The following is a 60,948-nucleotide window of genomic DNA, read 5'->3' on the forward strand; positions in this document are numbered from 1 at the left end:
GCATGAACTTACTACAAGAGAAACAATTCAGTAATATATTACGCAAGCTGCCTTAGGAAGCTTCAGCTTTGAGTTTTCTTAATATTATGCAGGAAAATTTTCACTAGACTTTTGGGGTTCGTAGATATTTTCAGGATTCTTTCGAAATCTTTCAGAAGATTTCGACCTAGTTCCATTATGGTGTTGACAATTGATTTAGGTTTTAAAGTGTTTTTTTTTTTTTTGCGATCAAATGTAATTTTTGCAAAAGCACAATCACAATCTGAGTTAGGTTTTTTTTTAATATACATCATAATGTTGCACAAAGTTGATGACCAAATGAATCTCGCTGCTCCATTTGAATTAGCTATTTTTGGGAGTGATTTTGAAAAATTTTACTGTAATAGTGTATATGAAAAATTTTTACGATAAAATTTTTTTAAAATATTTGATATATTGTATGAATGAGATACTTTTTGAGTTATTGTATATTACTGTAGTATTGTATTTAAAAAACTTGTTTCTGAAAAAATGATCAATCCAAACAGAGCAAAGTGCATTTTGCACATATGCAACTAGTTAACAATGTTGAGATACTAATAAAAAGAACTATTACTTCTGAGACTCTAGGAATTAGAGGTTTTGAACTCAAGTTTTCCCGAACGTTTCTTAAATCCCACCATTTCCCTATTGGAAATAATTTTTTGTTAATAGAACTATCGCTCAAACGTTACGTAGATAAATTATGCTTCAATTTAGGAGCTAATCACCTAATACACAATCTATTTTCTATCGGTATTTATGGCCCAACAATGCATGTCACGATACAGCAAGTTATAAATCTTATACTTCAGTTATATATATATATATATATATATATATATATATATATATATTGAAATCTCACGTACTAATGTATTAAAACAATGAGATTAATTGAAGATTTTGGTACCAATTTAGTCAAATTTATGAAGAACGAACTGATTTGTCTAATAGAGTTAGTACCTGTAGTGGTTGCAAAATTGAATAGATCATAATGAGAGATCTATCCTGCTCTCTCGTACTCATCCTTATCCCATATATTTTTTCTTAAAACTACATATTCCTCTGATATATCACGTCTGTTTATCACTTATCTGACGATTTTGCTTGACCTGTCTAGAAAATTAAGTTTTGTCCCCTTGAAAAGTGAAAAATTTTCAGAAGTATCTCTATAGATAAAATTTTTGGATTAATTTTCTATACATATACATTTTTTCCATTGGATGCATAACATATAATTCGAATTTGCATTTGAAACTCAAATTATATATATATGTCGTACATCCAATAGAGTATACAATGTTAGTATATATAAAATTTACTCAAAATTTTTGGCCCCAATGAAAGCTTTGAAAATTTCTATATGATACCCGTAAGTAATATATATGTAATGCCTCTCAAAGTAAATGTTCTAATTCTACCTCTACGTATTAGTATGCCCTCAAAAAAAAAAAAAAAGAGACAAAAGGACGAATAAGTACTATCTTAAAAAGAATTATAAAAATTTTCAGTTCATTTTTTGCTCAACTAGGGAATATTATCACTTCTAGAGCTCTAAAAGACATTTCCAGTGTCATATCACACGTCCAAAAATTTCACCCTAACACTAACTTATGACTTTAACAGTTTGTTGCGCATTTTGTTTCGGCAACTTTTGATATCACTTATTACTACTAATGATTTTTTGATTAAGTTGAGGAAGTATTGATGGCCATTGACCAAAAGAAAATGGTAACAGAAATTTATTCAGCATTGAATATACAAATCTAGAATTGCAAAGACTTGTCAATTTTGGCAATTTAATGAGAATTAATCTGTGATGGGAGGGTATGGTTTTGTCAAGAAGATGATAATGGAGATGCAGTGGCGGTGGCAGCCAAAAATTGTTGTGTGCTTTGCAGGCAACAGACCATGGTTGGCGGTGCCGTGACAGCAATAGCAAATAAGCCATTTAATGGCACCAAACCGATGGATATATTCATTTGTCATCAGGTTTAATTCCAAGGGTCCCCAAAACTAACTGGTGCTGCACAGTTGCACAGCCCAGATTTAATTATCTTTACCTGCCTATCTGCACAATGTTGGCTTGGCTAGTGCAGAAAGTAAGAACAACTTTCCTATTTGGAATAGGTACAGCCATTAATGAAAATGAGCATTAAGGATGAATGCACATTAATGTTATATGGAAAATCTTCTCAAAGAAAATTATATGAAAAACCTGGCTTTTTTTAGATGCATATGTAGCTTCTACAATTATCAGATTCATTTGCATGGTGTAATATTAATTTACACTAACATAACAAATATAAATACTGAACTAACAAATCTAGACATTTGAACGACAAAGTATAAAAGTGCAATAAATTTTATGGCTCCTTAAAATTTTAGTTTCAAACAGATAATTTTGGATAGGAGTTTATTTGAGATAATTATTGTAGCACTTTTTGTGATGTGATGTATGTGAAATAAAAAAATGATTGAAATTTGTGAAGCAAATTATTTTATCTGAAATTATCTCAATCCAAACAAACCTCAATCTCGTTCTTCCAAATTCAAGATCAACACATCTCACCACAAATTGTACATTGTATCACTATTGTGATTGCAGAGAACCCATATCTATATGAGTGTTTAATTTTGATCAGTTGAATTGATGTTGACTAGAAGGATTGAACCGTGGGCAAGAAAGTTACCTAGTTGAGTAATTTTCAATAAATTTTGTGGTGGAATTTACCAGTGTGATGCTCAAAGAACAATTATTAGATAAGACTGTAAAAGGGGATTACAAGATAATAATAATAATGAGAACTGCCTTCTCCACTTTTTAATGCAGTTTAAGCTCTAACAGTAAGATAATAGGAGTTCTCAAAATAAAGGGTACACGATTCTCTTTCTAATGACATGACCTAAGAACATATATCTCTCTGATAAACTTGAAGTAATTAATGATAGTGAAAGACTGAACTTTGTTTACCATTTATTTTTCTCTTCCTACTCTTCATTTTCTAAGCTGCAATACTTCATTTCCATTAGATTTAAAGAAAGGGTAAATGAGAGTCAATGTTTGCCATTTGCCTATTGCCACAACACATGTTATGCCATTGAGGTTTTCCCAATACACTTTCTCCATCTTCAAAAGTAATCATCTTTGCTTCTCCATACACGGAATCGCAAGGTGATGTACACAAATCGTATTCAATGACCAAATGAGAAAGAATTAATGTAAAATTGAGCGTCATTTATATTGAAGTTGGAAATTCTATCATAGGGAAGCCTCATTGCAACCTCACGATCTAAACCATCCATTAGGGAGAAAAAAAATTTAAAAATGACGCACCCCCTAAATATTGAGTACCTTAATTTGGCAGTGTAGATTTGTGGGGGAGATAACAATAAGGGCTCCTAAGCATGTAAAATTTTCCAATTGAAGTACCTATAATGTTGCTACTACGTCATATTGAGATGTGTTGAATGAGTAAAATGACTTCTTGCAGCGAAACATAAAATTTTTGAATCATTTTCAATTAATGGTCTTGACTATAGCAAATGAAGAATTACTTCTTTTTTTTGCTAATTTTTATTAGTTCTCTTTACATATTCACATGACTTCAAACATTTAGCAGCAAATGGTACGTAGTAAACTTTCAATTTCCTCACAAGATTATAATTTTGAAATTCTTTTGATAGTCCGCAAGTAGTGACATATCTTGATTGTGGTTTATTACCAAGGACGTTGATTTTGTAACTTTTAGTCATAGTTAATTTGGCACAACCATATCTTTTTATATGCCATACGTAACAATTATTTACCGTGCTACAAAAATTCCTCCACACGTAACCAAGATCATCTCACAAAAAAAAAAAAGAAAAGAAAAGAAAGCAATAGTAGTGTTTATACATCATTCAGACCTGTCAAGCTACAGTGAATCAGAGAGATCAGTTATATGGAATCAATGAATGCTGAGCTTTCTAGTTTCTACTAGCAGAGTTTTTGTGCAGTTGTATTGCATCCCTTCCACATCTTGCAAGTGCAAGTTGATAATCATCTCATCTCATCTCATCACATAAGAAGATAAAGGGAAGAGACTAGTCAGCGAGAGAGATGGAAAGACAGAGGCATTCATATGTCATTCATTTCTCACACAAACGGTGGAGAGGTGGAATCAGAAATGTGAATGGTATCCAAAGAGAAAGAGAAAGAGCTTTTGAATTAGGTTTCCTCTGGTGATAATAATGTGTAGTAATGGGTTCTGGACCTTGTGGTCTATGGTCCTTTCTTGAGTGTTTTTCGCTGTAGGAAAGCGCCATTCGTCAAAACCATCTGCTGGGCACCTGCGAAATGAAGGGGATTGGTGGAATCAGGTTTTCTATAACCTCATCTGATAGAGAAGCCAATGCTGCATCTGTCTTTGATGTTATCCACAATTAACAACACAGCAGCAGCAGCAGCAGCCAGCAGAAGTCAGGCCTCTTTCCCACTTTCGTTTGCCTTCCTCTCTTTCATTGCATACCATAATATTTTATAATTCTTGCTTTTTTTTCTTGTCCTATTTTAATGTTCTCTAGTTTATCCTCTCTTTCTCTCTCTCCCCCGGCAACAAACCCTATTTTTCCTTTATTGTTTTTTTGTTTTTTCCTCTCCAAAATTGACTGTTTTCTAGTGCTTATTCTCTATTTGTTTAATTCATTTTTATGGTATGGTATCTTCCTCTTCTTCTTCTTCTTTTTTTGAAAACAAAAGCCAATATTATTAATAAACCAGTTGAAAATAGTTAATTAACCTTTGATGATTTATTGGGATTTTAGATTTGCTTTGCAAAATTTAGAATAAGCAGTTTAGAAATATAGAAAAATATACTACTACATCTTTGGAGATGTTGGGGTTTATCAATTAATTACTAAATTTGGTACATATTCTCTTTGGTTTTATACCATCAGTTGTTAATTAGGTCCATATGACAAACACAAGGTAAGGGTATAAACTAAAATTAGTCCTATATACTTTATGACAGCATTACTTAGCAATCAGGTTAGAGAAGTTCCATATTCTAATTTGTGAATCTCGTGCTGATGATTTTTTTATTTTTTTAACCAAAAATTTACATGTTTTGCATTTTATTTGACAAAACACAACTTCAGATTGAGTTTTTTTTTTTTTTTGTTGGGTGGGGGAAAGGAAGGAGGGTTTGAGATATAAGCTCTAGCAGGGTTAGGATGTTAAACAAGAAGTTCGATAAACTGAAACTTCTTTGTCGTTGTAGAAAATCCCATTTTGGTAGTTTTAGTAAAAAAATCTTGAAAAGCTAAAGGTTTGTTAAATAGTAAAATAGTTGTAGCATCACTGTCTAATAAAAGGCATGTAACTTGAAATTTAATTTTGATATGGAACAAGTCATGGACAAGGTTTGAGAAAACAACATTGGAAATTTTGGAAAATTACCTAAAGCTCTATCAGTGTTTTTCACTTCCAAAGTAATAGGATAGCTGTGGATTCAACAATATATAAAGGAATCATATGAAGTGTCTCTAATCATATAAATTCTTCTGCAAGGAAATCTAAAATAAAATAAAAATGAAGATTAAATATTGGAATTTTGATGATGCCAAAACATGAAATGTGGTTTAAAAAGGGACTTTGACTTCCAAGAGAATATTTAGTTGAGGTACTCTTAGTTGGGTTTGGTGCAGGTACACTTGAGATTTAGTATAATTGTTCGGTTATTGTATAATTCACACAACTTGGTGTACATTGATATTACTTTGTTGTGTATGTGAATTTTGTTCGTGTATATCAACTTAATATATAAATACATCCACATGTGTAAACATATATCAACTTGTGAAAGAAGTATAACAATCGCACGATTATATCAAATCTCAACTGTACCTGCCTCAATCCCCTTTTAATTCTTTAACTTTGTAGCCTATTTTAGGGTGAAACTTGAAATTTTTATTCTTAACTAAGTCAAAAGTTAAGGAGAGGTAATACTTGCTTCAAGTACTCGTGATGACATAGTAAGGAGAGGTAATCATGAGGTCCTTGCTTCAACTCTCAAATCCTTTCCTTCTCCTTTCTTCTTCGTAAGATTTTAGGTCTTCTTTGAATGGAAAACATAGGGTTTACAGCAAGTAAAGACTGGATCCTAGTTACCGGTACACAGAGTTTAGGGCTTATAGTGCTTCAATATCACAGGCTCAAAAGTACTCTAAGAATTTGGAACTAGGAAATTATTATGTACAATCAAAATAAAAAAAATGGCAATTAGGTAATGATCTGCTTTGTTTAAACTGAAACTTTCATCAGTTGTGATCTGGAAACTCAAATTCCTTTCAAGTATATGGCCTACAACATATGTCATACTAAAAATATTACCACCAGACGACCAACTCTGAATACGAGATAACAGGAATTAATTGTAAGAATTCAGTAGTCTCTTTTGGCAGATATCATCCAAAAAATTCAGCCTAAATAGATGTGTAGTCAACTACAATTTCTGATGTGTTCTAACCTACTTGTGAATCAAACAGCTGATAAGTAATGGTATGGAGTTCCAGTATGAGACTGCTAGAAAAATTATAGACCAAAATTAGTTCATAGAAATGAATTAGAGCAAGATGAAACTTAAAAGTTTTTCTGCAGAAGATTGTGGAGTTTGACTGCTAGTTGCTCCTCAGATTTTAGATTAGAGACTAAGTGAAAGGGTAGTTGCTAAATGAGTAGTCTTTTTTGGCAGATATCATCCAAAAAGTCCAGCCTAATGGATGTGTAATCAACTATAATTGCTGAAGCATTCTGACCTGCCCTATAATACATGTACTGTTCTGCTGTTATCTTTAAGATAAACAATTGATTTAGAGCTCACAAAGCATTATCATATTAACAAACATTTTGTTGCTTCTGCACTCCGTTAAAAACTGCTGATTGGATGTTGTCATGTGAGAGAGGCTTGTACCAGCAATAACCGCAGCTTTGAGCAATGGTATGCTTCTGAAGAAAAGTAAATCTGCACTGCCTGCTTGGTAGTGGGAGCATTCCCTTTATTTTATGTCTCATCAACAATAATTTCTGCTCTCAGAGCAAATGTTGCCTACCAGCAGTTGGGGGAGTATTATCTATAGATTGGGTTGTGGTCAGAGTTAATAATTTTTCTGCGATCAATTACTTCATTGCTCCCCAAGTACACAACAAGTAGTACTTGTGAATGTCAGCTTGCAATTTTGAATAGTATTATACCCTTGGAGAATGGATATGATTTATTTTGACATGAAACAGGTAACTTTTATTTAGTAGTACCCTCAGGTTGTCTTTTACATGAGGAAATTTTACCAAATTTGCCACTGACATAGCATTCTGCTAGAGGTAGAGGGTTTCAGAAGCAATGCCACTGCAACATCCTAATAGTACTTAGAAATCATGTAATGAGTGTTTGGAGAAGCCACAGCAAGAAATGGAACAGAAACTGATATGAAAGAGGGGATGGTATGGAGCATTTCTGTCCTTAATAGGCCGTATAGTGGCTTTGCAAAAAGGTCCAAGTTCTCTGTTTCATCATCAGACTAATAATTTTCAGCAAATGGAACGGAAAATGTTGATTTTATGGCTTTTTTTTATGCTAGTGTGGTCACACATATATTTATTTAAGCAAGAATTGAAGGTTACAACAGTAATGAAGATTCTCATGTCAGTTTCTACGGCTTCTTTGATGACGTCCTCAGAATCTGGTCCCAGTGTATAAGCTTGCAAACAAATAGAAGAAAACCCTTTAGATAATCTGTGTCCGAGATCACACATTCAATCATTAGGATGTTAATTCGTTCACTTAAAAATATGTGTTCGTTGATATTCTTCTTAAAGAAATGATCTTACATTATCTGATAGATGTTTGACCTGCTGTGTGAATTCAAAGCTAAATTCATGCTTTTGTGACAGAGAGTCACACTAGATGATGCCATTTCTCCAACCTTTGAGAAGGGCTGTTCACAAAATTGAGCTGAGTTTGCTGACTTGAAATGGATTCCATGTGAAGTTATCACAAAATTTGTTTTGTATGCATGTGTTTCAACCATTTTTATTAAATGTCTGACTTAACGAAGAAGACAATCCTTTCCCCCCCCCCCCCCCCCCCCCCCCTTTTTTAACAACAAAGGCATAGTGGAATCTAAAAATAAGTTCCTAGTTCTTGAGTGTTGGCCGGAGTTTGATCATTTGTTAGTTCTACCATAGTTGTGATCCCTTAAAAACAAAATAGATCTTTAATTGGAAGTGGGAAAAAGAGATTTGAATAAAGCTATTTCACACTGAGCTTTCTTTGGTTGCAATCTAGCAAAGGAAAAATATTGATATGTGAGACCATAGTTGTGTAAGCAATCATAGGAGAAGAGTACATTATTAGTGAAACTTTGGATTCTTGACAAAATTGCCTTAACAGGGAATTTGACCATTAGGTTGATGGTGTAAGCTAAACTTTTTCATCCTCTGATGGATGGATGAGTCTTTGAAGCATGCAGGATGAGTTAGTTGCACCAATCTATCAAGTGGATTGAGGTCAGCCAGACCTTAATATGTGTTTTGGAGACTTTTGTGATGAGATTAAAATGCAAAAAAAAAGAAAAAGAAAAAAGACCATACTTGTAATTTTGATGGCAAGTGAAGGGTGCATCAGTTACAAAAGCTTTTTTCTAACTGCCAATTTAAGGCTGGGAATAAAAAAATATGGAACATCCTAGTGGTTTGCCAAAAGAGGGAAAATTCCAAAAGAATTTAAAAACCCTAGAGACTGTCGCCAGCTATTTATAACACCCATGAGACCTCTGCCTCTGCATTCTGTACTTTGCCTTTCCAGAAAAGTGAAAAACATGATGTTTCAGACAACCGCCCTTCTTTCAAGACTCCACCACTTCATTTTCATCTGAGTACAAATACACCTTCAAGAAAACCAGCAAAAAAAAAATAGAAAAAACATAAACAAAGAGGGAAAGAGAGATGAGGGGAAGATCTTCTTCCAAACAAGGAAGTAAAGGAGGAATGGAAATTGACAAACTTGATAAACTAAAAGAAGAACCCCATCTCTCTGGTGCATACATTCGTAGCCTGGTTAAACAGCTAACCTCTACTAGAACCAAAGATCCACTCAACTCCAAGGACCAGGACAGTCCAGAAGATGGAGATGGAATCCCTGGCAACACAAATTTAAGTAAAGATGTTGATGGCTTCGGTGAAAAACAGCCACAATCTCAGCCATCCCAACAGCCTCAACAACACAAAAAACAGGTCAGAAGGAGACTCCACGCCAGTAGGCCGTACCAAGAGAGGCTTCTGAATATGGCTGAGGCTAGAAGGGAGATTGTCACAGCACTCAAGTTTCATAGAGCAGCTATGAAGCAAGCTAATGAACAACAACAGCAACAGCAACAGCAACAACAACATCAGCAGCAGCTGCAGCAGGAAAGTGAATTGCAACCACAGCTGCAGCCTCTGCAACAAGAACAAGAAGGGAAATCAAAATCTAGGAGAAATCCGAGAATTTACGAATCCCAGATGACCAACAACTTCACTGGCTATGTAGACAATCTTCCTTGCTCAGCCTTTGCTTGTCCTCCAAATAATCATCCTTACTATTGGCCTTTGCCTCCAGTTGCTCCACCCCTATTCCCTGAAAATTTCAATTTTGTACTCCCTAATCAACCATTAGGCCTGAATCTCAATCTTCAGGATTTCAATGACTTAGACAGAAGTTTTTACCAAAGTACCAACATCCCATCAATTTACTCCTCAACCTCATCTTCATCTACTTCTTCTTCACCCCCTCTTTCTGTTGCCACTGAGGAAGTCCCTAGTGTGGCAATACCACAAGAGGGGCTTCCTATGGTGGCTACTAATGCTGAGTCAAGCATGATGAATTTTGGAGACACAGATTTGCACCATGCAATGGATGACCAGGAGATGGCAGAGATCAGATCAATAGGTGAGCAGCATCAGATGGAGTGGAATGATACCTTGAATTTGGTCACATCAGCATGGTGGTTCAAATTTTTGAAGACTATGGAAATTGATCCTGAGGAAAAGGCCGAGGAGTATGGGAATTTTCCATTTGATGAAGTCATGGAATTCCCTTCATGGTTGAATGCAAATGAGAGTTGCTTGGAGCAACATCTAAATGATTATTGCTTTGATGACTACATGCAAGATCCTGCCTTGCCATGGTAAGAATTTGTTTCTCTGATTTTTTTTTTCAACTATTTTCTGACTAATGTAAATGAACAATTTTATCTTTTTTTTTTTTATTTCTTGCCTATGGCCTTACTGACTTGTAAGATTCTTGTTGTTTTGCAATATAGGATTGTCTATTCTCTTTTACGCAATGCAACGAGTTCATCTTGTGCTTTCTTTGCTTTGACCCAATCTGAAGGCAGAATCACTTTTGTGCATGTACTATGATTAAAGCATAAAGATCAAATTGACTTTGGGTTCTGGGGAAATGGGAAAATGCGAGCCTTCTTAGATTGTCTGCTGTTCCCAATACACACTTAATTCTACAGAAGAAGCCCCATAAATTATCAATTATTCTTCTTATATTGGCAGGTGATCACATATGATCAGTCTACAATTAAAATTTAGTTGATTTGGATGGAGAAGAATGAAATTGTGAACTTTTTGGTCAAAAGTTCTTAGACTCAAGGTCTTGCTCTGCTTAGTCCCAAATGATCTCTCATGCTTATCACTTGCTGCTTCTGTTTTCAGTGCAGAGAGTTAATGAGTTATTAATTCACTCTTTCTTATTCTTTTTCCCTTTCTTTTTCTTTTTTCCTTTCCTTTTTCCCCCTCTGTTTTGATTTTCATTCTCTGTACTTGCAGCATGGAGATTGAGGAAATTGAAGGAATGGATGGGGAGTGGTTATCCTGAAAAAGATTGATTGGTTTTTGTTATAATCAAATCTTTGGCTATTCTTTTATGCCCCAGCAGCCAGAAAAGCCCCCCTGCCCACCAAAATCAAGAAAAGATTAGAATAAGGAAAGGAGGAAGAAGGAAAAGATGCCACTGGAAATATATTCTTCTTCATTTTTTTTTTGATTTTGTATTTCCTCATTAATAAGGCTTGCCAGAGAATGTGATATGGACAAGCCATGAAAAATAATAAAACAGAGAAGGAAGAATCAATATTTAGTTTATTTACCTTCCTACCATATTTACCTATTAAAATATTTGAATATACCAAATTGTTGGACATTTTGCAGAAATGTTTTGGCTGCCTTGACCGCCTTTTCTTTTGTAATAACTAGGATGTTGAATTATTTGTGTCAATGATGAATCATTTGGTAGCTTGAAAAGATTGGAATTCGCTTGGAATTGCGGTTGTAATCTATGGAAAATTTGCTTAAATCCTATGTATGGAATGCAGCAAATCCATTTACATCTAGCAATTCCAATTTTCTCAATGAACCAAATACAGCCTGAGGTACAACTCATTGCAACAAGAAGTATAACCTTATCAAATTAAAATTTCAATTTAATTGAATTTCATCTTTTGGCAAAAATGTACTAGTCATCAGCTTAGGGTTGCAAATTTGTATATTCTTCTTATTTGTATATAATGCTAAAGCCATCATATGTAACATTGTATCCAAACAAATAACAGAAAATGAAATAAAGAAAAAAAGAAAATGAAAAAAAAAATTGAGCAAGCACATTAATTGGCTGATACCCTAATATGCTGAAACATGCAAAAGCAAAAGGAATTGCTAAGCCCTTCAGCTTCAGGATTTTTGGGAGACAAGGGAAAAAGAAGCACACTAGAACTTTTACTCCATGGACATACTTTTTTTCTTTTTCTTTTTGTTTTTTCAAGTTATAATACAACTTCCATTGATAGAGCCAAGAATGTACACAAGTAGCTACAAAACTGCACAAGTATTATATCCAACTTCCTATGACTACCATTACACCAATAAAAAAGAAAAGAAAACAATTATTCAGCAGCAAAAATAACATTATCTGTGTTTGGATAGCCAAATAATGGCCAGAAATTTTTTACTTACATCACAAATACAATTTTCAACACACTTTTTTATCTTCCCAATTATCTTTTTATTTCACATACATCACATCACAAAAAGTGCTACAGTAATTATTCCAAATAATATTTCAAATAATCTCCTATCCAAACACTCGAGTTCTTGATATTTCTCTTAGCAAATTCTCAATAAGCTTGAGTTCTTGATATTTCTCTTCAGCTAGCCATTGCCATCTGAATCACTTCAACAATGCAAGTAACTAAAGTTTAGCAGCATGGATTTGCACCAGAACCATCTAAAATTTCTTCCCTGTCATACGCTATATGTTGTTACACCAATTGCCAACTAAATTGTAACACTATTTGGGAAAATGTTGGTCCAATCGTGTGCATTGTTTTAGTTTCCAAAAAAAAATTAATTAGTAACTAACTAGAGCTTCTTATAGCGAAAAACTGGTTTGATGAAAATTGATGCACAGGACTTTTTCAGATTTTCAAACCAAAAGAGTGACATGGGGGAACTGTCATAATTCATTTTGAGCTGGGATTGAAGAGTTTGAGTGCGTTACATACATATATGTAGACATGGCCACGGTTCATTTTGAGCCAGAAATCGCACTGGACCAGACCTTACATGAACTATACCGGAACTGGAACTGGAGAGAGAATACTAAGTAAGGTTTTGGTTCTGATTCTCTAAAAATGGAATTGGAATTGTAGTCTAGAATCATCTAAAAAAAAAGGAAAAAAAAATGATAAACTTGATCCAAGTTTAAGGTGCTTGGGGCAGGAGAAATGACTTAGGTGATACGAGGGAGGGAGTGTGAGTTCGAGACGTCACACCTACATTTAAAAAAAAAAAAAAGAAAATAAAAGAAGTCTAAGTTATCCAACTTGAAAATACTCTCAATTTCTCTAAAATAGTTTATCTTTTCTTTTATTTAAAATGGTTATTAACATTCAATAGGGTGAAGTACTTTTCATAGAATTTGTATCCCTTTTTTTTTCTTATTCAATAATAATAAAATCAAAAACTTATTTTTCTTCTATATTTTTTGTTTCTTCACCTTTTCTTTATTTTAAATCTATTGTCATATAAGAAATGGGAATCGGAACCGAAATCATAATCGCAATGAACTAAAGCCACAACTTGAATCGGAATCAGCGATTTCACAATTGTTACCAGGAACCTTCCTATAAAGTGTGATTTTGATTTACCTTTTCAAGGAATCAGAACCAACTGTTCTACAACTGTTACCAAAAAGGCCTCCCCCAATCCCCCCATTTCCTCCTCATAAAAAAAAAAAAGGAAAATCGTTCAAAACGTTCCTCACATTTTATAAAATAACTTTTTTCGTCCATCACTTTTAAAAATATAATTTTATGTCCCTTATAAATTCACATTGGTCAAATTTGGTCCCTACTTAGGTTTTTGACTAGTTTTTTATCGGAATCCACCATGTGACTTGCATGTGATCATTTTTTAAGGGCAAAATTGTCAAATCAAATTTTATATAATTTGATTCATAATCCCTCACATTTCATAAAATAAATTTTTTCTCCCTTACATTTCACAAAATGAATTTTTTCATCCTTCACATTTTTCAAAATGAATTTTTTCATTTTTTATTGATTATGTGTGTGAATAATTTTTTTTAAATTCATGTATATATCTATTTGATTTCACTTGAACAGTACAAATAGCATGTAAAATCAAATAGAGATATATTACATACTATTCATACTACTCAAGTGAAATCAAATAGATATATACATACGTTTAAAAAAAATTGTTAGTTTTTCACTTATATTCATTTTCTTTTACTCGAAATTTGAAAATAAAGATGACATTTAATCCTAAATATTATCGAGTGTTTATGTCGAATTAAATTTGGATAAAAAAAGACAAAAGAAAAGTATGACAAAAAGAAATAAGTGATTGGCACTTTCAAATTTTAAGACAATTACAAGGCAAGTAATTTAACTGTTGGTCTTAAAAGTGTCGAGTAGAAATTTCAGATTTAAACTGAAATTTGTTGGCACAATTATAGAATTCGAGTTAAGACCCATTAATTAGATGACCCTATTATACAACTCAATAAATAAATTATTACCAAAAGAGAAAGGTTACAAATATTGAATAGGTTCAAATGATGAAATCATATAAATATATACGTGGGTTTCAAACAAAATTATTAGTTTTAAATCCCTATATATATATATATATATATATCTATTGAATAGCATGTGTATAGCTACGATTAGCATGTTTAGATGAAATCCAATAGAGATAAATTACATGTTATTCATATTGTTCAAGTAAAATCAAATAGACATATACGTGAGTTTACAGAAAAAAAGCTATTCGTACACATGATCAATGAGGGATGAAAAAATTTATTTTGAAAAATGTGAGGGATGGAAAAATTCATTTTTTGAAATGTGAGGAACGAAACAATTCATTTTGTAAAATGTTAGGGACGAAAAATTCATTTTGTAAAATGTGAGGGACTGTGAATCAGATTATGTAAAAATTTGATTTGACAATTTTGTCCTTAAAAAATGATCACATGCAAGTCACATGGTGGATTCCGGCCAAAAACTAGTCGGAAACCTAGGTAGGGACCAAATTTAGTCAATGTGAATTTGTAAGGGACGTAAAATTACACTTTTAAAAATGAGGGACGAAAAAGTTATTTTATAAAATGTGAGGGATGTTTTGAACGATTTTCCCAAAAAAAAAAAAGAAAATCCATATGATTTGTACTTTTGTACTGTGGGAAAGACAACAGTCAAACGAAAGGGGGAAATAAACATAAAACACATCAAAAATTTAGATCCAGATAATATTGCATGGATTAAGACTTTTTAATTTCATGTCCTCGTGTCTTCTCTTACATTCATAGCAATTAACTTGAAATGCATAAACAATCATAGAAATTAACTACTAATAGATATGAAATGCTCATTTAATACTTACAATGCCTCAACAATCATAGAAACTAATTTTAATATTTGCAAGTCAAAAAGATAAAGAATCATATAAATTAACTGGAATGAAACTCTAATCTCATTACACATATATAAACATAACGATTTTATTCAAGATTATCAGGTCGATTTAATTTCAGATTACACCCATCAAACTCTCCAAGAAAAATTGACTAGTATAGTTTATCGATAAAATTACCGATGGTGTTTTCCTGCTTTTGAAGCTGCTGGAGGCTTGCCAATTTCTGGGTCGGAAATACGATTGACAACATCTTCAACAACAGATGCCAAGTTTTCAAGATTTTCTGTAACTATAGTTTCCATGACTCCATCAAATTCACCAACTGCTTTATGGCATAGGGAGCTGGAAATCAGGGCACGCAAGGTTTTGTGCCATGAGGAATAAATGTGCATCCACCACCGGCCCTGGTTCATTCAGAAGTCACAATTTCAGAAGGGCTTCTTCGATTTCATTCAACTTCACCATCAGATCATCAACGCATTCAAATCGATGACCTGCAGATGGAGTACTTGCGAACACAGTTTTAAGATGGGGAATAGTTGCGACGAATTTTCGGGCTCCTTGAACTTGTTGAATGCTTAATGAAATTACAGCAACAGCAGCAATCTTCGGGCTCCTTGAACTTGTTGAATGCTTAATGAAATTGCATCAACAGCAGCTAGCTGCTGTTGTTTTTTTTATCCAAATTCGACACTTCGGTAATTTTCCGGGCAGAGCTGAATTGGGACAGGATAGTTAGGAGAATAAAAGTGTGATTATCTTGGAGGAATTTGTGAGGGTTTGAATGTGATTTTGGGAGGATTTTTGTGAAGGTGTAGTTCAATTATTTTTGTCAGCAGTTATAGGAAAATTTTCAGCTCAGAAATCAACGTTGAGATGTACATTATGAGGTGCAATTTGCATGCAACAATGTTTGTTGAGTACAAAACAACCTTAATTGGAGGGTTAGATGTTCCTTGAAAAAAATTCTTAGGTAGGCAATTATGCATGGGCAGTTGACGGTTCATGGAAAAGGATGATGAATGGGTGAATCGTATTGTGCTTACTGTTTTAGTCCATGCAAGGATAATTAAAAATTTTATACATTTATGGCTCTTAATTTGTGATGTTTAAGCCTAATTCCATTGTTGGAGAAAGACTAAGACATCACTTTATATGATTAAATTAGAAAAATATTATTTGCACTCTCATTTTTGTAAATTGCAGACTCATTTTTTATTTTTATCGTATGCTTTTTATTTATTAAACTATATAATATGATAAATGGTGGGACTGCAATTAATAAAAAATTGAGAGTATAAATAATATTTCCCGTTAATTATAGGATTTGGGATGTTTTGAAACTCAAAATATATTTTATGCGGGAAAATTTGTATGTCAGTGTGTAAATCATCCTGTTCCTAATTAATCAGAATCATTCTTCCAATTTGGAAGAAAGTATTGTTAAGAAGTTTACCATTGATTCAATTTATAAATGTTGCATTTCCTTTACTAATTTATCCCCAACTCCGTTGTTTTATGTGATCGATGAGCTCCACTTTGGAAGATTGATTGTGTCAAATTATATGCTAGATACAAAAACTGAAATTTTAGGGATCGCATTTCAAATATAACATAGAATGTTTTGATAAGTGAAAATTTTGAGTTCAAATTACAAAACTTGTAAGTAGATATATGTCAGTCTGTGGGCTTTAAGCTACTATTGCAATTAAAAATAAAACGAAAACAGAGCAAGTTCTACTTCGATTATAGTTAAGTGAAACTAAGAATGGCATGAAAAGAAATACACAATTTCTTTGGTGTTAAATCTTTTCACTCCATTATACTGACAAACATTTTCTTCCAAAATACATCTAATTTTTTTTTTATCAGACTTTTGAAGTTAGTTAATTAAACCTAATCCCAAATTTAACCCCAAAAGCCGGCAACTCTTAAGGCAAACTTGGAGACTTAACTACCCAAACCCCAAACCCCTTAGAATCGATGTGGGACTACGGAAAAGTTAGTAGGGAAGCCTCTACTAGGTCTTAACGAACACAAAATGCATCTAATGAGGAACAACTTAATTAGATGCAAGCACGCATATTAATATATTAATATTGGAATTCTACAGAGCAGATAATTTATAAGTGCCATTACAAAGTACTACATATTAGAAGTTGAGCTTGAGAGTGTGATGATATTTGCCTCGCTCACATCCCAACTTGAATTTAATTTAGCACTTGCAATCATTGAAAGTGTCGTATTTTATACTTTGAGATATTTCAAAATATTTGTTATATTGAGAAAGTCAAAACACTTTTTTAGTCTATCCTTTGAATACAGTTCCTTTTTTTAATTATATCATATGTATGTTACCATTTAAATTCAAATTTTGAATTTGTGGAAAGTAAAATTGAAAAAAAAAAAAAAAAACACAAACATCACAATCAAATCACTATTGTTAAAAAGTTGAATTCTTAAAATATAAACAAATAATTGGGACAGAGAGAGTACAATTTATATTCATTACCACATCTTAACCAGCAACTTCAGGGATATTGTCATGACTTTGACCTGATGTGCTTGAAACAAAAACGTTACCTTGTATGAATCTTAGACAACAATTGACATAGGATATACGACTCCAAATCATTTTTAGAGTCAACAAACTTAGAAAGACAAACATAGGATTTTTTGTGATTTAGTCATGCTGGAAATGTTGAAGCAAATGCAGCATTAATGCCATTAGTAAGCTTTGACAGTGCTGCACCATCCCCCTCAGCTTCAGCTTCCCCAGGATTAGAGAGCCTCTGGAGGATACCTATCAATGCAATCAAGCCATGGATTTCTAGAAGGTGACCCTACTCGGCGCAACGATCGCCAGACTGCACTGTTGCATTTGAAACCAGAACCAAATGAAATCTGCCACACCCGGTCACCTCTCTTGATCCTTTCTTTGGCTTCCAAATAAGCCAGCTCATACCAAATGCTGCTGCTGGAAGTGTTGCCGAATCGATGCAGTGTAGCCCTTGAGGTTTCCATGTTCTTCTCACTAAGTTCCAGATTCCTTTGCAGCTCATCAAGAACAGTCTTGCTTGCAGCATGCACGCAGAAATGCTCAAATGCAAGTTTGTAATCAGGGATGTATGGTTTTTTGGGCTGTGACCCTCCGCCGGAACCAAACAAATGCCTCCAAATTAGTGTTGCAAAGAAGTAAAGCTGCTCAGAGAAGGGTAGGACCAGAGGACCAAGTGTGGTGATGTTAGTCTTGAGTGCATCGCCCCCTATTTCTACCAAATTTTTGCTGATTTTTAGTCCCTTGAACCTTTGATCGTCTTCCTCTTGATAAACACTCCTGCAGAAAATTACGGTGTAAATTTCTTTTGTCGTAGTAAACTAAAAACCATTTTAGTGTTCCAAGAAATTTCACTAGCTCGTCTCCTTACCAAGAGCATATCCATTTCTATTTGCACGAGTTTAATCAAATTAAAACCATCTCTCTCTCTCTCTCTCTCTCTCTCTCTCTCTCTCCCTCCTTTTTTTTTGCATTTTCTAATTTTCAATTTTTCACCATTAATCTCATACTCAAGGTTTTAAAACTTGAACCATTCATTGAACTAGAAAAGTCACTGGGTCAAGGGTCATTAGTTCAACCATTGGACTGACCGTTTTCGACCCATGATGTCATAAATAAATAAATTATATATTGCTAATTTTATCATATTTACAATTTGCACATCCCACTATAAAGGTTTAGACACATAATCATAACTATAGTTCTTTTGCTAATAAGTTTATAATAAAATAAACTAAAAGAAAAGCAAAGATACAAAGCAAAAGAAAAGCAAAGCAAAGAAAAAAGAGCTATAATTATACCAATATGACAAGCTTGACACCAAGAAAATAAGAATCTTACTTTAGAAAATTAGTAAATTCAAAGTAAAATAAAAAAAATCATAGATTAGGAAATCAAACCTACGCATATAGTTTAGGCACAAAATTGAACTTTACTGAAGGAATTTGAGAGATCAATGATGGGATGATGAAGAGAGGGATGATTACGAAAAGAAGAAATTGAAGAAAATTAGCTAAAAATTAGAAATAAAGTAAGGAAGAAGATTGGAGTCTTAGGTCTTGACTTGAGTTGACTATAGGTTGCGGCTATCTAATTAGTTTCTAGTTTTTTTTAAAAAAAAATTTTGATCAATTGAATGAACCAAATTGATTTAGAAAAACCATTCCAATTTGACAATTCACTGGTTGGACCGGCCGAGTCAATTGATTTCACTAAATAAAGCGGTTTTTTAGCTACACTGGATTTGAAGCATAACCCGGCTTAGACAGCCACCTGATTGACGATTCAACCGATTTGACGGAACGGTCCGAGCTGGGTATTAAAACCATGCTCATACTACAGGAGTGTAGCCTTGATCTATCATAGGGATGGTCTGTTATTGACCATGTGCAATGACAAACCATAAAATTGACAATTGCATCCTGCTGCTATTATTAATATTATTACTATTTTGTTATATATCGAGATGTGCCCGCGTACTATGATACAAATATAGGTAATTATTAGGATTCGGTTCAATTATCAAAAAAGAATATTTAAAAATTATGTCAAATCTAGGATTCAAATACTGTCTGTCTAACAGTGCGGGTGAAAAGAGCGTGACAGGAGCCTCCACATGCGGGTGAAATACTGTCTGTCAGGAGGTGGTGTATATATATACATACATCTATATATATGTGAGAGAGAGAGAGAGAGAGAGGATCCCACATATGAATCTCACGTGTAAAACTTGTATGTTTATTCCGATCAACAACAAATCTTTTGGTCAAATCCTATGTAAGGTCCCAATACGTGTGGTCCACCCTGTCTGTCTAATGGTCCCCCATGGCACGGGTCTACAACAGAAAAATCCACTATCATAGACCAGCCAGCATGAGATAATTGTGGTTTCGAGCAGAAATGCCGTGGAATGATGATAATGTGTGGGCCACAGCTCACTTTTCGTCCACAACTCCACTTTTTCTTTTTCTTTTTTTGATCTTTTAGTTTAAGACTCCGCCTAATTAAACACACAGCTTAATTACTTTGATTGAAAAACTGATCTTCTGTAATAATTGCGTACATCCATCCATTCGTTAGTGATGGTGTACAACTTTGGTAATATACTTGTTCACTGACTTCATATACTAATTCACTAGTTTGGATTATTTTTTTTTAATTTGTATAAAAAATATGTACTGTAATGATTGAATGTATATAAAATAAAAATTGATTAAAAAATAAACTTATAAAGAACGTTAATTTTTTTTAAAAAAAACTACAATTCAAACAAGATCAGAAAAAGGAAACGAATAATTGGTAGGCTTGAGCTACTTTCTATATCCCAGCAAAGGGGCAACGTGTTAGCATAATAATGTTTAAGATTGGATTGTCATTATATCTATCACCACTAACCATGTAATGATTTTGCTTTTATAGTGGAAGAAACTGTCACGCAGTTCTTTGGCTGTGACCCTATCACGAAACTTCTGCTTTGTATTGTAGTTCTTTTTTTTTTTTCTCCCTCTCTTTCTCTCTCTCTCTTTCTTTTTCAATACTACTAAACTTATGGTTATATTTTAGAATAAATCTTATATACACTGACACTATTACCGTTGAATTCATAATATATGTGTAAAAATTCTATTTAAAATTCAAATTTTATATAATTGTCATTCATCTACCTCGTACTGTACATTATTAACGTAAGAAAGATTAATCCTGTATTTTGTTTGTTAGAGTAATCCCATACATGAAAGAATTGAATATATGAGAGGGACTGGAAACAATATATGGACCCATGATCCTAAATGATAGGAATTAACAAGGTAATTTCAGTGTTATGGTGCTTTAATTTGAACCATTGTCCTAATCTCAAGAAAAGACTCCCGAGAAGATGCAGATCAATTTGGACCCACCTTTACACAATTTCTTCAAATGGGCGGTTGGCAATTAAGTTGAAATGAATGAGTAGGCAACCACCCCCCAGTCATCCTTCAACAAATTATCCAAGTTCTTAGGTCACCTTTAAATGCACATCAATCAGCTAGCTCTATGGACCATGCACTTCCATTATTAGTGTGCAAAAATAGATTGACCACTCATGAGTCCCAACATCTCAAAGAGTAAATTAATGAGCATGGCAACCCAAGGAGAAACTCTCTCCTGATTTGAGCTTTTTTTTTTTTTGTTTTCAATTATATTACTATTATGTTTCTATAATATAATTCTCTCATGCTTACACTAATTGAAATTTCAATTGCAAACATAAGCTCTAATATCGATCTTGGATTTAGACATTATTATTCCTGCACAAATACTGAATTGTTTTTTTACGCAAGCAGATCTAGATTCATGCCACGTGACCGAACTAGACATTATTCCTTTTTTTTTTTTGGGTTTTCTACTAGTTCTAAGGAAAAAAAAAATAGGAGATCAAGAAAGCTGACCTGAAGCTACGATCATCAGCACCCTTATGAGTCCTTACAATATGTTCGAGCCTGTACTTTGCACGAGCATAATCACGGCGCCTATTGGAGAGCAAAATGGCCGAGCATCCCATTCGGAAGAAGCAATTGGGAATCATCATACATCTTTCTTTCCCAGGATACCAATTGAATCCCACCATTTCAGTGCTAACCACAACAGCATAGCTGTTAGGATTTGCATGTAACATGTCTCTAGCCAAATCCAATGATATAATTCCAGCACTACACCCCATTCCCCCTAGGTTAAAACTTAGGATATTTCCTCTCATTTTGTAGTGATTTATGATCATTGCTGAGAGGGATGGAGTTGGATTGAAAATGCTGCAATTTACCACAAGAATCCCTACGTCTTTGGGGCGAATTTTGGTCTTTTCGAAAAGCTCGTCTAGTGCTCCAAACATCACCATTGATGCTTCTGCTCGACCTTCTTTCATTGTTGCTGTATTCTCAGGGGACATGATGGATTTTGGGACGTAGGTTTCATCCCCGATTCCTGATGATTCTACTATCCTTTTCTGGAACTCAAGACTTGCCTCGTTGAATTTGCCTGATTTTCTTGCCATTTCAATGAATTGCTCCTTTGTTACCTGTCACAATAAATAGAGAATTATTTGTTATAATTTCTTTTTCTATTAACTACGAATTAATTATTTTCCAGTATCAAGAGATTTCTTTATTTATATGAACGTGTCGTGTATTTAAACTCTCTGTCTGTGTAAAAAAAAAATCTTTACACCGTTAACTTATTAGAACTAATAAACATATAATGATCATTAATATGATGAATCCCCTGAGTGACCTGTGGTCTCACGGACACGATTGGCAGGTGACAGTGACCTGAACAAAAGTTTTTGATCAAACTTTCACAAACTTTTCTGCACCACAAAACACATATCTTTTTTTTTTAAGGAACATCAATTAAGACTTTTCCTTAAAAAAAACATCAATTCAGACCACATCAAAAGACTATATATCTATCATTCATGAGAATCACATAAAGCCCATACTTATCATTTTGCAACAAAAAATTCCATTTTCGTCCACACCATTCTCTCTTCTCATCTAGTCATTCACACTTGATTAAAAGTTGTAAATGATATGAGATGAATGAACATGCCTGGATGAATCCAGAATAGTAAAAAGGTTGGGTTGAAATTAACGTCAAAAGATTCGAAAATTGAAAAAGGAAGTTAAAAAAAAAAAGGAAAAAAGAGTATCATGCATGGAAAGTGAAATGGTGGTACCTTGAGGTCATCATGGGGCTTGTAACACGCAAAGTCAAGAAGATAGATTGGCCGAGGCTTTGACAAGAAAAATACAGAGAGCGTGAAAACAAGTACACCAAGAAAGGCGAGCACAGTAGCAAGATCATATCCGGTGGTACTATCCCAAAGCTTCCTCCAGAGTTCTTCCCTGCTGAGACTTCCCAATTCAGCACTGAACACGAGCACAAGCAAAGGTACAGTAGCCAAGTAAATCCCATGATTTATGAGGTAATGATACCCCAATTTCACGTATTTCAGATTCACAGATTGAACAAAATCAGGCAACCTCCTTCGAACCCTGACGGAAAATGTCAAAGATCCAGCATCTGGACCTGATGACTCGATGCCACGGTTAACAATCTCAGTTGACAGCAGATGTTGCTCTCCAGCCATAACAATAATGATTATAATAACGGGATTTTTGAGCTCTGATGTGGGATTTTGGACTTGGGATTGGTTGAAGCTGATCAGAATTCGAAAGATGTTTGAGATAGGTGTTTGATAGAATATGTGAAGTACTTATTGTGAAAGCTACTAAGGGAGTTGGATGAGGGATAGTTAATGTCAGCACCCAAATTTAGGTTTGTGTAGTTGGGATGCTTTCAAGTTTCAGCAGCTATAAATTCCAACATTTATTAAGGGGAGGAAACTTGTGGGTGACATTTACAAATTCAAAGTTAAGAAATACATAGCTGTACTGTCTCTCCATTCCGAAATGTTGTCCGTGCATTTCAAGATTCCAACTTTAAAAAAAGTGAATTTATAGTGATGTTAGTGGATTTATTTTTAAAATTATCCTCAAAATTTCAATTTTAAATTTGAATTTAACACGAAATATAGATAAAGGTGGGGGATAATATTGAAAAAAGAGATTAAAAGTAAATTTGATTTTAGCAAGATGATAAGATATTTCAGAATGGAAAGTATGATATTTTCGATGGAACCGAAGGAGTATTTAATATTGATATGATTTGCCACTTTTGGCAAGATTGTGTATACAACTAAATTGCTTGTTAAAATTCTCCTTTATTAATTTTCCTTTTTCCTGATACATCCACTACTTGCACGAAAAATAACATGATTGGAAAAAAAAAAACAAACCTAAGATGTTTGGAATTACGTACGAGTAGCTAACTCCTAAGATGGTTCACCTAAAAAATCGAAAAGACGATGTTGAAAAATATATAAAGCCCGTTCGTGCTATTAGTTTGAATCAAGTGAAACAACAAGATATGCTCTTGGCAATTACTCCAACTATTGATTGGCGCAGCCATAAGAAACTTGTGAATTTTATCCAAAAAAGGTGACAAGTTTGATTCTTACAAATGCATGTCCCTTAAGTTTAATTATTACTTTGAAAGTTCAGTTTAATAGTATAAGATAGATAGTATGTTTATTTTTTTGGATAGCATTTATTGACATTGATCTAATTTAAACTCAAATTCAACTACATGCTTTAAATATATCTACAATTTTGGGGAACTTCTTTTGTCCATCACTGTCTAAACTAGAGTTAATACAAGGCTGTTGAGTGCCATATTACTCTTATGCCCTTAGTTTGCCTTAATTATTTAGGCTTGTGAGAAAACTTTTCATAACAATAATTGTATCACCAAATATCAACAATATAATACATCAATTCATTGACTACCCTACACCACCTAACAAAGATGTTGAAAAAGTCATTTATCCACATGAAATTTATGGCAGTTCTATGCATCTTTGAATAAGGTACACCAGCAGCTCCCAGAAATTAACCAGGATTATTATCTTAATTAATTCCATAACCCAAAAGTTGCTCAAAGATATATGGCCATTGGATTATTCCGACTCCTAATTTACCAAAGATATATGTAGCAAATTAATTCGAGTGGAGGCCTATCATGTGAAAGAAATTTTATTAATTCCATCATCCTAATAGTTTTAAAATACTTTTATTGATTTGCAAGAATTCAAGTGGAGGCCTATGTGATATCATAGGGATGGAGGTTCGTTTTTCCGTCCACTTGAATTGCTAGAAATGAAATTGAGGAATCAAGTTGGATGAATTAACCACGTTGGGTGCAAATTTGGAATTGAATGGAACAACACAGAAACTGGTTATAAATGTTAAGGTTTTAAAGGGGTCCATCTATGTGATTGATTATAGTAGATAGGTTACATCAAATAAAGCAACGTTGACATTACTGTTTTTTGTCATGTCACATAATACTTTCGAGAATTTATATTGTCTGGTTAAGTTTTGTGTCTGGATTATCAGAACTACAATCATTCATTCAAGAGGGAATATTTTTACCCTATAGTTGTTCAGTTTATTTATGGAAAAAAAAAACACTTTGTATCCACAAAACCTAAAAAAGAAAGGGTACAAAAATGAGGGGAAGGTTGTCAATGGTAACCATCCCAAATTCGAATTGTTTGGATAGAATATTATTTGAATATTGTATTTGTTTGGATAGTGCTTTTATTCCAAATAATATTTCGCTTGCATTATAAATACATTTTTCAATCCACCTTTTTGTATTCCCGATCACTTTTTTATCTCACATACATCACATCACAAAAAGTGCTACAGTAATTATTCCAAATAATATTTTAAATAATACACTATCCAAACAATGAAAAAATTACTGTAGCACTTTTTATGATATGATATATGTGAGATAAAAAGTATGTGGGATTATAAAAAGGTAAATTAGAAAATATATTTATGATTCAAACGAAATATTATTTAAAATAATTTGGTAATCCAAACACACTAGAATTATCGTTTAGAATTGGCCGATTCGGCAGAAATTCAAGTTGTGCGGATGAAACAAATTTTACGTAACATGTTAGGGTTCACATAAATAACAACAGCATGTCTTATATCCGTTAAAAATATACTCCATACAAGTGGTTTATCATGAATTACATTGTGTTGAATTGATGTTACTTTGATTCACGAAACGATTGTATTGACAATTGTATGTGAAACCATTTCTCCGTCTCTACAATAAAGAAGCAACATGTCTGCAAAAAGCCAAAAACAAGAAATGTAGGCCTCATATAGCTTAAATAAAACAGGTGGGTAGGAGTGGTCCTTTGACTTTGAGACAACACAAAAAGCGAAGAGGGAGACAGGCCGACAGGTGTCTTAAAGAATTTCTTATTTTCCTTTTTGCAATGTTTTTAGAACCAGAATGAATCCGGTCCAATGGTTGAATTGTCAATCGGTCATCTTCTTGCTGGTCCCATCTAGGGTAAAAGTCGGAGATTAATGAAAAATTACCATAAATTGGTAAAATTGTATGAACTGCTAAAAACTGTTAGAGCAGTAAATTGGCGATTTTTAATTTTTTTAACATTAACCACTTAACTTAAGTAAAAATCAGATTTTTTTTTTTTTAAAAAAAACAAACACTAAGACAACCGTCGTTCTCCACTAAATGACTTATCTACTTCTCCTCACTTCCTCAGTTCTCTTGTCTCTGGCCTCTCCTACTGATAATCATTTTTCTTTTTTTTCTTTTTTTTTTTTGTTTTCCTTCCTAACCCTCCAACGTCCAACAATCCAAGACAAGATCTTGCTTCAAACCTTTCAATCCATGACCATCAGGCTATCCTTCTCGGCCGATTAATAGGCAAGTTAAAATTTTGAACTTTCAGAAGAAACATGATAGAACCTTTTCCATTTTGGTGAGTTTAATTATTCCCCTTTCAATATTTTTTTCTATGTGTTCTTTTTGTACAGCTAATTGATGTTGAGCTTCTTTTTTTTTTTGTATTTTTCATCCATTTTTTCCCTAGTTTTCATCTCTTTTTTTTTTTTTTTTTTGTAATTGATGTTGAACTTTTGTTTGATTAGATAAGGATGAAATTATAAATCATGAATTATTTTACAGTCACGTTTGAAGAAGCTATTTTTCGAATGAAATATCAAATTACTGAAATTAGTCAAGTTCGGCCTTTTAATTCTGCTTCTTAGAGAAAGCAACCATGAAATAAATTTCGTCAAACCAGAAAAATATACTACCAATCATTGTGAAAAGCTATACATGTAAAGTAATGGCATAGAGGCTATACACATTGATTTGTCAATTAGTGTTGGAACGTAATATGTTTCTTTGGAGATTAAGCTCTTAATATGTTGTTGGCTGGTGAGTTCTTGTGTTCTAGATACTTGGTTAGCAATTAGCATTTGGATTATACTTATTAGTCTTATTTATGTTTGTAATGAATTTATAAAATCTTATGATGATATAAATATTTAAATTCCATTTATCGATTGAGGTTCATGTATGATTTTCCAGGTTTAATGTATAATTTTCAGGGATTTACCCAAGCAGCTGTTAAAAAAAATAGAAAATCATTGAATCGGTCAGGCAGAACGGCCAAACCAAAAAATCTGTGAACCGATTCACTCACCGATCTGAATTTAAAAACATTAATGCCTTTTTGGTTTTGATAGAAAAGTCTTAAAGAAGTTGGGTACTGTTGGAGTTGTCAGCAATCTGATCATCGTGGGAGTATGGAGCCAAAGATAATTAAGAATTTAAGGCCACAAACCGTTCAGCTGCCACCTTCCCAACTTCATCAACAATGAATGATGTAGGACTGCAATTGTGATAGCACATACTTTTGTACAACAACTGTCTGAAGATGCCAGGGCTTTATTTTTACTATTATTTCCTTTTTTTTTTTTTGGTAAACAAATTCTGGGTCAACAGCAGAAGTATGTATGTATGTGAGGATGGATAATAAGTTGGAGCATTATTTTTTTTGTGAAGAAATAAGATATCGTCTGTGAATAGTATTTCATGATTGGGATCAATGAAAAAAAGAAGCTGTCGTGATCCTTTCGAACACACGCACACAACTTATTTGACTTTTCATTTTTGTCAACAAAAAAAATGGTAGTAGTACTAGGCTATCTATTAGCACACTAACAAAAGATTGCGCAGCGAAAACAAAAATAACACTAAAATTTTGAATAATTGATAAACCAAGGAACGAGAAAGTATAGGTCATTTTACGGCTGAAAATGATTCGAGTCGAGTCGAGTTGAATTTTATCCTAATTAACTTAAATTTGACTCAATTTTACCAAGCTTAAATTACATTAAGTTCTCAATATAAATCTCGAGGTTTGAACTCGACTTCGAACCTAGTCGAACTCAAATAAAAAAGCAATAAGTATTATATTTCTTTTACAATAGATAAAGAGAACACTTCATTTCATAAATAATAAAGATATTATGAATATACATTATAAATTCTGTAACACTCAGAAAAAATATCAAAACATATAAATTGAAACCCGTTGAGCCAATAAGTGAAGTATTTTTATACTTAGTTCGACTCGTCAATCTAACTCAATTCTTTTGCAGTCCTAGGTCCGGCAAAACGCTCAGTCTGAAGAATTCAGTATAAGAACAAGAACAAAACTGCATAGGTTTCTTAGATATATAAGAAGAGGAACAGTATGAAAGGCAAAACTTTTGGGGCAAAACCATAATATTGGATCAATCGGATTTGTTTTGCACATCGTACTTACCCTTGTACATGCCTTTTTAATGGATTAAAGACTAACTAGAGTCTCAAGCTTATATCTACTACCCAGTGTGCTCATAATTTTTCATCACATTAGATTACCAAACCAACTAAATTGGGAAATTAAAAAAATATAAATAAAACACATCTTAATAAATAAAATTCTAATTATATCCCTTAAATCAAATTCTGGATGGAAACTCGTCCAATGCCATCTCGAGCAATGGTCTTCGCACAAAATTATGTTCGGGTGTAGGCGATGTACAACCCTAATTTGTAATTAATATCCACCTTCATCTTCACATATGAGGGAAAACGAGCTTCACCCTTCATGTGCAATATGGTTACTAACTCTGCTTGATTGAAGAACCCATTCATGTTTACTTATTCATTGCTAAAGCCAACAAATGTCTCTCACATGATAACCATCCATGCAATTCTCAAAAACCAAGAATTCGGGGTGTTTGGATAGCACAAATATCTCAAATAATATTTCGCTTGCATCATAAACACATTTTCCAACCCACCTTTTTATATTCCCAATTACCTTTTTATCTCACATACATCACATCACAAAAAGTGCTACAGTAATTATTCCAAATAATATTTCAAATAATACTCTATCCGTACCCTTTTGACAATTACCTCCACTACGAGAATTTCCATAATGTCCAATATATATTTTATCCACCCCAAATTACAATCAACAATTTCTTCCTCAACCAAATGAATAATGAATAACACGTGTCGAAATTTCCCTAAATATTCTTCGTCTTCAATTACCCTAAATAATGAATACAAATAAAAATAATACGTGTCGAAATTTCCTCTTTTCCAATCTAAGCAAGATTCTAAGCCTTACAAAGAAAAAAAAAAGGAAAAAAAAGTTTATGAGTCAAATTAAAGACCTCATGATTGTCTAATTAATATTCTCGCTATTTGAATTGGGTCTTGAGTGCATCTTTCAAGACTATAATTAGGGGATACAAAGCAAGCCTCCTTTTTGCCCCTTTGGGGAGGCCAAGAAAGTCCATTTACACTGATACTATTCTACCACAGAACGTGCCCATAAGGTCCATAGTTCAGAAAAGGTTTGATTGAGTCACGTTTTAATGTAAAGATAATTCTTATGGCCAAAATGAACTCAACTAGGAATATGTTTTTCTCTGACTTCAGATTGAGTGCCAGCAAGCCTTTTGCGACAATAAAGATAGTACTTCTTTGTCTAAGTTTGGCCCACTTTCGTACAGGGTACAAAGGCTAAGCTCCACAAGCATGTTCATATGAACCTTGGACTAGTCCAAACAAAATAGTCGAGTAATTACATTTCTTGGATCTAAAAAATTTATGTATCTTTGGACCCAGAAAATAAATTGTTCTAAGTGACATGGAAATTTTTTTCTAAGTAACAACGGTAAATGTTACATTCACGGGGAAATATGAAGTCTTTGAAAAGATTTTTCTTTGTTCTCAACACTTGGATGTAAACAACAGAAAAGGAGATAAATTTGGGATGGGACAAATGCGGCTGAGATTAGTTGGGTAGATACTTGCTCATTTTCTAAGATAGTTTGGTTTGAAAGCTGAATCCTACTTTTAACGAGATCAATTGGCTCATCAACTGTTAACACCAACCTTGGAATTGAGATCCAAGAAAATGGCAATATTGCCATTTTATAGTCAAAATAGTAGACTGGCCTTGTTTGGATTGTAGTTTTCTGCAAAAAAAAATTTTACGTTTTTCATGAATATATTTTTTAATTATCTTTTTATCTCATATACATCAAATCACTATAGTACATTTTTTTTATATTAATCTTCTGTTCCACCTTTCAATTGGCATATCTTTCATTATACTGCAATTTATCATTAAAGAGAGTAAAAAAAGTTAGAGAAAAAAGGAATATATATATATATATATTCGTTTTGTATAATGTTGTTTTTTACTTTGTTATCAGTTATTAAAATTTAAGAAAACATTAAAAAGCATACAAATAGGATATCTATATATAAAAAAAAGAAAATATAATAAAAGATGAGATAGAGAATGATATAAAAAGTGAAATAGAAGATTAATTATATACTACAATCTATTTAAAGTAAAAAGAGATGCCAGTTACAAGAAAGGTATTCCAACTACTTTGAATTCAAATTAACTAATAAGTAACGAAAACAAAACATTTGTGTAAGAATACAAGCTAAACCCTCCAATATTGCAAGCTAGTTTTTGTTTTTATTTGCATACTTTTTCATTTTTTTTATTTGTTGTTTGAAAGAAAAATAGCTGAAAATTTGTAGCACCACCACGTAAATTTCCATTTACTAGATCCAAATGCATATATTTCGAATTATTCTTTCTGCTTCTTGGATATTGTGCTTTGAAACTTCTGCATGCAAAATTATAATCTACCTATATCTTAGGTCCACCATAATCTTATATTAGACGTAATGCGACCAATATAACATCCTCTCCCGTAAACAAATCTATTGGCACTGCCTATTTGGTATTTTGCATGGCAATTTTTTTTTTTTTTTTGGTAAAAATTTTCCATGGCTATGCCATTTTAAACTCTAGTTCATATTCTGATCATTGGAAAATTTGCACTTTCACCTTGGTGAAAATTGTTTATTGTTGCATTTGCAGCAAAAGTTGTCGTGGGATGCAAACGAAAATAGAAAAATGCTAAAGAAATACATATTTTATTTTTCATTAAACTTAGCAACAATTGTGACGTTCTCTTAACATTGTCAATCAAAGACGAGAAAATAATCTCCTCATTCATAGGTTCACTAATAATCAGAAAACTCACGATTTAGCTCGACGGCTAATTTTCTTTTCCCCAAAAATACAGATGCAAATTAGAGTATCATATATTGAAATTAGGGATAATTTCAGAAACCTCTCCTAAGGTTTCTAACAACATCACTTATCACCCTTAAAATTTTTAAAATATCACTTACCTCCCTTATTTTCAAAATTTTGGAACATTCTCAACCCAATTCAAAATATATCATTAAAAACCTAGTTTTGGGAGAATAAAGATAACTTCATTTCAAAGTTACCCTTTTGTTGTGATATCTTAATTGTCATGACAAACTAATTTAAAATCCGTTAACATTTGAAAACTTGATAGATTTGCTTCTTTAATAGAAATTTATATGTTTTTAATAGGGTCGAGAGATCTAACAATATATTATATTTTATTATTTGGATAAAAAAAATTAAAAATTGACACCTTAAAAATATTTTAAATTAAAAAATATTAAAAATATTACTAATTTGGATAAAAATAAAAAAATTCAAACAATCTCAAATAAGTTTTAAATACAATGTTAAACAGTTTTTTTTTTCTAATTTTCAATCCATCAATGAAAAAAATGAAGATTCTAATCAGTTTATAAAATTCTTTAAATTCGCTCAAAACATTAAAGATTTCTTTTATTTGGTACCCTAAGGACAACGATAAGCATATCCAAAAAAATGAAGTGGGTCTAGTATTAAAGTTTTAAAATCACAACCAACCTCCTGAAGTACAATATCTTTTGTGAAAGAAGTCTACCCTTTCGCCGGAAAAAAAAGTAAAAGAAAATAACATCAGGTCCATTCCTGATTTTTATGTGACCTTAGAGCATGAAATAGATAAATCCTAAAGAAAAAAACTTTTGTAGTTTGAAAATATCTTAAATAAACTTTTAGTATGTGTTTGTATTTTAAAAAAGCATGCTAGTTATGGTTCCGATTGCTGTATTTTATACCAACATTACATCTTTATACTTTTTGTCTTTGTTTTTGGTTTTTCATTAATATACTTATAATTTTGTAAAATAGTAAGTTAACAAAAGGGATTGTTGGAAAGAAATTATTTTCTCTTTCTTAAAATGAGTATTCTAATAATATATTTTGAATTGGGGTTAAGATGTTACAAAAATTTTAAAATAAAGGAGGCAATTAATATTTTTAAAACTTCAAGAGTGCTAAACAACTTTCCTTATTTTTCTTCTTTAATAGAATAGCCAGAAAAAACAAATTGAAAAGCCTTGTTTTATATGATGCCTCTTTGAGGAAATTTGACTTACATTCCACCAAGCCTCATATGGACATCTAAACAACTAATGGTTTAGCTGCTCACATTTTCATTTCTTATCAGAAATCAAGGAGGAGGCTATAATATGGCACTAAAGATTTTGATCAAATTCACATCAAGGTTTGTAAAATCGGGATCCTACGTAGGATCGATTTTAGTTTCACAGGATCGGATCGTAGAATCGTAAGATCCTACCAAAAGCTCCTAATTGCAATTAAAGGTTGCAATTCTTTGATAAATTACAAATATACCACAAATATTTTCATTTACTTGCAAAATGGAGTTTCGTATTTCACAAATTTACAAAAAAATTGTAGGATCGTACGATCCTACCGATCCTACACGATCCTACCGATCCTGCTACGATTTTATGCGATCCTACAGAGATTAATATGATTTGCGACTCTGAATACGATCCGGATCGATTTTGGTTATTCGGATCGTAGGATTGTACGATCCTACGATCCGGATCGCGATTTTGACAACTATGATTCACATGCATTAAAAGTTTTAACTTTAATTTGAGAAATTTGATTTCTTGCTCTGAAGTACCATCCCTCTTAAGTCATTTCAACCTACATGTCCCTGATATGGTTCTTCATATGGTTTATATACTTGAATTCAAACTAATCACATAGTTGAATTAAATCAGTAGTCAAATCTGATCATATGTTAATCAAATAAGAAGTCACTACTTTTGGGCTCTGTACTTTAACTATTACTTTGTAGACTTTGACTTTATTTTAATGCATCTTTATTTACCAAAAAAAAACTACTTTTGGACTTTATCAAATGATGCTATAGCAGCTAGTTCTTTAAACTATTTGACCATGGTACTATGTTTACTTCTTGTCTTGTGAACAAGCCCTACCAGAAAATGATGTCTCCCTTGGAAATTCCATGTTGAAATAAAATTTTTTTCAAGTTAATACAGAGGCAAGTCTTATACACCAAAAATCAAGGAAATTCAAATCTCCAATTGCATGAATTCGTGAAAAAATGCATCATGAACTAAGTGAACAATACTAAAATCCACTTGATGGATTCATTAATTTCATACATAAAATTCTTCACTAAAAATTGTGAACAAGAGATCCAAGTATATTAGAAAAGAGATTTCAACCCTTTTTTTTTTTTGGGAAAAATCTCTCTCCCTCTCTGTTTTTTTTTTTTTTAAAAAAAAAAAGCAAATCCATTGCATCACAAGACAAAATACGAGTAGTTACTGGATAAGTCATCTTTTATGAAGATAGAAGCAAATTGTATAACTCCAAGAACAAAACAAAACAAAAAAAAATGCACATACCTGGCAAAGAAGGACGATGAGGCGGCTCCATGCCGTGAAAGGAAAGGGAAGGTGGAAGTGTCCGTTAGTGAGTGTCGGTGACTTTGGAGACAACAAATGAGGGAAAAAGACACAAAAAACCAGCTCCGTCGTGTACAGGCAAGAGCATAACAATAAGGATACTACAATTGGCGAAGGAGGCAATATGATAAGGAGTATCATATCATGTAGAAGTGGACCACATTTGTACAACTTCTAATACACAGCAGACAGCATTTTTTTTTTAGCAGAAAATATGACAGCAAAGTTGCAGAACTGGACATCTTGAGGAGACCAAGGTCATTGTTCATAAACCACCAGTGCCACCACCAATACATTAAGGCTTGGTGGGGTGGGAGGTAAGGTTTGACACAATTAAATGCGGTCTTATTTAAAAAATTCAGGTAGGTGCGTAGCACACCTGTCTGGTCCGGTGGTGGTTCAGTCCCCTCCGGATTATCCCAAAACCTCTTCTGGCCCTTCCCCTCCCCATAGTATAGGAAGCTATCGTTTCGATAAAAAAAAAAAAGATCACTATTCATAAATCCCAACTCCCCCATTTTTATGCTTTTATTTTAGGAATGACTAACATATTGTACAGGTGTCAAATAAGGTCGTGAATCAAGGCAAGCTTTGATAGGGTCAATTTCTTTATAAATCACAAGAAAGAAGTTGCCAAAAACATAACCCTTATGAGAAACCAGACCCAAGAAAGGTCAACAACAATCTTTGTGTAATGAAGGACATTGCTAGCTCGAATTGTACGAATCGATTGGGAAGTCTTTGCAAACGAGTGGTAAACTGGCGAGTAAAAAGACACACTCACCCAAGTGTTTCACCGTCCCAGGTGTGATTGAGCTTTCGCTGTATCAAAGTCGTCCACAAGGAATAAATGGCATACAAATTGAATTGAAAAGATGACTACTACGGAAAACGACATGTGTTGCGTACTGTTCTCTACTTCCAGAAGTCAAATGCTGGCAGATGTCTGCGTGTTTGATTGAAAAAGACAAAAATGAAATGGGTAAACTGCATATAATCCCCTTATAGTTTTATCTATTGCCACATGACCCCTCTTAACGTTTCAAAATGTTCACTTCACTTCCTATGATTTTATGTAAAGTAGAAATTTGACAAAAAATAACCCATGTAATATTATTGTTAGTTGAAATATCATTAGTGCCCTTACTTAAATGCTAAATCAACCGACGACTTAACCACCTTGTATAAAAATATAAGGAGATTACGTGGATAAATGCAAAAATTATACGGGGTAAGGTAGATATTTATATAAACCGTAAAGGGGTTATATGGATATTAAAATTTTATCACACGAGCTTTTAAAGCGCGATTGGTATGAGGGTTGTAATTGATTGTGCATTTCGTTGATTTTTTACTTTACATAAAATCACGAAGGGATAATGTGGCTATTTCAAAACTTTAGAAGGGTCATCTTACATTATGTAAAATCATAGGCGGTAATAAGTAATTTACGCAAAAAAAACAAAAGAATGCTTTGATTGGCTGAGTAAGAGAAGAGTGTAGGATAGCAGCAGCTATGCTTTGATTTTTGCCTAGGTCCAACTCTTTATCTTTACCAAAAAGGGGTAGACTCACTTTAAAATTTCGATATTCTTCCTTAATCATTTGTTATTGTACTTGAAGGTTAAACTTTTGCAGACAAAAAACAATTGGCTCTACTTTAATTAGGGAAACCAAGTTCATATTGGCAAATGCTGTACACCAAAAACCTGTGAACATAAATGAAATCGAGGCATGTTGTGGTTGATCGAATTCTTGTAACCAAAAAAAAACAAATGCGATAACCGAAAGAACAAATGCGACAAGCCGAAATAAATCAAGAAAATAACCCACAAAAATGTCCCCACTCAAACCACTTGAAGATCTAGTACATTTTTTGTCCATGCATTTGATCCTCAAAAATATCCATAATAACATCAAAGAATAGGGCCACGAGAGAAAAACAATCTAATCAGTCACTATCAAACAACAACTTTTTTTTGTTTTTTAAATAACAAAGTACAATGTTTATTTTCTTCATGTGCAAATTGGCCGTTTACCTCACCACCGCGTTAGCCTTAGCCCACCTCATTGATGATCTCACTAATGCCACGCCAGGCCCTCCGATCCACCAACGATCCCTTCCCCCCGAACCGGCCTGTCTTTGTACGCTATTCTTACGCTTATTTGGACTTGTCTTTTGAATCAACACGCTTGGGTAGTCCTTCCACTTTGACATTGAAAAGTTAAAATCAACAATGGAGAATTTGTAGGCATGGAAATGGACTGTGGCAACACATATATATATGCACACTGAGTTGTTACATGAGCAGTCAAATCCATAGCATAATTCCCAGCAAAGACATTCATTCCTCTAGATTGGTGCTTGATACTTGCTCATTGATCACTAGTAGTGTATCCATGGACTACGAAATCTAAAAAGGGGTAATTTTTTTAGCAAGTTTTTATCACTTCAAGAGTCTCTGTTACGTAATAGCTGGTCCAAAATGTTTAAGCCAAGTTGTTCATCGTCTGCACCTGCTTCCTCTTCGATAACGAGTCAGGAAGCTCAGGTGAAGTATAAAGGAGTGAGGAAGCGAAAGTGGGGGAAATGGGTGTCGGAAATAAGGCTTCCCAATAGTAGAGAACGTATTTGGTTAGGCTCTTATGACTCTGCTGAAAAGGCAGCTCGAGCATTCGATGCTGCACTCTTCTGTCTTCGTGGCAAGAATGCTAAGTTCAATTTTGCGGATATTCCTCCTGATCTTGTGGGGGGTCGGACGCTTACGCCGGCTGAAATACAAGCTGTTGCATCTGAATACGCCAACCAGTATGGTAATAAGGAGAAGCAGCAGCAGCAGGGAGAGGGATTGATCGGCGAAAAAGAAGATGATCCATTGCAGTTTGATCAGGATACATCGCCAATATCATCAAATTCAGACGGTGCACTTCAGAATGTGGATTGGTCGTTTCTTGGTATGCTAGAACCAAATGGAGCTGCAACAGGGGCAACTTCCAACGCACCAGATTATGATTTGATGCTTTCTAGCCTTGACAACCTGCATGAGGACATGTATATGACTCCACACGTAGGGACCAAGGTTGATGTTGATCACAACTTCAATGGTCAGCACGAAGATTATCAACATCTTGATGAAAACTATTCTCATCAGTCTTTCCTTTGGAACTTCTAATTGCTGAAGGAATTAGAAATCTGCAGAAGAAATCTGCCTTTATTGATCTGTGCAATATAACTTTACAAAGGTATATCCTACTACATTAGATAACTCTCGTGCAATATCTACACTGTACGCTGCTTTAGGCTTTTAATACTTAATATGCTATACATATACAAATATTCTGGCTGAAGCTGGCCAATAATCAAATGATGTTTTCGGGAGTTGCCTATACTGTGTTTTTCCCCGTTTTGTATCATGAGATTGGTGGTACTTCAGCTTTATACATAAAGTACCATCTTCCTTTAATAATCTAGTAAACCTATTAGGAGCAGGTGCAATATTTGGCACATGTCATCTTAATATAGTATCCATACAGATAAACTCCACGTCTCTATCTCGAGTCCAAGGAGTTTTATGGCATGTGACTATTTATGAAGTAGGAGGAGGTTTATATACCCTTTAAATTGATCCAGATAATATCACTTTCATGATTACGGATGCTTTCTTCTGTAGCTACTTTCCATCAATCTCATAAAGGTGAGAATAAAAGCAATTCTGCACGCATTATGATTTGGTAAGTCTAATTGTTTTAGATGCTTGGGAATGACAATTATTTGGAACTATTTATACCCTCACACGACTAGTACGCAAAATTATTTGCACAAAAGGAGACACGATCATGGTTCAAAGTTACGATCGCAGCTCGGATGGGATCTCGTTGAAATGCAATATTCGAAAAATTGTGAATAATATGAAAAAATATGTAAATCAACAAAAAGAAAAAATTAATAAAAGAAAATCTGTAAAATGTATTTTTTTTTTATTGGATTCGAATTGACTCGAGATGATTCGGTGTGACTTGATTGTTTCTATCCTTGTCGGAAATTTCTCGATCGAGTTCTCGGCGATCCATATATCTCGAAATTATCTCGTTTCGATATTGAAACGGAGAGTTCCATTTCGATGACAACTCGACCGAGTGCGAGAACCATGGACACGATACAAACCTATGACAATGACAACCTGCCCTTGATATTTGTCCTGCGATTTATTTTATATAGAGTAACAATAGCAACGCAGACGACGTGTTTTGAGAGTATTTATAAAATAAGGGTGAATGAGCTTAAATTTAGAGATAAGAAAAGAAAATAAACAATTAGTTTAGTTGTAATAAAATACTATTAATAGTTAAGAATAATCTCTAATTTTCAACGTCAGAATATGTACAACATTGCACTTTTACTTTAGATGTTGTAGGCCTGATAGTTGCAGTTATTTTGCAAAGAACATCCTAATCAAATGTTCAACCATTGTGCATACGAATTCTTTGTACATTAAGCAACATACTGGGAATCTTGGGAAATTAAAAGAAAACTTAAGGCCTTGTAGCATCTAGTTTCATAGGTCCCCTAGGTGTCAATCGAGCTCCACCCGCTGCGCTGCGTTTTAACCAGCCCAAATTCTACTCATAAAATAAATGGAACTTTCGACATTTCAAATTTTTAGGTTCAGATCTAAGTCAGAAGGCTCAAATTCGATTCATCATTTAATATGGGTTTTGGACTCATATTGGATTCATAATTAACTATATAGTTATATATAAGATATTAATATTTATAAATTATTATAAGTTTGTACACAAATTATTAATATTCTGATATTATAATATGTATAATTATATATTATATACATCATTTAATATGCAATTACATATGTTATATATATAATTATACATATGAATAGGTCGAGCCTTAATCGAGCTTGAGTTCAGTGATATCCAAACTCAGCTCATATTTAATTTGGTTATATCACGGAGCATATGGCCTATTGGGTTTTTGGCGGGTTGGGTTCGAACTAGCCCGGCTTTGTTTACCGTCCTCGGCCCCACAATGAAGATGGAGTGATTTCGTCCGTGTGCGTTTGGAGAGCAGATCCTCTGTCCAATATTTTGTATCCAATTTACTGTCCAATATGAAACTACGTAGTTTCACTTATTATATCTGCTGATGTAGCAACTAAAAATAGGTGGCTGTTTGGTTTGCCTTATACTTCTTTTTATTTTTTCTTTTTTGAATTTCCTTTATTTACACAACTTTGTTACAATTCCCATCTTTTTTAAATATTCTTTTGTATTTGAAATCCTTAATACTTTGTTTTAAAAAGATGAGAATTGTAACAAAGTTGTGTAAACAAAGGAAACCCAAAAAAGAAGAAAGAAAAAGAAGTACAAGGCAGCCAAACAACCACCTATTTTTAGTTGCCATATCAGCAGATATAATAAGTAAAACTACGTAGTTTCACATTGGACAAGAAATTGGACACAAAATATTGGACAGAGGATCTGCTCCCGTGCGTTTGTTGCAGTAGAATTCTTGACAAATTCGTGCCTGTCTTGTCGGGTCTTCTAGTTCAGGAACATGAAAGGAAGTATTTGGGAAAAGAAAAAAAAATCTAAAACTGATAAAGTCGCAGAGGCTTTGTTTTGGTTATTGCCTAATTGCAGCTTGAACAAAATTTAAAATAGGGGGACCAACCTAATGATAACGAACAAGGGGCAATTGGCTATAAGATAGAGATATATGCCACATGGAAACAAAAAGCCACGTGATTATTTGCCTAAAACAGACACATGGGATCCACGAATAAAAAACCCACTTTGATTGGACGAAATTCTTGAGCTCGAAATGAGTAGGGCAAGCTGGTAACAATCACATATTGGATTCATCGGAACAACCACAATCATTCATTTTTATTGGTTGATTTCCATTCAGACAAGTTCTAGTTTAGAGTATTAGACAAATCGATTTGCCTTTAATCTAGGCAAGCTCACGGACTAATTTTTTTTAAAATTGTACTAGTTCAACTAGCCAATACTATTTCCTTGACAACATTGATCATCGAAGCACAAAACGAAAGTGAAAAACTGATACAGAAGCGTAAATCCACAGGAAAAATCACACGAACATAACATTTTTATGAATCTGAATCGAATATTCGAAGAAAGGAGAGGAATCTCTCAATTTATTTAAAAAAACCCCCATGAAAGTTCGATAAAAATGATGAAATCATTATAAAAACATCTCAGGGTTGGCTTATTTATAGGGACAACGTTTATTAGTTAAAATAAAATAAAATGAGGTAATCTGACTCTATAGTGGGTCCTATGTTGGGTTCAACGATTGGCGTCCATCATATATAATCTGAGTCTATAAATTGAACAGATGAACTTGACTACGTTGGGCCCTATATCGGGTGCCCGACTTGACTAGATTCGATTTTATCCGAGATTTTTTTTTTTTTTTTTTTTTTTTTTTGCGCCATCCATCCTACTCCAATTTGCATTTTCAAGCTGCCGCATCAGTCCCATCTAACTGGAAGGAACTAGCCCTCAAGTTAATAGGCACATTTGAATACAATGGCATGTCATTGAAAGTTAGGGAAATACCAAGCAACTCGGGCAAGTCCACCACATAGGCATTAGGATTAATGCATCGTAAGATTTTGTAGGAACCATACTTCCGTGGCTGCAACTTGCCATAAATACCAACTAGAAAACATTTGCTCATAAATACACCATCACCATATCACCTTCTTCAAACACGGTAGCCTGCTGATGCTTATCAACTGTTGTCTTGAACTTAGCATTCATCGACTCCAAATTTTGCCTGATAGCATTCTAAGTATCTTGAACATCTTTAGGGAAGGGTTCAACTGATCAAAGAAGATTACAGAGAGTGGTTCCCACCTTTAGATCAAAGGGGTTACACTACTCTACACCACTTGAATTTTATTGTAGGTGCAGAAGTTTGAATTCCTGATCTACAGTTAGATCTGTATCTTATGCTTCACTTGATAGCCAGCTCCCCTAAAGCGAGTCAGCTAGGAAAGGTATAGACTATGGAACACAAAGAAATCATTCAAATTCAAGGAGAAAAGGTCACAACAATCAGAAAAGTGTTCTTTTTAATAGAATAAAAAAAGAATATGATAGAGAAGCAAATGAGATTATGAGAAAGTGATCCCTTATCATGGCAGTTAGGAAAGGTATATACTATGGAACACAAAGAAATCATTCAAATTTAAGAAGAAAAGTTCACAACAATCAGAAAGTGTTCTTTTTAATAGAAAAAAAAAAAGAATTTGGTAGAAGAGCAAATGAGAAAGTGATCCCTTATCATGGCATGATGGCGCACTAAACAACCACTTGTCTTATGTTTTGTATAAAGTTGACCAATCACGTATCTTTTTATTTTATGTTGAGTCCACCTAGTCGACCGAAATTAATTAATTAATTAACCGGTCAATTATCTTCTTGCTTTCTATTAAGTTGACCTATTATGCTTTAGGCTAATGGTCAAATTCTTTCGATTTAGTCAGGTATTTTGCCGCGGTGACAGAGCAGCAAAGGATGTTTAATGAAGACTACGGTAGGCATTGTGAACACAACAATGCCGGGTCAACGGTCAATAAGTGACTAAATTGTGAAGTCAACCTTTTTTTTTTTTGGATGGAAGAACAAAAAATGTAATAAAATGTGAAGTCAACAGTGAGGAGGGCCAAAAAAAAAAACTCAGAAAATCTGCAAGGCCCTACTTGATTTGGCCCAATAATAATAATAAATCTACATATATTGATTGAAGGAGGTCCTCGGGTGATTTTTTTTTAATATAAGATAGAAGCCAATATTATTAATAAACTAATTGAAAATCGTCCATCACAATTTGCTTGATAAAGCAATCTATACTGACAGCAAAAAATACATAAAACAAATATGTCACATATATATTTGATCTGAAAAATTATCACATTTAATAGAGTTATAAAAATATAAAAGATTACACTGTAAATCACAAACCGTTGTATTTAACCAATTGTATGAGCTGCTCAATAGATATTTGTGTATGTCTATTCCCTTAGATCTGATATCCAATTGGTTCAAACTCAAAATCTGATGAGAAGAGCCAACAAATTTCAAATCTAACATATAGATATGAAAAAACTCTTAGATCTGAAAAATAAATAAATAAACAAAGATTAAACAAAACCTCCACCATCATAGCCTAGAAGAGAAACAAACTCTTACTAGTAAAATACTAGGAAAGACAAAACTTTCATTAAGATACCTTAGAAAAGATTTTCTTAAACATAAAATTAAAACAAAGGAAGAGGAAGGGAGACATTGATTTAAAGCCAAGATCTCCCTGCTGTGGAGGAAGAACGGTAGAGAGAAGGTAGCAAGAATTGATGGGTAGAGTTTTTTTTCAATATCATGTCAAGTACATGTCACAATTTTGGCGACTCAAGAGCTGTGTTGTAAAACTCGGACCGGACCGATCGGTTTGACCGATCGAACCAGCCAAGTGTCCTATCCGAGTCATGCTTAAAAATCGGGTAAGTAAAAACTCAATCAAAAACCGGGTTTAACCGGAAAAAACCGGATTTTTCCGATTCAAACAGCATTTAAAAAAAAAACTCAAACTTTTTTAATATTATGTTTTGACCCCTAGATTGTTAAAAATTATTAATATACCTCAAATATTTCATACTTTATCAATATTTTCTTAAAGTTTGGTATTATTTTTCAATTAAGTCCATAATTTTAATTCTAAACTTGTTAATGCTCATTAAATAATATATATTATTACTTGATTGTTCTAATTTCTTTGTATTTTCTTGTTAAATATATTTAAAACATCAAATATATATGAATATACATTTATTAATATTTACATGTTATTAGGTATTTTACATATAATATTTTAATTTTTAAATAATTTTTATTTATGACGTCATCCGGTTGAACCCCTATCGAACCCGGTTGAACCCATTGACCCCGACCCCTGAGTTTGACCGAGTCGATACCCGGTCCGGTTCTGAAAACATAGCTCTAGAGTACCCACCTACACTGCAAATATACAAATTCTAGATATGTTTTGAGATGATTGTATAATTATGCATTTCCTATGACAGCCATTTTCATGTGTGTATATATATATATATATATATTCATCACATTCTTTTTAACACATTACAATTTTTTATTCTCTATTCTTTATTTGAGAAATTTTGTAGTGATAAATGTTCTTAATTTTTTTTTTATCTTCAAGTGCATTTGCATATTGGGTACTTGCTCATCCGACCCTATTCTATTGAATACTAGTTAGTGGGTCTCCGTTTCGAGGAGAAACAATAACCCTCAAAAAATTATTTAAGAATGGCTTGAAGGACAAAGTGTGCTCCTCACCAAAGGTTCATCATTACACAATAATTTTTTCATTTTTCATGTTTCTTCTTTTTTTTTTGGGGTCATATTTCTTGTGACAAGTTTTCACGGCTAAAAGAACTAGTACACGAGGAAAATATTTAAATTGATCCCCCCCCCCCCCCCCAAAATCATAAATTCTGAGTGTGAAGTTTATTTGACCATTTGAGCAGAGACCCAAATCCAAGCCATATTAGGTTTTGATGTTGAATGTCCAACCAAAACTTTTGGACTACATACATACAGTATTCAACGTTTTTTAAATGTCCAACTATTTTAGGTGCAGTAGCTGCAGAAGCAACAATGAACCTTCAACGCCCCAAATCACCTTGGCTTCAAACTTTGTTTTGAATAGAGAGGAAGTTGCGTGGGAAAGTAAAATGCAGGAAAGTGAAGTTAAAAAAAAAAAAAAAACTGAAGATTGTTTTCTGATTTACCTTTGGTTATCAAGAAAAATTTTGATGGAAAATGAGAAATTAGAGACAGTTATTGGTAGTTATTAAGGTTTTCGTATCTAATCACCCATCTAAAATGGGAAAAACAAGTGATTAATGAATGGACTCACACAACAAACGCACAGAAAAGGTTCAACCAAAAGAGTGCTAAAAAACTTTTAGAGCCCAACCCTTCCGAATTAAAAAAAACTAAAAACAAAATAAAAGGTCGAAAAAGGAAAGATATCATATCGCACCATTGCATACATACAAAATTATTGCCCTGCATGTATGTTCTTTATCTGCCCCGTGGAGTAGTTCGACCGATCATGTAATTCTTTTTTAAGGCATTGACTAGTGTTCGAGTCTCGTGGTTATCGTGCTTGGAGTGGGTTGAAGCGCCCTCACCCGGGCCGCAAGGGGATTAGTCGGACCGAAAACCCGGATACCTGCTGTGTCGTCAAAAAAAAAAAAATATGCTCTGTATCTACAGTGCACATATTGCAAGAAACAATTAGTACCACCTCCATATTCTCTATACAAAGCAAACTAAACATGAGGAGGAAGAACAACACGAGATAATACAGTGAACGAAGTACAAAAAAATTGCAAATATATCTATCACCTGATATCTATATGTGCTAGACATCCATCATTTTCTCGGACACCTCAGACTCATTTGCCAGCAGCTTAAGCCAAGAGGTGGGAAACCATTGTCCTAGTGGATTCTGGTCCATGATTGTTTACGCTTGGTATGATGTTTGCAGGAGATATAAACTTTACAAAATCTCTGAGTTCCGAAAAGCTGCAATGCTCACTATATGGTACTTCATACCTGAAGATGAGGATAAAGCCTTCATGAGTTTCAGGTACAAAGCAGTTTGCTACAGGACCAAGAAGGTACAAAATTTTCATGCCCCATCTGAATTTGTGAAACAGTTCAAAATGACCACAAGGTATGGATGGCATTTTCCAGCATGATTCGTCTTAAAAACCAGCACAATACTAAATATATCAAGAAGGATTAGAATTTTTTTGTTCTTCAGATTATACGAGTCAGCCTCAATGTATCAAACCAGCACTGCGGTCTGTCAAATAGCTGAAAAATAGATAAAGGAACATTTTCTTTGTCAATAAAAACCTAAAGAAAGTTTAACAGATTCCACTCAAGTTGTAGTGCTCCTATCCTTGCACTTGGTGACTGCAGTTTACCCTGTGTGATATAATATGCTGGTCATAAAACTGCCAGTCTAATAAAAGGGGTGAAAATATGAGTTATGTTAATATCCATAAGCCAAATTTGAAATTACACAAGTAATCAATAGCAGTACAGTTCACAATTCCAGTGTATAAAGGGTGTGTTGGGATTTAATTTGTCATACTAACTTCTAAATTTGTGATATGGGCAAACCATGGAACCTATTTTGACTGTTTGAAGATGCAAAATTAGCTAAGGACTAGAAAACACCGTGTGGTTATTCACCATTATTCTGTTATTGTCTGTCACAAACCAACTCATAAATTGAACAATATTAGAAGTCCCACTTTGCACCTATTCCGCCAAAAAGTACACCAAAGTCCTGATTCCTCTCTTATCAGAGAAATGTTCTTAAAAAGAAGCCAGGCATCCCCAAAATTAAGAAACTTTTCCTTTTACCCAACATGTCAATTTGTTAGGACCTCTTATCAGAGAAAACGTAACTGAGGAGGAAAATTTCAATCAGAAATCAGCAGTTACGAAGTCAAAAGCATCATCTTAGTCACTTGACCCACTACTGTGCGGATTTTTGACCATGAAGAGAACCTGTCTTGCTCTTCACATTCATATTGTGATGATATTAGCTGGTAAAGTTGACAGGAAGATGTCCTTGAACCATTTTAGACTGAAGTAAAAATTTGCTATCAACCAACGTTTGTTGTGACTTGAATGGCAATGGAAGAAAGTGAACAGTTACAAGATTTAGAAGTTCTTCTAATTGCCATATATTGCAAACAATGGAGACTAAGTGATGTAATTAGCCCTCTGCAGGTGTGCACCAGAAAAAGGAAGGAAATTGCAGATCCTAGTGGTAGGAAATGTATCGGTAATTGAAAGACTGAATTTTCTCAGTGAAAACTTACAGTTTCCTCAATGCATCAATAAATGCTACTCTTTTGACTAAATGTCAGAATCAGCTACATTTCCAGATATAAAATCCATCCATAATTGAGATGTTTTACTTTGGTCTAACAGATTAAATACCAAATCTGATGATCTGGTAACCAACTCTGAAGTGTTACAGATTCCCAGACCAAGGTATATCCCTTACTTATAATGTACACAACTCGTGCAAAACTAAATTGCAAAAGAAGAAGGCCAAATATAGTTTATTACTAGACTGACCTTATGATGGTACCCTGCTGCCACCTTCTTCCAGGAGACTTCTTCTTTCCTTTAGAAAACGTCCAGCCAGTTGGAGAAAAAGCTACTATTAGATTGAATCGACCCTAAAGAAGAAAAAAGGATAATAGAAATTAATATATTGCCAAAAATAAAAAATAAATGACAAAAACAATGAAAAAGATTTAAAAATATAAGAAATCTAAAGAGGAAACAAAAGGATTTTTTTTTTTTTTAAATTCTCAAACTAGCATCAGTGTCACAATTAGTCACTAGAAAATGTACTTATAAGAGCAGAACAATGGCATGCTTCTGATATGCCTTCTTGTAAGAGGACATGTATACTACAAAAATAGATGCGAAACTGTACTCTGGAGCAGGCACGAATCAAATGGAACCCAAAGAGCCACCCAGAAGTATCTGGTTTCCCTTGGTAAATGACGAAGTCAAATAATTCCAAAGAAAATCATCCAACAGAACATCAACTACACCACTAACGCCAAATCAAATTACAGAAAGTACATTATTAAGTAAACTAATATAAGCTAATCTCACATGTCAATGGTCAAACTTGTATCTAATAAATGTTTCCATCTTACATTGTGATAGGTTCATTTTCACTTATGGCATGCCTATAGCAGAGACAGTGAAGAAAGAAAGTAAACAAAGTTTCTAGCGACAAACAATTGAAAGAATAAATTCGCCAAAGAAGTGACAATTATCTGAATGCACATGTCCATAAATTTTCTCGTATACAAACAATGTCAAATATTTACACAGAAAAAAAATATTTCTGAAGCTGACTGTTTATTTTGATTTGAACTGTTGTCACTTTTTGCCTCTTCATTAATGGTTAAAGAGACTTCCTTAGTAAACAAAGCATGTAAAGAAGGACTTAATGTAGCAAAGATGCTACAAAGAAGAGAAATACCAATTCAGGATAACATGGAATGTTGTTGAAGTTGTTAAAAGTTCTTGGTAACAAGTAAACAGCTGACAGTTTCGAACTTTAATTACTTGAGCTGTCCAACATGTTATTTTCAAGCATGGATCTAGGACATCTGGAAATAGAATTTGGAAAGCCCTAAATGGACAAATGCAATTTACCCAACATACCATATTCCAGGATTTATGACCAGCCAACTTATGTACAAAGATAACTTACCGTTCTGTTTCCTTGGTGTTTTTAATGAAGAGACTTGCAGAAACCGGAAAAACACCAAGGAAACAGAAAGGTAAGATATATTTGCATCTAGTTCCCTGTTTGCATAAGCAACTCAGATGGCCATGGATTAACAGTAGCTGTTGTACCAATATTGCAAGGGTCTCATGTAATCTTCTCTTATTTTTGCTGTGTAAAGTTCCCACCTGCCCCATAAACTACATACCTATCACTTTGATCAAGGCTACACAGTTCCAAATTGGTTATATTTTGTTGTAGGTTCATTTGAGGTTCCAATGGAAACTTTCAGATAAGATACCGTATCAAGCCATGCACCCTGAGTATCTGTAAAATGAGAAAAAGATTCATTGTGAGCTTACTGCATATTGATTTGCTATATACTTCAATCTCTTGAAGCTTGCAAGCGTCCACATGGGCACCACATGAATGTGGCTTTCGTGTTCATTTAAAGTAAACCACTGTGCATCTTCCTTTGGAAACTCGAGGCATTCAAGCAGACGCAATTTTGCGGCACTGACATAGACTTTTTTGCGAAGAACACGAGCAACCTCTAAAAACAACCTTTCCTTGCCTGTCGGTAAAACACAATCAGAAAAGCAAAAACTGAGGAAGATTGAAATATGAAAATGATGACGGTAATAGTTATGGTTAAGCAGAAGATGACCGACAACAAATTTAGGTGCAGAACAATAGGTTGACAGAGAACTGTACCAATGGTATAGCTGCCAATCAAAAATAAAGTTTTGGGGTTAAAAGCTTCTGCTTGGATGGCCTCAATCACAAACTGAATTACAGCCTCCTGTTTTGGAAAGTCATACTGCAAGGATAGCAAACAACCTTGACAACATTAATAATTTAACATAAAACAGAGAAGCAACTTGAGACAGTAACGTTTTATGAAATGCAAGTGTTTGTACAAGAATTAGGATCCACGTACCATGAGAAAGTTAATTGGGATGACATTAGCTTAGTGACAATTTATCTTTTAGATATTGAAGCTGCAGTTTATTGCTTGTGAATACCATGAATCACAAAAATAATTGTACATGTATACCACCCATATTAACATTCATGGTTGTGCTTACTGCTTTGACTATTTTAATGGGAGTTTCAAATTCATCGGAAAAAGAAAAAAAATGAAAAGAATATATTGAGCTATTAGCTTGCATCTCATACCACAGCAACTGAAATCTAGAGTTGTAATATTTTATGAGGGAGATTACCTGGGGGTCACAGTATGTGGTGTCGAGAATGAGTGTATGGATAGGACATGTCTGCAGAATTGGAATTTTTGACATGTCCTCACTGAAACGAAAATCTCCAGTGTGCAGTACAGCCTAGGTGCATGAAAGATGCGGGGCATCAGTCTAGGAAACTAGGACATGGTCATTAGTGGAATATGCTGTCAAAATCATAAATATATTTTGGGTCGCACCTTATTATTGGGTGGTTCAAATAGAATTATGATGGCACCTGGACAGTGATTTGCATCAAAACACGTGACAGCAATCCCTGCAATATTGATCTTCTGGTTAAGGGGCAAAACTTGCAATTTGTCCCAAGAAATTCCAAGTTTCATGTTGACAAGCTTTGCTGTAATCGATGAACAATATATCTTCCCATGACAAAAGGACCTTGTCAAACCTTGATAATCTGCAAAGATGAAGGAATTTAAATGCTTAAATAACAAAGAAGAAAAAAGAGGTGATAAAAGGAATGATCTGTTCTAGAAATGACAAAGCTACTGATCTAGACTAACAATAACGCATACCCATGCAAGAAGCTATTACACTATTCAATACCAGGTAAAAATTAAATTATGACAACAGAATATGATATTCCAAAATTCACCAAAAAACTCAACATGAAAACTAATAAAAGCCTAAAACAGATCTAGATGGCAATTATCCTTCATTACATGAAGAAGACATTGACAGACAATTGATAGAGAGACAAATAAGTTAAATTGAGCCCAACAATAACTTGAATTTTAGGTTTCTAAATAAGATATGCCTAGAGCAATTTTAACCTTTTACACAGAATCATGCAACACTGGTACAGTTCATTAAGTAAAATAGCGAAATCTGGATATCTTCTTCTTGACAAATTGGTATTAAAAAATTACATGCTTGTATGAGTATAGAAATGTGCATAAACCAATAAGCAAATTCAGCAGTAATAAATAAATCATCACGATCAAGAAAACTGCACCATTATTAAACTCTTCTAACTGATTCAGCATTAGAATAAACATCATACACTACTTAGCAGGAAAAGTAACTTTCTCAAGGTCATCATCCTAAAGTAACAACATAAATGCATGAAACTATACTTACGATCCATATGGAAGTGAGTAAGAAACCAATGAGAACATTCTCTTCTTAGATATTTGAATGCATCCTGCAATAAAGAGAGAAGATGAGATTCAACTGAAGCTGGCCAGGAAGTAAAATGTGGAACCATATTTCATGTATCACTACTCCAAGCTACAGATGAATTGCTTAAGGAATAATGTGACACAAGCCAATCTTGAAATAAATCATGCAACTAAAAACATAAACATGTTAAATAGCATAAATGTCTCATCAGGACTAAAACTTATGCAGAAAGAACTTCATGAAGGGAATCCTTTTTTTTTATTTTCAGGCAGATATCATTGAAATTTTTTATAACCCCAGCAACTGTAAGCCAGTAATTAGTAGAATACTGTAAAATGGAGCTAGTGGGAGCATGTTTAAGCCGGATAATAGTTTGTAGTATAAAATATCTGAATTGAAGTTGATTAAGCAAAGAACCATGCAGAGAAACATTAGTTAGCCCCATCCTTCAAGTGAAATCTCAACACTGGACTTGATTTTGAATCATTTCACCTATATTCTGCTCATTGTTGTGCACCTTGTATAATGAAATCTAATGACATCACATTAACCAGTGAAAAATTAGGGTTCAAACAACTTAAGCAAAGGAGAGAGTATTAATCAGTCCAAGAGAAAATGCCAGACTACTTACAACACGAAATGGTGTTCCTGGAATGCAACACCAAGTGGGAACTGTCTTGTGTTTTACACCATTTATGCGATTTTTCTTCTGTTGACTCCTCGAAGCAGAACTTGGGTGACTTTTAAGTGTCTCCTTCTGTTCTTTGGCACTAATGCAATCTCTCTTTCTCCTACCAACAGAACCTGGAAAATAGTCCGTTATCAACTTGTTTGTAGCAAGTTTGTTTCTTTCATCAACAACTACATTTTGGATATCAGGGGTTTCCACGGGGTTGCCCTCGTCCCTTTTTAGCTCAGCAAGAGCATGAACGAGCTTTTTCCTTGGACCAAGTGCAGTAACACCAATGCTGCAAAGATCCTACAGTCAGGAAGAGCTTAGATCGAAGACACGTCAGGAAGAGCTTAGATCGAAGACACGGCCACTTATGTAATGTAATAAGTATAACCAATAATTTATTCAAAAATACCAAAAAAAAAGAACTCAAGAAAAAGAGAAAACAGGCTGCTAAATTGCCAAGGAAATTAAGCTTAAAAAATTTTTCAAGATCACAATTTTTGATGCAATGGCTGTAATGGCCAATGCTTAAGATCATGTTGATCACATCTCACACCTAGAGAATAAACAATTTAAATTGGCAAACAAAGCTCCAGCAAGATTGTACTTCCAGAAATTTGGAAGTATAAAACAGGACAACCAAGTCCAATTCTTTGTCCAAATAGACTAAACATACAGCTGATTTGTAAGTGACAAATCATGCAGTAACAAACACGGTTGACCGCATTACAGAGTTGGATCCCACTGAAAATAAACTCCAAGGATTTTGAAACAAAGGTCTGAGAATTTAATTCCACATTGGGAAAGAGCACAGAGTCAACCCTGTCCAGATAAAATCCTAAAGCTAATAATCACAGGTCAAGTTTGATCTTTTCCTCTTTAGGATGCCAAATAAACTACATTCTTTACCTGCTTAAGATGATATCAAAGAGTTAAATCACATAAATCATTGTTTTTCAAAATCTGTGTAAAATTTTTCTGGGCAGGCAAAGTAAGTAGTAAATCCTACTACCATACCTGCATCTGCAACCAAATAAATTATTTTGCACACAGTGAAGAGGCAGGTTTTGATTAGTAAGAGTAAACATACCTCCTCGGTCAGCCACTTTAGAGTATCCCAATCAATCTCTTCGCGCACAAAAATTTCTTCATATTTAGCAAGGCCCTGGTTGCGTAGCCATTCCAATACGGGAAACGCAGCTACAACTTTCCTAGAAGATTGACGTGGAGAGCCATCAAGAACTTGCCCAAGACAGTGATAAGCTGTGGAATCATGGGGAGGAACCGCGGCCGCCTGGCAAATGCAACATCGTGATCTTGTCATAAATTAATTTTGCGACCTCACATTTCCCACGACAGTCGCTTAAAACAAAAAGAGATAATGACATCACCTATCACCTAGCAGCATTTTATTCAACCAAACAAAGGATTAGGGGAATGAAAGGTAGTCAAGTATCAGATCTATAAATTCGCCTCATTTTACAACATTTATTCTAATTACACTCGGGCATGCAACACCAAAAGGAACAATATGAGTAGCCTTCTCTTGATTTCTCAAATTCTGTAACAAAGGCATACTTTTAGTCTTTCAAAAAAATTTCAATCATAGACCTTTTCTGTAATCAGAAGCTATTAAAAACAATCCCAAAATATTTAGATGACAACCACTTCCAATAAAATCAACAAACTAAGACAAAGATTAACAATCTATCAGCGTAACTTTTATTAAACAGCCTTCATCAAATACATTCAATATTCACTGCCTCAACAAATAATAGGAAAAAAAAATACAATTTTGACATCTTATTAGCATCTCACTTGGCAAAAAGCCTTAAAGAATGAATAACTCGCTAAAAGCGTTGTGGATTTTTTCCTGCTACCATTGCTAATGTATCACCATGCAAGGAAAAATCGAAATTCATTTTGTTTTGTAAATAAGAATTAGTAACTAGTATTGAAATTCCAGAGAATTATCAACCACCACATAATATCCACGTTAACAATGAAAGCAAAGATGAAGCAGAGGAAACCAGACTAGAAAGATACCTCATTTGCTGTCTCACCTTTATCAAGGCACTCATTTGTGTGAACTTGCCTTAACTCATCACTCAACCCGGAAATATCATTTCCACAAAGTGGACAACAAATCAATCTTTCGTCCACTTCCTCTTCCTCAAAGCCACAAGCCTCACGAAAATCCAAGCCATCATCACTACAAGTAGAAACTTTTTCAGAGCATTCCACATCCTGGTCAGAATCAGCATCACATAACTTGAGCAACAAATCCAGATGCGCTGTTCCCCCTTCAGATTCTTCCTTATACTCATTACCTCCCCACTGCCCCTTTCCACTTTCTTCCAACCCAGACTCTTTTCTTTCCTCATTGTTCTTCAATTTCCAATTTGCCTGACAATCTATGGTGGACTCAATCGAATCCAACCCACGGCTGTCGGCCAAATCCAGCTCAAATTCGTCGATAGTCTTATCATCTTCTCGAAAAAATGAAGGCCCGGATGGATTTGATGATACCCAAATGTTTTCTTTCCCGGGATTGATCTTTTGCTCCGTGTTCTTGACCTTTTCGGGCAAGGGAAGATCAGAACTATTCAAGGGCTTAAAAGGGTTTTGCTTTAGGGTGGATCTGGAGCTGATTACGGAAAGAGAGGGGGAAGGGTCTTGAAAATCGTCATCATCCGCGGAGATTTTGGGTTTGCTAAGTTTTAGGGGTTGTGAAGATGAGATATTCTTCTTCCTCTTCGTTGGATTAGAGAAGTTGGGGTCGGGGGCCATTGAGAAGGAGGTTGCCCAATTGAACTTGTAGCGTCTGGTCGCCGGTTGCCAGTACGGTCGCCGGCGGTAGGATGGATTGGTCAAGGACTCAAGGGGGTGTAGATGAATGATTTTTTCTTCATAATTTTTTATAGCTTTTTTGAATCTTGTAAGGCACCAATTATGGAGGGAAGGGGTAGTAGCCTAGTTGGTTAAATTCTAACCCAATGGGCCTAAAGAAAGGAATGGAGCCCAATCTGAGAATGGCACAAAAACAATCTTAAAAACAAATTGTGGAAATCAGTCCAAAGCTGAGTATCATAACAATTGGGCCCAAGGCAAGGCTTAATCCTGATTTTCCACACTGCCCATCCCTGTCACAAACACCACTGGGGGCCTTATTTATTTAGGAAAGTCCAGAAAAAAGGGAAATTAAAACCAGGGGAAAAATAAAAAACTAGAATATAAAAATAAAATAGAGCGGTGGAGATTTTAAAAACATTGAAGAATTCTGAAAAAATGGCCGTTTATTCTGATTGGCGAAATCGAAGAATGAAGAATTCGAAAAATAAAAAAGAAAACTGTTATGCCTCTGGAGATTTAAAAAAAAAAAAAGATGACCGCTTTTTTTCTTAGAGAAAAAATTGAAGAGTGAAAAATTTTAATAAAAAAAGCTTTTCTCTGGAGAAATCTCCAAGAAATCTCTATATATATTGCTATTATTCACTCAAAAGCTACTCACAATCAACACGCATACACACACAAAGACACACACTAAGTCTTCAATTTTATTCATTTCTTCCAAAAGTTTAATTCAAATTGGACCCAATTTGAATGCTTTTTTCCAATTGTGATTCTGATTTTCTTCATTTTTTGGATTTTCATCCTTGATTCAGTTAGTTCAAATGTATGACAAAAGTGTGTGTTTCGGTGTTTGAAGGAAAGGGAGGAAAGAGTAGAGAAATCAAATCTAATATGGAAACCAAGTGAAATTTTGTTTTTCTATTTCTTTTCTTTCATTAGGTTATGATATTTGAAATTTTGTAGTAAATTTTTAATTTCTAATAATTTTTTTTAGTATTATCACATTCTTTCTCTTTCAATGGTTACAGGATTTTTGACAAATATCGTGGCTTTTTATCCAAGGAAAAAATTCAACTAAAATTTCTTTTGAAATTATCAAAAGATTGTTGGGTAAAGATTGTTGGGTAAATTGTAAAGGACTGGCAAATATGGTGACAAAAATTGGCTTCAAATCGTGATAGATATCACTTTCCTTTAGGCTTTATATTGTCCGATATAACGTGTAATAATCTTGGACAAATATCCTTTAGGATAAGATAAAGTTTGTTTGTTTTAAACTCTTGCACAAAGCAAGACAAACCCTTTGTGAACTAAGGAATGCTTTCGAGAGAGTATACAATAGTAGGAAAGTGATTTTCAGCAGCAAATCACTCTCTACTTGACCTCTTTATATAGGAAGATTGTTTGAAAAATAAAAGAACTCATTAAATACTTGTATGAATAGATTCAAAATATTGTGTACAAATTCATGCACTTTAATTCATACATCTCATGATCTTAAGATCAAAATATGAATCTATCCTTTCATTCAAGGATTCCCTTATACATGAACACATTCATAAATGAATGTACATAATAGAAACATTCACAATACTATACATGTACCAAAAAACATGAATGTACATTAATTACATGTATGTACATCATACAAATTTTGAAAAGTTTACAACATCATGTGGATTCTTGGCAGAAACAAGGGAGGAATCCGTCCTATAATCCATCAGTGGATTGCGGACTAGCTTGATGGATTATAGGACTAGCTTTGTATCGGCAGAGCAGCACGATTTGCGCAATAATTCAACCATTCCTCTTCCCTATAAAAGGGACTTCTCATGGACGATTTTGCAGAGACAAATAGAGAGGAAAGAGAAGAAAAACCACAACAAAATGTAGATCTTAACTAGAAATTAGTCTCTTAGTTTAGATTAGGATTAGTTTAGGATAGTTGTAGTCCGTTCTTGTGTTGGTTCAACAAAGAGGCCAAGAATTAGGAGAAATCCTTGTGTAATCTTGATGCAATGGATTCAAGGATGAGGAGTTGTTGGAGGAACTCTTGGCTCCATTTGATCAATGAGTTTTTTTGGTATTTGTTTAAAATTTTACTGTAATTTATTGTAGAAGTTGTAGAAAAAAATTTTAAGTGTGTAAATTTTTGGATATTCTGAAATATATAGTATAAAATTTTTGAGAAGATTTTAAGGTTACTGTAACTAAAGTTGTTAAAAAATTTAAAACAGACAAACTTAGCCAAAAACTTATTTGCCAAATAGACCCCTTATTTCTTCAATATGAATGAGCAATCTCTTTCCTTCCCTCTTTAGTTTTTGTTACATTGTGTATGATTATATGAGTGACTTGTGCTTATTTTTGTATATATTTTCATTATGCCTAGCTAATCTTTTGCTTGGAGATGGATGAAACACTTGACTTGAGATCGTGGTTGATGATGATGGTTAATCTCATGGATGCCTTGTACTTGACTTGTTTATTTATTTGGCTTTAACACTTAGGTTGCTTGATCACCAATCTTAGGTCACACTGGTTGATGGATAGGCAAAGAAATTTGCTATTCATTAATGGAAATGAAATAAATGAAACTTAACGAATAGACACATGAAAGTAGTGATACCTTAGGTAGGTATTTACTGTAAATTTCATGTAATAGATTCACCGTTCACTTTGGATCTCCCCACAAAAGTTGGGGAACCTTAAGATTGGTAGCCTGGTCAGCCACTAAAGTGCAGATCTCAGTTACCATTGGAAATGACCCCGAGCGAGACAAAAGCCATTAGGGGGACCCTGGCCATTTGATTACCGATTACGGTTAGGTTGTGGATTCGATAGCCCAGAGTCTTGGGTTAGTTGATTTCCCCCTTTTTTTAGCCTGCTTTTACTGTTTTCATAGTGTACTTTATTTTGCTTGTCTTATGACTTTATTTGGTAGTCTAGACTAGACTAGGAGATGTTCACCGTGCGCAAGCACGGTGGTACGGTGTAAATATGCCCAGATTGAAGGGAACTACTGCGGTCGAAAGTTTTTTTGGATTCCTAGCATGGTTATAGAAATGTCTAAGAAGGCATGTGTTGTGGGTAATTTTTTCAGCAGGAGAGTTTTTCATTTGTTAAGTAGAAGCTGGCAAAGAAAAAGAAGCTGCAGAGAATGGAATAATATATAAGCGAAAGGAATCCTTATTATAAACGCTTGAAAAAAAGAAACATGATGCAGGGAAGCTGCTATTTTTGATTGATCTAAATTGATTCATTCTTCATGATGGAGTAAACATGGAAACTGTGATACCATGAGAATTGCTTTTCTACACCATATTTGTCAAAGATTAGAACAGTGTAGGTGTAGCTTGATTCAGGAAGAAAAGCTAAAATTTCACCCAGTTCAAGTTGGTGCTCAGCAGCAAAAATGTCCCAGTTATCTATAAACTGCCTTGCATGCATGGTAACAGTTATTGTTTTGTTTCCAGTCACAGAAGGTGTTTTGTCACCAGGTAAGCAGTGAAGCGTAAATCTGGGAATTTTCTGGTGGCACACTCAACATCGTTAACATTGCTGCAGAATAATCAAGGGGAAGATGCATTTAAAAGTAAAAAAAAAAAAAAAAAAACTTACAAATTTATGTCGAGTGTTCCTTGTAACAATCTGATAGAAACACGCTCCTTCAATTAAGTTATTTGCAAAGTCTGGTTTCATTGATGATAGAACTCGCTGTCGTACAATTCCTAGCTTTCCATTTACTGCGAAGAAGATTATATACATATGAGGCAAGCAAGCAGAATCGTCTGAAAAAAAAACAAATTACGAGTGAAATCAGACAAAAAAGAGCAAGGTTAACTTTATGATCCAAAGGACGGCTTTAGATGTAGAATATTAGGTAATGGATCTGTCCATGGCATGCGTGCCTGCTGACGGTCCTCTGAGAAATGAATCACATCAAAAACTAAACTTCCAGAATGACGGAGCAAGAAAGAATCACTCTGCCTGAGGATGTTGCTGCGACAAAATTCCTGCCATCCATCTCCAAACCACTGTCTGTTGAGTTTAATGATCCATGTTTTGTAACCCTCACGCAGAGTAATTTGATTGCACCGGTGCTTAATGAGGATTGCTTGGAACTGAGGAGGAAATATCTAAAATTTGCAGAGAAATTCAAGCATTACGAAAGCTGAGATAAGACGTATTTGCAATAAGGACAGCCAATACAGACAGTGAGGATATACCTGGTCAGGCACGTTCAATCTGAAAAAGAAACAGCACGAATGAAGCATTAGCTTCCCTGCGGCGCCGCAAGAGATCTTCCTTCTTTTCTTGTGGCATTTCGGCATAGCGCTTGCGACGCTTGGCATTTCTATCCATTAAGCTGGCACCACTGAAGTAAAGAATTCATGCACTCCCAGACAGAAGGCATCTAGCAGCCATAAAACAGTAGAACACCGGCAGGGCAGGGACTACATGTTTTACTTTCAAGCCACACAACGGCCGTAGCAGACAAGCCATGCAATCGACTCGATAAAAATAATAGCAACAAGAAAGAAACAGGAAATGGCAGAAGAAGAAAGCAGGAAAACTGGGAAAGGGAAAACAGAAGTGGGTAAAAAATTCTACAAAAGATGGAATGAGCATGAAGGCTAACCAGCAACAAAAAGTCTGGATGATGACGAAGACTAAGCAGCAAAGTTCACACAGTGGAAGAGCAGAGAGTATCTATAACCGTAGGAGTTGGAACGCACAACCTGCATGCAAGAAACAGAAGAAACGGAGCGAACGTAAATGACACATGCACTGAGATAAACAATAGCAGTTCATGCATAAAGAAAAAAAAAATAGTTCGACGAACAAGGACACATGCAATGAGGAAAAAATAAGTAAACAAAACCAAACACATGCAGATAAGAGGAATAGCAGCAGCTTTTAAAAACCAGCACGGAAAAGCAAGCACGGTACTATTTTTTTTTATTTTTTATCAAACGATAAAATGGAAGTACGGAACGAAGTTTTTGCTAAAAAAATCGAATAGATGACGTGCCAGTTGACGTATGCAGTTCTGGAACTAAACAGCATGGAAAAACAAGTACGGAGCTAACAAAGCCAACGCACACAACATAACGAGGCTAAGCGCAGATTGATAGAAGCACAGACTGAGTAAGCGTAGAAACTGGATAGGTAGGAAGAAAGAAACATTTTAAAAAAAGAAGCGTAAAGCAGAAACAAAACGAGGACCTCTTCCAGCTAGTAGAAGCAAGGAGTATATTAATGGCGATAGTAAGAGCGCAAAAGATGCAACAGAACCAGCGAAGGCCGAGGAACTGGTGCAAAATAAGACGGAGAAGAGGAACACAGGGCCAGACGTTTGCATGTACAAGTACTAAAAAGCTACTCTCCACCCCCGTTTATGAAAAGCCGGGCCGAAAAGGTCCATGAAAAGGCGTAAACAGCGAGCGTGTGTTTCAAATCCGAGAAACCAGTAAGAAGTGTGTTTTAATAGGAAGTTAATGATCACTTTTTCAATTTTAACAGCTCAATAAAAAGCACGATGCTTAGCAAAGTTGCTATAATAATGTATAGCCGTCCTGCATGCGCGAAAGTTATTTATTATTGTTTGACAGCGATATGCTACGGTTCTAAGGTCCTATTATCTGCTTTTAATAGAAAGGTAATCATTACCATCCCAATTTGAACAGCTCAATATAAAAAAGCACGCTACATAGCAAAGATGCTATAATTAGTGTTGGGTTCCAAGGACAAAAGACAGAACAAAAAGAAAAAGAAAAAAAAAATAGACGTTGAGTTCTGTTTAAAAAAAGTAAGAAGAAAAAAAAAATTTCCAATTGAACGGCAACTTTCAGAACAAAGAAAAAGGACAAAAACAAAGACGTTGGGTTCTTCCAAGAAAGAGGACAAAAGAAAGAAGAAAGAAGAACACAAAAAAAAAAAAAAGATTTCCAGCTCAGTCCACTTTGACAACCCGCACGTGAGCAAGACATGGAGGACGACTATGCTTTGACACCCCCTTCCCGGTTTATATACATTCTTTAAACAACAGAGCAAGTTTAAGTCCCTAATAATTGCGTCAAAGTGCTCCCTATGGGTTCGACTCTTTATGCCGCTATACTCGTTTATGACCTATATACTTTCGGATATGTTGATTGTGAAATTGAGTTTAATTTTATATGCATACCTGTGCATGTTAGGTTTGAATTTGGTAATGGGGGGCTTTTCTTCTTTTTCGCTTGAATAGAATCATATCCTTCATTTTCCTCATAATACTTTCACTTTGAATATTCAGTATATGGATGTACCAAACTCAAGAAAATAGTTGTCAAGTCTGTTAAAGTTTCATCAAATTTTTGGAGGAGTTTTTTCGAGAGTTTGATGTGAGTAGTTTATCTTCTTAATTTTAATTTAGTTTGATATTAATATTCAATGATTTCCAATAAGATTGAAAATCAATTAAAGTATGTAAAAAAGTTTTTTATATGCTTCGTTGAAGACAAAATAAGTCTTAGTACAACACTTTACATACTTAATATCTCTTTTCTTTTCTTCTTTTTTTCTAGTATTCATGATAAGAAGTAGTACGTACAATGTGCTCTAATATTAATCGTAAATTTTGCTCTAATTTATTTTTGTATCATGAGTTGACAAATTTTAATTATCCTGAAATTATGTTAGCTTACAACATATATACTGTAAGAATTACATTAATTGGACAAATTTGCGAGAATTACGTACAACTTTTTGAGATGTAATTAATCATTCCAGATGATGTATCATGAATTTAATTATGTGTAGATAAGAAAAGTACTCATTCATATACTTCCGTTTTATTGAACATGATTCACTGTCTCATGAATCACTGATATGGTACTTGGCATAGTTATATGATCCCACCCTCGCGGAAACCGAAATACATACTAGAAAGGGCATGTATTATACCCATCCATTATTTAGTACTCGTTTAGAGTACTATATGCTGTAAATTCCTTTACCAAACCCCAATTTTTGCACAGGCGGCCAAGTACAAATCTCTTCCTCTCCAGTAGTATAGCGAACAAGACAGCCGTTGGAGAAGCAGCAATTGGTGCAGTTTGTCTCCTGCTTCACTCCATCACATATCACGTACTCCACAATTATGCAATGGAGTGGGCAAGGCGTCTCAGGCCCAGGCCCAGGCCTCACGGCCGCGACCTCCACAGTTGCTCCCAGAAGGATCATCCCTGTTTTCAGTACCAAAATCATTTTAAATCATGTGCAAATCAATTGAGAGATTGGATGAATAGTTTTCATTTTTTGATATATATATATATATAGATGGGATGAATAGTTGTCTTTTTATATTTTGAAACTGCCCCAACATGGTATACCAAAGAATAAAATTGAACATACCACAAAAAAGAATAGCCATTGCACCAATCTTGTTGACTGCCATCATGATTCCTTCTCTTTGTCTTCCAAAAGTTTGCCTTTGATTTGAAATGGCTTGGACTAATACCTAGGTTCTTATATAGACGGTGAGAAGCGTAAAGAGTGAGAGTCTATCATGCTACTAGGTGCAAGTATTCTGCTTAGAATAATCAAAAATTAATCTTCCTTAGAATTTTGGGACCATTTTTACAAATGAAATGACATCCAAACAAACCTAATCTTCCTTAGAATTTTGGGACCAGTCCATGGTATTCAGAAGAATTTTAGGACCACTCCTTTGTAAATTTTTGGAAGGCAGTCGGCCCAGCGTACGTTTCATTTACGATACCCAGCAATAATTTTAGCCCAGTGGATTTGAGGTTGTTAGCCGTC

The 60,948-nt window shown here is 34.2% G+C and overlaps 4 protein-coding genes and 2 long non-coding RNA genes across 9 annotated transcripts; 3 read left to right on the plus strand and 3 right to left on the minus strand.

Moving 5' to 3' along the window:
• Positions 1-8,812: 8,812 nt before the first annotated feature.
• On the plus strand, positions 8,813-11,260 carry LOC140012975 (uncharacterized). The gene is made up of 2 exons (XM_072061778.1): positions 8,813-10,224; positions 10,877-11,260. Exons 1-2 carry the CDS (start codon positions 9,005-9,007, stop codon positions 10,923-10,925), a joined length of 1,269 nt encoding a protein of 422 aa, XP_071917879.1. The 5' UTR covers positions 8,813-9,004; the 3' UTR covers positions 10,926-11,260.
• Positions 11,261-17,524: 6,264 nt separating this feature from the next.
• Positions 17,525-23,360, minus strand: LOC140012859 (3-ketoacyl-CoA synthase 10-like). Its single transcript, XM_072061210.1, has 3 exons — positions 22,816-23,360; positions 21,533-22,158; positions 17,525-18,383 (listed from the first exon to the last, which is right to left on the minus strand). Exons 1-3 carry the CDS (start codon positions 23,227-23,229, stop codon positions 17,828-17,830), a joined length of 1,596 nt encoding a protein of 531 aa, XP_071917311.1. The 5' UTR covers positions 23,230-23,360; the 3' UTR covers positions 17,525-17,827.
• A 2,882-nt stretch (positions 23,361-26,242) lies between these two features.
• Positions 26,243-27,636, plus strand: LOC140012981 (uncharacterized). Of its 3 annotated transcripts, none has more exons than XR_011820047.1 (2): positions 26,243-26,514; positions 27,129-27,636. It is a non-coding gene; the product is annotated as an uncharacterized lncRNA (long non-coding RNA). The 3 variants fall into 3 exon arrangements; XR_011820048.1 differs by having other exon boundaries at positions 27,149-27,636; XR_011820046.1 differs by having other exon boundaries at positions 27,287-27,636.
• An 8,512-nt stretch (positions 27,637-36,148) lies between these two features.
• LOC140012495 (ethylene-responsive transcription factor ERF018-like) lies at positions 36,149-37,237 on the plus strand. Its single transcript, XM_072060588.1, has one exon. The coding sequence runs from the start codon at positions 36,305-36,307 to the stop codon at positions 36,989-36,991; it is 687 nt and encodes a 228-aa protein (XP_071916689.1). The 5' UTR covers positions 36,149-36,304; the 3' UTR covers positions 36,992-37,237.
• Positions 37,238-43,824: 6,587 nt separating this feature from the next.
• LOC140003949 (DNA cross-link repair protein SNM1-like) lies at positions 43,825-53,166 on the minus strand. Of its 2 annotated transcripts, none has more exons than XM_072060815.1 (11): positions 52,336-53,166; positions 51,380-51,583; positions 50,245-50,592; positions 49,572-49,635; positions 48,671-48,888; positions 48,459-48,572; positions 47,947-48,052; positions 47,595-47,806; positions 46,056-46,159; positions 44,298-44,507; positions 43,825-44,159 (listed from the first exon to the last, which is right to left on the minus strand). In XM_072060815.1, exons 1-10 carry the CDS (start codon positions 53,077-53,079, stop codon positions 44,363-44,365), a joined length of 2,259 nt encoding a protein of 752 aa, XP_071916916.1. In that variant the 5' UTR covers positions 53,080-53,166; the 3' UTR covers positions 43,825-44,159; positions 44,298-44,362. The 2 variants fall into 2 exon arrangements, with proteins under 2 accessions (XP_071916916.1, XP_071916917.1); XM_072060816.1 differs by having other exon boundaries at positions 52,353-52,513.
• Positions 53,167-59,944: 6,778 nt separating this feature from the next.
• On the minus strand, positions 59,945-60,701 carry LOC113706646 (uncharacterized). Its single transcript, XR_003452069.2, has 2 exons — positions 60,538-60,701; positions 59,945-60,368 (listed from the first exon to the last, which is right to left on the minus strand). It is a non-coding gene; the product is annotated as an uncharacterized lncRNA (long non-coding RNA).
• Positions 60,702-60,948: the final 247 nt, after the last annotated feature.

This window comes from Coffea arabica, chromosome 8e (genome assembly GCF_036785885.1).
Source record: "Coffea arabica cultivar ET-39 chromosome 8e, Coffea Arabica ET-39 HiFi, whole genome shotgun sequence".
NCBI lineage: Eukaryota > Viridiplantae > Streptophyta > Magnoliopsida > Gentianales > Rubiaceae > Coffea > Coffea arabica.

Coding starts and splice junctions, on each gene's coding strand:
- LOC140012495 (XM_072060588.1), top strand. CDS start 36,305: ATGTTTAAGCCAAGTTGTTCATCGTCTGCACCTGCTTCCTCTTCGATA.
- LOC140012975 (XM_072061778.1), top strand. CDS start 9,005: ATGAGGGGAAGATCTTCTTCCAAACAAGGAAGTAAAGGAGGAATGGAA. Junction 10,225..10,876: donor CAAGATCCTGCCTTGCCATG/GTAAGAATTTGT, acceptor CTGTACTTGCAG/CATGGAGATTGAGGAAATTG.
- LOC140003949 (XM_072060815.1), bottom strand. CDS start 53,079: ATGGCCCCCGACCCCAACTTCTCTAATCCAACGAAGAGGAAGAAGAAT. Junction 49,636..50,244: donor CAGGAACACCATTTCGTGTT/GTAAGTAGTCTG, acceptor TCTTTATTGCAG/GATGCATTCAAATATCTAAG. Junction 44,508..46,055: donor CAGCAGGGTACCATCATAAG/GTCAGTCTAGTA, acceptor CCTCATCTTCAG/GTATGAAGTACCATATAGTG.
- LOC140012859 (XM_072061210.1), bottom strand. CDS start 23,229: ATGGCTGGAGAGCAACATCTGCTGTCAACTGAGATTGTTAACCGTGGC. Junction 22,159..22,815: donor AGCCCCATGATGACCTCAAG/GTACCACCATTT, acceptor TTATTGTGACAG/GTAACAAAGGAGCAATTCAT. Junction 18,384..21,532: donor GCTGATGATCGTAGCTTCAG/GTCAGCTTTCTT, acceptor AATTTTCTGCAG/GAGTGTTTATCAAGAGGAAG.